The 72,089-nt window shown below is 33.4% G+C and overlaps 1 protein-coding gene across 1 annotated transcript; it reads right to left on the bottom strand.

Annotated features, from left to right (window-relative positions):
* Positions 1-26,965: 26,965 nt before the first annotated feature.
* LOC145052751 (delta-9 acyl-lipid desaturase 1-like) lies at positions 26,966-54,232 on the bottom strand. Its single transcript, XM_079000621.1, has 5 exons — positions 53,851-54,232; positions 34,462-34,602; positions 34,198-34,338; positions 27,385-27,491; positions 26,966-27,312 (listed from the first exon to the last, which is right to left on the bottom strand). The coding sequence occupies exons 1-5, from the start codon at positions 54,202-54,204 to the stop codon at positions 27,096-27,098; spliced, it is 960 nt and encodes a 319-aa protein (XP_078856747.1). The 5' UTR covers positions 54,205-54,232; the 3' UTR covers positions 26,966-27,095.
* Between the last annotated feature and the right edge of the window lie 17,857 nt (positions 54,233-72,089).

Here is a 72,089-nt window from a genome sequence, read left to right as displayed (position 1 = left end):
TTTAGGGGTATGAACTCACCTGACTTGGGTGATTCGGATGAACGGACGGTATAGGGTGCTATGTGTCAATTGAGGACTTAAACACACACTCATATCCTATTTAACAAGTAATGATAAATTTAAGTATCTAATTAGTCATTCAATAACTAATTAAGCAAGTAAGGATGTCGTAATACATGAAAACACTTTGCTACAAGTGCTAGGAGTACCAAGGGTTGCAAATAAGGAGAGTATGGACTCACATTGGAGTTTACTCTTCAAATGATGGCCCTTAGGGGTGTTTACAGTTTCTGGACCATAACCCCATGAGTTTACGGCCATAAACTCATGGTAGTGGTTCCATGGGGTGTTTAAAGGTCTTATCTCACTCAAGGAATTATGCTAGACTCGAATCAAGGGCTAAGGAAGTGACTAGGGCTCAAATTGGACACTTTATGGAGCTTACGGTCCTTGGACCACTCCCTTGGGTGTTTATGGTCGTAAACACATGGGTTTATGGCCGTAAACCCATGTTTTTCCATTCCTTTCGTGTTTTGGTGGTTCTAGGCTATGCATGATAGGTTCTAGTCACTTTTACAACCATTGGAAAGGTGTTAAGGGCACTTTAACACCCTTAGAAGGTGTTTACGGTTTTGGAAGGTCTCCCTAAACCGTAAACTCATGTTTCTTGGTGTTCTTCAAGGCTTTGACATGTATTCTAAGCAATCAACTAGCTAGGAGAAGTATACTTACATATAGGAAGCTCGAATGGGTGTTTGGAGCCCAAGAACACTAGTGTGTCTTCTTGGTGTTTTGAAGAACACTTGAAGATCTAGTTAAAAATCGAAAATAAATGGATGAAGTGATGTAAAAACTCTAGATTAAGTGTTATATGAACAATTCTAGGCAAGAAACACTTACGTTTTGGCGGATTTGACCGAAAGATTTTATGATAGTTGAGAGAATTTCTTGGGTGTTCTTGGAGTTGGAAGTTGGAAAATGAGAGAAAATGACTAAGTGTCATATTTATACTCTTGGGGGTTTGCGGTTGTAAACTCCGAGTTTACGTCCGTAAACTCCAAAAAAAAAATTGTTTTGCGGCTTACGGGATATACAGCAAACTCTAGAATATATTTCCTTTTTATTTGATCGCTCGGCGAATATATCTTAAAATATTCAAATGGGCTTAAATCCGGCCAAAAATATTTAGAGATAAATTTGGCAAATTTTTAATGTGCTTAATTACGGTGATAAAACAAATGAAAATTTCGGGTTGTCACATCATCCCCCCGTTAGAGGGAATTTCGTCCCGAAATTAGAGTTTAGGCAAGGAAGTAGGTTATGAACAATCGAGTAATGAGGTGAGGGTACCTCTTATTCGATTGGGTCCTCGCGCTCCCAAGTGAACTCCGGTCTTCGTTTGGCGTTCTAGCGAACCTTCACTAGTGGGATGCGGATTCGGTTCGTTCGCTTGGCCTCTCGGTTCATGATTCCTACAGGTTCCTACACGAAGTTGGGTTCTCATTGATTTTGATCTTGACGAGTGGGATTTCGAGAGTCACGTCGGACAAACACCTTGTCCATGCTGGAGACGTGAATAGACTAGGGTGGAATTTATGGAATTCCAAAAGTAGTCGAGGTCTAACGGAAGCTGGACCGATTCTTGTCAAGAATCTCCGGTGGTCCTAAGCTCTTGGGAAGATAGGATGTTCCGGTACATAGAACATAATGTACTCCTATGGTGAGATCATCACTTGGCGTGATCGCCATTCTGGAATTCCAAAAGCTCTCTCTTACTGGGGTGTAGTTCCCGGGTTGGTTCTTAGAAGGCTCTGGTCGTCTTCGAATTCGTATTTCCTACTGATTGGCTTTCGGAGGTTTTTCTGAATCATCGGATGTATTGGCTACTACTGTTACCTATTGGTTATGTGACATCTATCCCGACCTAGTGCAAAATGGACCTGCACTTCTACTCTTGAGGTGTTTTTAACGGAAACTCTCAAAGTCGGTGTGATAGGGGATGTTACCAGACAATGCTTATAAAATTTAGATTTTCACTATCATCATCTAATAGATGCTTTCACAGTATGATTCCCAACTGGAAAGAATCATTCTCTTACTCGCTTTGTTGTTTCATGGATAACAGTCTCTGGTCAAGGCTAACTTAGCCCCTAGAGTTTTTTTTTGAAGTGATGGACTATTTCAGAAGGTGGTTCTACTATCTCTCTAGAGATAGTATTCTTTGGAACACCGAGTAGTCCAACGAATCTCTAAGACATGCCCTATTCTCTAAGGTGTCGACTCCTTCCGGTTCGGAGGAAGCGCACGTTCTTGTACAACCCATCGACTAACACCTAGACTCGCGTCGAGTCTACAATCTCTCTAATATGGGTTATAAGGCTTAATGCCACATACCATTTTACTTTATTCAAGCATTCTTGGTTGCGGAGGTGATCACGAGGTTCTTAGCATTCTAGTATTACTTCGGGGAGTGTCGTCTATCGTCTATAGAGCGACGATGAATTTTCTCGCATGAGGAGGCGGTGTGTCCTAGGCACTACTCGTCGGTAACCGAATGGACGGAGTGCCTGAGTAGTGCGAGTATCCTTTGAAACTACTCTTTCGGTGCTTCTGAGTTTTCTCGATCTAGATTAAATCTAGAGAGTATAAGGTTCCGTCACTCAGAACTTCTAATTTCCTCATCCATTCTTCTCAGAGTTTAACCTATCACAGCTTCCAGGTTTTCTGGGATCTCTGTTGAGATGCTTAATTCATGGGATTAAGCATGAATGGATGGTCGTAGTCAATGTTTTTGAATCTTACAACTTGAGTTACTTTTCCTAACTGAGGGTGCTAGCTACTATATTGGCTTAACCGGGATGACAACAAATTTCGAATTTGTGGTCATTTCAGTATCTTAACCTGCAGTGTTTCTCTTTACTTTAGCTCCTATTCTATGGGGTAGGATGAAGGGTTTTACTATAAGGTTCGTGGTAGAGCTCATACCTGGCTTAATCACTAATACTTGGTGTATGCAAGCCGTATGTAATTGAGATCAACAGGATGTTTAGTTGTGTGGCCCCACCCCAAACCCACCAACCCAACGAGGAACAGGGAGTAGGGAGGAAGCACACATCTTAAATCTTGTTGATCTAAATTATATACCACTCTTATGCATATATTCAGTAGTAGTAAGTTACTCCCATGAGTTCTTTCTCTTGATTCACGAACCTGGTTGTGCGGTGCCAATGGTCTTTCTGTGGAATCCACTGAGTAGGTTTCGGCTGGTTATTGTCTTCTGGAATACCTGCAGTGCCTTTCGCTTTGGGTTCTATCTGCCTAAGGAAGGGTTGGTTAACAGCGTGTGGTACCCTTCTCCTAGGTACTTCGTAAGGTTTGGATAAGAGAGACGACTGGCGGATCGCATTAGGTTTTATGATTAGGTTCCGCAGAACCTTTATTTGAAGGTTCTCTTTACACAGCACTAGAAATTTTCACATGGTTGCAATAAGTCGAACCATGATTGACGGCAGTGTCGAATTTAACAACATCGACATGATATGGAATGAAGATCGATAGGACCATGTGCTGAATGGGGCACACAAGTTCTTAGCATCTCGGGATTCATCCTTGGTATCACTGTCACAGATACTTGGACCGATAGAATCGACGCGGAACTATAGGGGGTCCTGATGTTTCGGAATAATGTACTTTTCATGAATGGATTTCTCATGAGGCCTCTCTATAATCTCCTAGTATACACTAGTCAGGTATAATTAAGGTTGAATGGACTGTTGACTGAGCGACTCCGCCCTAAATCCACAACCAAACGAGGAATAGGAGATAAGGCAACATCACTCACTCGAGGTCTATTAATCCTAATTATAAATGACCTTAACGTATATACTTCGCCATCATAGCTTTACCTGATGGGTTTTTTTTTTTTAATTTTTACAACAGTGCTACGACTTTCGCCTTAACTAGGGAGTAATTACAATTAGAATTAATCATTTAATGTTTTCGGTTAACTATTCGGGATTGCAAGACGTACCAAAATTCTACCGGGTTCTTTGATGTTCTCCGCGGGCATTAGGGTTAGACTCCTCATGCGCCCTTGTTGTTTCCTTCAGTTGGGCAGTCCCTCTTGAAGTGTCCAAGTTCACCACATAGGTGGCATACTGGACTGGTCCTCCTATTGGTGGTTGATGTAATGAACTCAACCAGGGCTCTGCAGGTACGAGAGGTATGCCCCTTCCTGTTGCATCAGACATAAAGGAATTCTCGACAGGTAGCATGATGATGGTAGCTACACTTGCTGCAGCGAGGAAGGCTTCCTAGGTATGGCCTTCTAGGTGTCGGGATGGAAGGGTTGGCAGGGGTATTGATTGCCTCAGCTCGTTGCCCTTCGGAAGGTCCTTGAGCCGAGGTACTTCCCTCTTTGTTCTTGAACTTTCTCTTCAGTAGAGTTGGTTGAGGTTTTTGGGTGGCTGGGTACGCTGGTGTTGGTTGCTGCTGTCCATTGCTAGGATCGGAAATCTCGATAGGGCTCCTGCTAACATTGGCGTCGTTAGCATTCAGATGAGCCATGACAGCTGCTACAGCTGCTGAGACTGCAGCTTGGAACGTAGCTTCATCGAATAGAAGAATCGGTGTTTTGCCAGCGTATTGGTTACGTTTCTTCGGAGACATGGTTTTTTTTCCTACACGAAAAGGAACACAAGTTGATGAGAGTCGATGGTTAACTCTAGACTTATCTATCCTTACTATAATAGGTATAAATTTTTCCCGCACCTCGGATCATGGTTATCTGAGTGTCGACCTACATCCCTATGATGCAGTCCGGGTAACAAGGTAAGAGTAAGTGTATCGGAAAGCCATAAGATGGGAGTCGTTCCTACTAAGTTATCTTTATACTGGAGAGATTCTCTCTCCAGCTTTGGAAAGATTTGAGGACAGTTCGGAACAAAAATCACGGAAGAAAAGGCTCATGAAAACTTACGGTTAAACACTCTCAATCGAGGTTTTGAGATCCGATCTATTCATATTAATTGTGATGGGAAAGACGATATATCTAACACATAGTGTGAGTAGTGTAATCACTAACTCACTAAATTGTATTATTTTATGGATTATTAGCGTGATTATAAGGAGGAAAAGACACTTCTCGGGTTCCATGTATCGGCTCCCTCTGTCCACCTCTTATCCCTGGCTGGAACAGGCGTTGGTTTTCTTCGGGTACTTACCTAGGGTTCTCTTCTCTTGTAGACGTACTGAATCCCTACTCTTCCTTACTTCTGATTCTGACCCCGAGTGTCATTACTTCATGATGGATGACTGGAATCTCGGAAATTCAGGCGAATTCTCCACCAACGTCCCTAAAAGATATAGGTACATGGGGCTTCAATAGTCTCGACCCTGTTCATTTATTTCCAAATTGGAAACCTTCTCAATGAACCTCTTTTGGGTCTGAATCGACTCTCCTGCCGATCACTGAAGTGGATAAGGCTTTCTAAAGGGTTCGTGCGAGAATGGAAATGTCTAAAGAATCCTAAGAGATTATTAAAACATTTCACTGGGTGATCCATACTGAGTCCTGCTACAATTACATAGCGTACACAAATCATATATAACTTAGATCCGATAGGCTTTCGAATATGTGATACTACTCTATATCCACATCCCAACGAGGAAAAGGAAGTACAGTGAAACCACACATTCTTAGCCAATGAGATCCTCACCATATATAACCTTGGAAGTATACACTCTGTAATCATAGGTCTATCAATAGGGATCTCTTTTAGTTTTCACGCAAGGTTATCTATGGTTCCTAAAATACCCCTATGGTATTTTAATTACGTGTTTGATTCTTAACTTCTGAATATGCTTCTGGGCTTATTGTTATTCTTTTAGTATCCAAAAATACTCCTATAGTATTTTAAACTTTATGTTTGGCTCTAGCATTCCTATTTGGTAAGTTTCAGACCTGTTGCAACACCACCATCACTCCCAAGAACATGTTCATCGCATCTCGAATAAATATAGTTGATCAGGTTATATTTATTCCAGCTTACAATTACATAACTGCCCAGGTTTGACGGTAATGGTCAACATCCAAAGACTTTTATTCTTGTTCTTCTTGTGATACTTTGTTCGGGTGTTTAGATTCTGGATGTTCTTATACTTTTGTAAAATATGGTTATATTTTTGTAACACCCAAGATTTTGAAAGCCAAGAAAGTAAAGGAAACCCTAAATTTAGGAGGGACTCGGCGAGTCCAAGGAAGGACTCGGCGAGTCGGAGCGGGATCCGGGTCGAGGAGTAAGTGACCAACTCGGCGAGTCGGCCAAGTGGACTCGGCGAGTCTGGTCTGTGCGAAGAAAACCCTAAATCCGGGGCTTAGAGCCTATTTAAACGTCTCAATCTTCTTCCTAGGGCTCCTTTACTGCCTCTCACACCCAGAACGCCACACCCTAAGCCTCCATTGTGATGATTTATGCTTTTGGCCATTTTTGAGTGATTTAGAAGAAGAAGAAGAAGAAGAAGAAGTGGGAATCTTTGAAGCATCAAGGAGTGGCTTTGGATCTGAAGTTTGGGGAGCATTTCAGAGCATTGGAAGGTATCAATTCGTTTCCCTCCTTTAGATCTTCTTTGGATATGAGTTTTAGGGCTTTTAAGCCATGTTTAAGGTCAATCTCGAGTTTGAAGTCCAGATCTGAGGTTGCTACCTCAGATCCATGCTTGTTGTGGTCTAGAATCCCGTAAAGTATCAGCCATTGGGTGGGTTATGGAGCCTCTTGGTCTTAAACCCTAGTTATTGGTGCATTTTCCTAGATCCCCCTCTCTACACGTAAAGTTTGCAACTTTACGTGGGGAATAGGCTTAGGAAGGGTAGATCTACAATTTAGAGTTCATGCATGACTCGGAAGTCCTCTGCATGTAAGCGGATCTTATTGGACTCGGCGAGTCCTTCGAGTGGACTCGGCGAGTAGCTTAAAGATGAGGAGGAACTCGACGAGTGGGATGAACAGCTCGTCGAGTCGGATGAAGATAGGCATGAACTCGGCGAGTTGGATGAACAACTCGGCGAGTTGGATGAAGATTGTCGTGTGCTCGGCGAGTCTGTTCTTAGAATCGGCGAGTCAGGTCGCGTGATCCCAAACCCTTCGAGTTATGTCTCGAGCCAGCGAGTCGAGCCAGGACTCAGTGAGTTGGACAGGACAGGAATTGGGAATCAGTAGACTCGGTGAGTCAGGGGCTGACTCGGCGAGTAGAGTCGCGAGTGGAAAGGACTCTGGACTTTTGAACTCGGCGAGTCAGTAGGGTGACTCGACGAGTAGGGTTGACCTGGAAGGTTGACTTTGACCAGGATGTTGACTTTGACCAGAGTTGACTTGGTTGACCTTTGAAGGTCAGTTAGACTAAGTGTTATGTTGATATTGGTAGCTCGGGGAGCTAGCGGAGCAGCAGTTCGGAGTCAGTGGTCAGGTAGCGGTCAAAGGGGTTAGCAGCAGCAGTTCAGCAGTATCAGGTGAGTTTCCCTTTGTATGAATGGGTCTACGGCCACAATGCCGGCCCATGTAGTTATGAGTAGAAGACCCAGGGGTTAGCCCTAGGCACGGTATGCTAGTATGATATTCGGACGAGGTCTAATGATAGAGGGCGGGTGCCCAAGCAGCGGTTTATGTGATAGTTTATACTTGTTGTCTGTGTGATACTTGTATGTGCTTGGTAGGGAGGTGAGTGTGGGCGAGGTCCCGTATCTCACCAATAGCAGAGTGTGGATGGTGTTCCACATCTCAATAGCAGAAGAGCAGGGGCGAGGCCCCAGTTAGGAAAGGAGCGGGGCCTGGAGCGGCGGGGCCGTTGTAGCGGGCGAGGCCCCGGATAGCGGGCGTGGCCCAGTATGTGCAGTATGTGGTTATGCATGGTATGTGGTAAGGTGGGAAACTCACTAAGCTTCGTTCTTACGGTTTTCAATTTTGTTTTCAGGTACTTCTGGTAGCGGAGGGAGGAGCTCGGGGTGATCGCATGGCACACACCATAGATTAGTCAGCCTGGGAACGTTTACTCTGATAATAAACATGTGTTTTGAAAACTTATACTCAGATTATGTTTTGGAATGATGTCTTTGGTTAAAGTAATGTTTTATTAAAAAGAAATTTTTGGTCTTGAATTTTGGGATGTTACAATTTTAAAGCATAATTCTTGGTCAGAGTGCTTTATCCCAATGTATTTATAGGTTGTATATCTTTTATGATTAGATATACTTAGCTCACTATAAACAATGCTCTGATACCAATCTGTCACACCCCAAAACCTAGAGCGGTGGAAAACGTTCTGGGGTGGAGGACGTCATGTCAACTATCACAACATATGCAGTATATTAATCAAAGTACAATAACCATTTCATTAATAGTAATAATTTTTACATAGGTTACAATTCATAGAAACATCAAATTAAATACATTGGTACTAGGCTGATGTCGCAAAAGCTCCCAGGATGATACCTGTCTATCGATGACCTGAGAATACAAGTTATTTTGAACGCGAGTATCAGCATTTTTATAATGCTGGTGAGTTCATAAGTATTTAATGACATTGATATAAATACATGTTTTTACTTCACAATAAACTCATAAAAGATGGTGGTCTAGAATCTACAGAGTGTTTAGAATTCTTTCCAAAAAATCTGATATTTTCTAAATAAAAGCAATCTTCTACCAAGACCCAAATGTTTTATGTTTAAAGAGTAGTTTCCTCCAAAAGTATTATCATTATCAAAATATAGTTTTTTTTTTACTTTTAAAGGAGTTGTGAGAAAATCCTCAAGTAAAATAATAAGGGCAAATAATATTTTTCTTCAGCAGAAACACTGCTGGATAAAAGTAAATAAAACCTAGACTCCAGGCGGAACGCCTCGCAAAGCTTAAAGGTAAATAGATCATAGACTTCAGGCGGGACACCTTGCAAAGTCTAAAAATAAGTAAAACATAGACTCCAGGAGGGTATCGAATGAACAATACGCCTGGCTCAGTCTAACAAGGAAACACAGACTCCAGACAGTATCGAATGAACGATGCAGCTAGCAAAGTCTAAAACAAGGGAATGGATAATAAAAGGGTTGAATGTGAACTCGTATGTAACCATGTTGATTGACGATCGAATCCTTGATGACCCTCCAGGTCATGCGATGTATAGTGACATTATGTCACCCATAGGCCTTACCGGCTCGGACTGTAGCTAGCAGTCAGGATGCGGGGGTGTCTGTCCCGTATAGATCTATACACATGATGTCCGCTCTCCCTCCATGAGACTGTGGTTACACGGCGATGGCTCTTGGAAGCGTCGTATCAGGAAATAGTACGTCACATTCTATTTAAAGTAACATAATAATAGTATAGACTCATGAATGAACTAACTCCTGAGTAATTCTTCGTACTAGAGAAAGAGAGTAAACTAGAATCCCCTAACCATTCCTATAATAGTTATTAATGTATTAGGAATATGAATCATGGAAGGATGCCTTTGCTACCCAAAGCAAATGAATTGGCTGATGGAAACCTTTATGACTATACATGTATACATGATATATAACTAATATTTAAACGACCTTCGGAAGGATAACCGATACCCACCAGACCACATCCCAATGAGGAAAAGGAAATAAGTCAAGCTAGCCATTCTAATTCCTTTAAACATTATTTATATAACTATACATATATAGGCATGCATTTAACAATATAAAAGCATAGAAGAAACTTTGGTAAAACCTTTGGAAAACTTTACAAAAAAAGAATTTATGACTTGGTGTCAGTTTATAAAACAAGCCTTGAAAACCTTCGGAAAACCTTTGAAAAACCTTTAGAAAACTTTTAATAATCTAAAAGAGAGTTTCATACTTTAAAACAAAATTTGAAAATGAGATTTGAAAACCTTCAGCTGGATAAAGCAGTTTGACAAGCAAAAATCTAATTTGCTATACAATTATTAATCACATGCGATTGATGTAATAACTCTATAGTTCAACTTGTATTCCCCCCCCCCCTAAAAGCATTTAAAATCATTTAAAAGGTTAATTCAGGGGTATGAACTCACCTGACTTGGGTGATTCGGATGAACGGACGGTAGAGGGTGCTATGTGTCAATTGAGGACTTAAACACACACTCGGATCCTATTTAACAAGTAATGATACATTTAAGTATCTAATTAGTCATTTAATAACTAATTAAGCAAGTAAGGATGTCCTAATACATGAAAACACTTTGCTACAAGTGCTAGGAGTATTAAGGGTTGCATATGAGGAGAGTATGGACTCACATTGGAGTTTACTCTTCAAATGATGGCCCTTAGGGGTGTTTACGGTTTCTGGACCATAACCCCCATGAGTTTACGGCCGTAAACTCATGGTAGTTGTGCCATGGGTGTTTAAAGGTCTTATCTCGCTCAAGGAATTATGCTAGACTCGAATCAAGGGCTAAGGCAGTGACTAGGGCTCAAATTGGATACTTTATGGAGTTTACGTTCCTTGGACCACTCCCTTGGTTGTTTACGGTCGTAAACACATGGGTTTACCGCCGTAAATCCATGTTTGTCCATTACTTTCGTGTTTTGGTGGTTCTAGGCTATGCATACTAGGTTCTAGTCACTTTTATACTCTCAGGGGTTTGCGGTTGTAAACTACGAGCTTACGTCCGTAAACAACAAAAAAAAATGTTTTCGCGGCTTACGGGATATACGGAAAACTCTAAAATATATTTCCTTTTTATTTGATCGCTCGACGAATATAATTTAAAATATTCAAACGGACTTAAATCCGGCCAAACATATTTTGAGATAAATTTGTCTAATTTTTTATGTGCTTAATTACGGAGATAAAACAAATGAAAATTTTGGGTTGTCACACCTTCACTTTTCTTTCATTCTTACACTTTCCTCAAGAAACTTCCCATTCTCTCTCAAGTATCACCGAGCCTTTCACTTTGATCTTCAAAAACGTAAGTGTTTCTTCCATCTTTGAGTTGTTATTCTTCATAATCATGTATCATCCTTTGATTTCATCCACAAAAATCAAATCTTTTGTCTAGATCTCTATAATCATCATCTTTCACAAAGAACACCAAGAACACACACTTTTTCTTGCTGGACGAAAACTCCTCAAAGGCCCTCAAAAGTGTGAGTATTCCATCTATCATCTAGTTAGGCATGTTAAACACTAGATCATAGTCTTGAAACATCATCAATCTCATAAACCTCAAGAGTTTACGGCCATAAACTCTTGGTTATGGCCGTAAACCCATGATTTGGACACATTTTGGCTGCAAACCCTTCTCATATCCAAGCGCTAGACCTTGAACCCTAATGGGTGATACATAGGACCTTAAACCACTCTCTTTTGCATAATGCTCATGAGTTTACGGTCGTAAACTCATTGCTAGGCCGTAAACTCATCTGTCTTGGCCGTAATCACCAAGTGTGTGGCCGTGAACCCTCTTTCATACAATCACATGTGATTCAACACTTTATTTCAAGTGTTTCCTAGTCCCTAAGGTTGTTTCCTTGCATATTAGTTGTTTAAAACAATAATTGTATACATATGTGCCAATATATGTCATTTAGTGTCTCGTTTGTGTCTCAGAACTTCATTCGTGGAACTTCTCATCCTTACTTGAATCATCATTTGGATCACCAACATAAGGTGAGTTCATAGCCCTATAATTAATCTTTTAAAATGTTTTAAATGCTTTTAGGGGAGTGGGAATACAATTTGAACACAATGTTAATTGGGTAAATGTTTTGTTATAAACATCTTTTAAAGGATTGCTTATGTTTTATTAAGTGATCAAAACGTTTCAAAAACTCTTTTAAAGTTATGTTACTTTATAGTTTACAAAAGTCCGTTTTTAAAGTACAATAATAATTTAGTAGATAAAATGAGTCTTTTCCTCAAGTCAATATCAACTCCAGTAATCATACTAGTAAACTATAATAAGTATAGTTAAGGATTCAATTCACACTAGAACATAGAGAACATACTATAAAGAGAAACAGGGAGGAAGATAAAATACAAGATAACAGAGAGAACATGCTAAATACTATAACAGAATAACAAATCATGATTAACAGCATTATACCAATGATCACTAACTCATTGTTCTAAACACAAGGTGATAATAAATGTGGTATACAAGAACAAGATAACTTTAATGTGAGACTACTTCACGGCTCAGTAATTTGTTTGCTGAAGTCGCGTTTTGTAACCAGAATTTCTTGGAGGGAGATTGTATAGTACGGGTATTACCACATCATATTATGACATTAATAAAATGAGCTAGTTTTATGGTATTCAATACTTCAGTTGTGTCAATTTAAAAGACAATTGCAAACTTACATCAATACAAGCGACAAACAAAATAGTCGAGTCATAGTACATTCAGTAGAAAGGGGCCTATAATGCTAACTTTATGATTCCTTATGTCACAGCTAGCATTTTGCTAGGAAATTCTACTCTCATGCAATCATTCACCTAGTGTAATAACTTGTACTCTAAGCGAATACTATACTTCATTCTCATTCAAATATATCTCATATGTTCAAATAAGGGTTGGAAACCCTAGAAATCCCGACTCAAGTTCATTATAGACTGGGGTTCCCTTATTGGGCCATTACTAATCCAATAAATCCTAATAGGTTATAAATCCACTCTTTTATGTTAAATTGGGTCGTAAATACACTTAAGGGCCTAATAGGACGAAACATATTTATTGGGCTTCATAGATTCAAACAAGTCAAAAGAAGGCCAAAATATTTCTTCTCACTTATTCCTTTCTCTCATTCTCGGTTATGTGTGTGTGTGTGTGTGTGTATATATATATATACATTAAAAAAACAAAAAGAAAGGGGAATAATATGGGGATTTTTAGAGCATGACACCTAAGTTTTGCATGGTGGTCATCCATGCACAATAACCACCATGTAACCATACAAGATTCATGTATCTAGACAAAATTCCTAATCTCTCCCCCTCCTTCTCTCTATTCACGGCCATAAGAGCCAAACCCCCCACCATCCTCTTTCATTTTTCAAACACATTATCTCGTAAACTCTCCAAAGAAAACTCCTCTTTTTCCTTCTTAAAAATCGAGAATTAGAGTATGCTTCAGGAGATTCTTCTTAGAAATCATCAACTTTGGTAAGTTCTTACTTAGATCTAGATTTTAACTTCTTGCTCTCTTCAAAAATCTCCTCTTACACCCATATTTTTGTGGATCATGTTCTTAGAACCATCTAAGTTCAAGATCTACTCAAGAAAGCTTGCTAGGATCAAAAATTTTCTTCCACTTCTTCACCAAAACCGATCCAAACCCCAACGTGAGTTCATACCCCCCTTGTTTTTGGTTTTTACTTGTTGTTGGGGGAGAATACAAGTTGATTTCTATAGATCTATGTGTATATGCATGACAATGTGTGTTTTCCATGAATTATTTGGTGATTATGTGTTGATTACTTTAATCTAAAAATATGTTAAGAACTTGAAGTTTATCACTTGGATCTTCATAAGAACCTTGAGGAAAGTATGTTTTATCACATATAATACATGTAAACTAGTAGATCTAGGATTTATACGCTTTAAATAGCAAAAATGAGTGTTGTGTTCTAAGATCTATAAATTAAACTAATAAAACAGCCCTTGACAGGAAAGTTTTGGTCCAATCTCGGACTGTTTTGACCCTCTTAATGGAAGTATTTTTCAAAACTGTTTTACATGGATAAAGTTCAGATTTATACCTTTAAAGTGACTACTCTCACATTTTCATACGATGTTCATACAGTTTTTGGCGAATTTTACAAAACTGCCTATCAAATTTGAAATACTTTCGGACCAGCCTGTGAAGGTAAGCAATTTCACACTTGTTAGAAGCCATTAAAAATTATGAGAAAAATCTGAACAAAGTAGACAAATTTTTCAAAATTCCACAATTTACGGATCCAAACTTCGAATTACGATGATTTTTCTACAAAAATTTCCAAAAACAAGGTCGGAAAGGCCCAAAACTAGAAAAATGTGTATTTCCACAAAAATCAAGCCAAAAATGATATTTTGACAAAAATGCATTTAAAATGTTATTTTTATCACAAAGTAGTCATCAACACAAGTTTTTAACAAAATTGGAGATTAAAGTGTTATTCTTACAAAAATTGGGCCTTAATTGTAAATTTTTGGCTTATTGGGCCAAAAACGTTATTTTTACAAAAAGTGGGCTTTTATATCAACTTTGTAAATAATCAAGCTACAATAAACAAAACAATAGCAAACGGGTTAAAAACGATATTCATATCGTTATCAGGCCTAGAAATAATATACATGTTTAGTGGGCCTTAGCGTCCTTTTACATGTATATTGGGCTTAGGATAGACATTCATATTCCTTTGAGCCTGGAAATAATAGACACGTATAGTGGGCCTTAGTGGTCCACTTACATGTTTATTGGGCCTAGGAATGGGTTTTATATGCGTTCTTCTTTTTATGCTATTTTAGTGAATACTTGAGCCAAAACCGATGATAAACCAACAAATGGATTTAATTTGATCATTTTCTAGGTTATTGGGTCTTAGTGGCCCATTATTATGTGTGAGAGGTCATGTATACTATTTATATGTTTATTGGGCCTCATTGACCCATTAACATGTGCGACGGACCTTGGATATTATTTGTGTGCTATTTAGGTCTGTAAATACTTTACATGTGAAATGGGCCTCAGTTGTCCTTTCATCTATATTTCGGGCCCATGTTATATAATCTCATTCCAATTGGGTCTTGAAATGATTTACATGTTTAGCGATGCCTTAGTAGTTCACTTACATGGATCATTGGGCCTAGAAGGATTTTATACCTTTTTAATCGCGTAAATTCGATTAAGGATCTAGTGAGTTTTGTCGGTTGGCACCTATTAAGTGTACGATCGTAGCCTGTAGTTATAACCAGAGTCTCTTGGAGGGAGAACGGGGATTTGTGTATAGATCTATATGGGAATGACACCCCACACCTGAGTTGTTCGCTACAGTTAGACTAACTCAGTCTAGGGTGACAAAAACCTTATAATCAAAGTCAAAACCGACGTCCAACGACACCAAGACAGGTGAAATTGTCATTATCTAGTATGGTTATGACGGCTCGCTTAGAGGAATTAACGTTATGAAGTTTACGGAAGACCATTTTTTTACAGGCAACATCGGGTTGTCTGGGAACATTCTCTTTACATGCTCTTACATTCTCTCTACATTCTCTTTAGCTTTTTAGTCAAATAAACAATAACATACATGCATTAATACAAGATCTAACACACACACACACACTAAACAGTTTTCATAAAATATCGGATTTTCTGGTGGTTTTCAAAGTTATACAAATCATTTTCACAAACATGCTTATGAACTCACCAACATTTTTATGTTGACCGTTTTCAAAATAGCTTGTATTCTCAGGAAACCGTTGAAGCAGGATGAACGAAACAAAATAATGGATATTATGTTATATTTTGTTTCATCATACTCTTACTCTTTTGGCATGTAATATTCAAATACATTACTCAATGTAAACAATGAATGTTGTTATATTACATGTGTGACGATGATGATGTTATGTTTCAATTATATTCACTGTAATGATATTTCAAGATGATGTCACGCACAAGCCCCTAGACGTTTCCGCCGTATGGTTCGGGGTGTGACACCTTAGTGCATACATCAGGGATATATATTAATCGGATCTGATGGACAGTAGAATGTGTGCTTTCCGCTTCATTTCCCTTTCCTTGTTTGGTTTTGGGCTTAGAGTAGATGCACCTAGTCTACTATCTATTTGATCTTAGTTATATATAGTTATATATATATATATATATATATATATATATATATATATATATATATATATATATCGTATACACCAAGTAATCATAAGGAGTACTAGGTATGGGTCAGGTCATAGTATACAAATTCAATACATCGTTTTCTAGTACAAAAACATACTTTTTAGATAGATCATGAGTAAACTAAACTAGAAACTTACCAACAATGGGTTTAATCCATTTTATTAAACCAGTATAAGTTAAAGGACCATAGGTGGTTAATTCTATAATACCTTAGTTTATACATCAGGGTTATATATTAATTAATACCCGATAGGTAGTTGGATGTGTGTTTTCCACCTTACTTCTTGTTCCTTGTTTTGTGTTGGGCTTAGGGCATATTTACACAACTAACTATCTAATCGATATTAGATTATATATAGCTAGTATAAACCAAGTGATTATAGAAGGAACCATTGTGGTTACCATTTTTACTAAAAAAAAATAAGGGTTTTCTTAAAGAATGTTTTCATCAAATATAAAGGAACTATTACAATTAACTCCGTGAGTACCAAGTGAATACACCATGGTTATATACAACGATGATTTAACAAACAATAGGAGGTGTGCCTTTCGCCTCATTCTCTGTTCCTTGTTTGGTTGTGGGCTTAGGGCAGATACACACAATCGATTGTATGTTTACTCTGGGTTTTATATAAATTGTATCCATTTAGTACTCCTAGATAGGATTGTAGAGTCATTTTTACTTATCTTTCATCAAAGCAGGAAATATAGGATTTTCTGGAGGAACAGGCGAACTTTTCTAAAAAGAACTTACAACTTACATACATCACTAAAATCTTATGAACTCACCAGCTGAAATGTTGATCTACTCTTTCAAAATAACTTGTATTCTCAGGAAAATAGTAGACAGGTACATGCGTTGGGATTCAGAAGATGGAGCATAGTTGCTTCATGTTTTGTTTTGTTATTTACATATGTAGTCTATGTTTTGTGAACCACATACTTTGTAAGCACTTTCTTTCTAATGAAATGGTTGTTTATTACTTTGATTACTATGATGCATGTCTTGTGATAATAAACATGATGTCCTCCGCCCCCGAACGTTTCCGCCATTCCGGTTTGGGGGTGTGACAACTTTCGTGTATCAACACACACCAACATGTTTAAGAATCGGGACCGGAAGTGAAATATACGATGGATTTCAATTATCATAATGGTAAATCTCCATATTCGGTTTTCAACAACTAGGATTTGAATCAAGGCATACAAGGGTAGATGTGGGTGCATCAAAAACATTACGATTGTAAATGTTATAACTTATAATTTATAGACTTAAGGTGTCGTTGAGGTTTAGTCAGGATGCGAATAACAACCCTGATAATAGTAAGGATAGGGTTGAGTTTTCAATTTCTATGCTACCAATTTGTATTTTGATTGTACGATTTAACTCGATTGCTCAGAAGATTTAAAATTTGCTATCTCTACTTGGACACCACTGTCATTACCGGCTTTTGGTCATTTGTTTTCGCTTGAGAAGAAATTGAATCCTTAGAAACCGAAAAAAAAAATATTCTCACTCCAAACAGGATGTTGCATCGACCGGTTCACCAAAGAATATTCTCCCTCCAAATGTAATGTTGCATCTACTGGTTCACCAAAGTGGATTTGTGAAAATCCTTACTCAAAAGCCTACATGATTGTGCTCGAGTCGCTGACTCAAATTCTAGATTTGGAGTGTGACAATGTTGTGTTTTGGCCTTTTATCGAACAATTGGCATACTTCATGGAAGCTACTGCATTTGGAGTACATGGGACATGACATTTGAGTGCAAAAGAATGGATCTTATGTCCTTGAGATGGCGAGGAGAGATTACTGCTTGCACAGATAACACAAATGACGGCACAATCATCTGGGTGTTAACCTTATCTTTGCATTTGTATAAAACAAGAAATAGCTTATTATGAGAGATTGTTGTTATGAGATGGTATTCCACAGGACTATATATGTTTTGTTAATTTCTTGAAATATTTTCTTACAATATGACATGTTGAAGCCACGTGGGAGTCCATATGTATATGTTAGGATTCATCAGATATGCGAGGGGAAGTCAAAACTAAATGCAATCTGACGTGTCAAGGTTTAGTGTTAGAAGAAGACATAGCTAACCAACTTCTTAACTAGGTACATGTTTAATGGGTGACCCCTTTCGAATGGACGATAATAATATTTTTAGCACACAAAAAATGTCTTTATACTCAAGAGTACAAAAAATAACATAAAAGACTTTTCTAAACCAAAAGCAACTATTATCTCTAATGTTAACTAAAGTGAATACTTCATAAGGTTGGGCTAATGTTAACTAAAGGCAAATACTTCATGGGCTAATGTTCTACATTATCTCTTTATAAAATTAATCAAACCCAAACCTTCATTGAGCCTTTTTTTTCATTCCTTTCCAACCGCCATGAAAATCTCTGGATATATCCATAAAACTAGTGGGTGTGGACAACTAGTTATCACACCCAAAAGGTATCACCTCACATGCCATGTCAAAATGATGTTATAACACTGAACAGAGGAAATGGACAATTGGTTATAACACACTCAACTTTCCATGTCATTATTTCTTTTTTTCTTTTTTTGGGTTTTTTTCTTTTTTCAGTTTATTTATTTTTTATTTTTTTTCAATTTAATTTTTTAGTCACGTTGGATTATTTAAAAATAATAATAATAAAAGATGCAATTTAATTAAGTCCTAGATTAACCATAACATTTAAAAACATAAAATAATACTACACACCAAAAAAAACATTGAACGAGAAAGAAAAACATTATCCTAAAAACGTAATAACGATCCACTACTCATCCAAATATTTCTTTTCGATGATCTCATTCATCTTTAGGAGCATTCACACTTCTCGAGGTCCCATATTTTTCTCGCTTGTCTAAAGAATTGCTAAATCCTTCGATATTTAATCTCCTTTCGCTCGCTTACGAAGAAACTCTAAGTGTTCACATTGAACATCAACCTTTTGTTCGGCGATTATATGGTGTTGGTCGAACTTTGCTTTCATTTCCGCCAACTCTTGTGCCCTTTTCTTAGTTTCATTCGCGTGACGTTGAGTGCGCTTCGTTATATCGCGCCCGTTAGGTCAACATGGCCTTGGGGGGGGGGGGGGGGGGGGGAGATCTCTTCGATGTCGTCGAGAATTTCATCTATGTCGTCGGCGTTGAGGCCGATGTTAGTTCGTATGTCAGATATGCCAAACAAACTAGAGATGTGAGACCTCTTTGATTATGCATTAAACGATGTTAGCACCTTAATCCATTTTGGATCTTGGTTGACAATCTCCCATATTTTTTAAACCCGAAAGTGTGCCCCATTTCGACTTGATGTTGTTCCCGTGCAACTTTGTACACATAAAAATCATTCGCACCAATTTGCTTTTGCGATTCCAATCTCATGAAAATCCCATTAAACTTAGTGCACCGACAACTGATCCGAGTCCACCTCCTACTAAGCATATCTATATTGCAATATGGTTGTTTCTTCGTAAGTGTGCAATTTCCCGAGCACGACTTCCCAACACCCAAATCTTCACATATCATTTCCTACAGTTAGACTCTATGAAGTCCTGCACCACGCCACTGCCAACTCGCTATCCTCCTCCGATGTCCACGATAGTGGAGGTTCTTCTTCACTTATTGCAACTGACTTCCCTTTCTTTTTCCTTTTACCTTTCCCTCTCCCTTTTCTAATTCCCTTCTGCTTTTGTTTCCGGAACAGTTTCTGGTGTTTGTTCTATGGGTGGTGGTTGTGTGGTTATTTGTTGCATGGAAGCAAAAGTACTAAAAATGTTTTGTTGAAGATTTGGTTTATGTTGCATGTAAGGGAATGTACGAAATTGCATTTGGGGTGAGATCGGATTAAAATAGTTCCCTTGAAGCGGTAAGTTTGAGTCGAGTAGGTTTATATAACTCCTATATTGTGTGAACCCCATCGAGACGGATGTGTTTGTGTTTGGAGGCGAAGTTTTCGGGTTTTAATCCATATTTGGTTAAAACGAATTTTTTTAAAGATGAACGAAATATGTAGATGAGAGAAGTTTTTGTGTTTATATATATATATATATATATATATATATATATATATATATATATATATATATATATATATATATATATATATATATATATATATAGTGTATTTACATGTAAAATAAAATAAAAAAGTTATTTATTTATTTATTTATTTTACCTCTCTACCGTTTCACAACGGACATCTTTTTACCATTTTACCGGCGCTACACATCGTTATGGAGGCAATGGAGGGCAACAACGTCAACGACAAGGACGAAAACGAAATATCGGGGGCAGTGTTCTGCCATTCTCACGGCGTTTTCGTAATGCCATGCCAGAAAAACGAACATGGGTGTTGCCTACAACGTACACTCTAAGGCAACTTTCCTAAGTCTATTTTTTTTCATTGTTTACTCAGTGAAATACTCTTATAAGCATCCATCCACATTGAATATCCCAATTGCAATTATAAAATTTGTGAGTCTCTACAAATCGTGACGTGTGATTAGTAAAAATCGCTATTGAATAATGATTGAAGAACCAATGTTGGCCAATGGATGATGAATAATAGTTTCTGACGAATGGTTGTTGAAGAATAACCTCTAATCTAGCAGTAAGTTACAGATATGTGCTATTGCGCTGTCTATTTCCTTTAGTGTTATTTTTCTTTTGTACATTATTTGTAATTTTAGACGTATATGACGCGTTTGATGAATTGCCTAAAGAAAAATCCTCATGAATTTTGAAAAAAGAACACATTTGATTGAAAGGAGTGTATGAATAAATTTGATTTTTGTCTGCCATGATTGTATTTGTCTAAACGATCAGCTAGCCTTTAAACTACAACGATAATGATCACTAAATAACATATATTTCGAAGGGAAAATGACACATATAGCCCACAAACTTTTTAGCGTTGACCATTTTAGTCACTTAAGTTTTTTGTGGCTTTATGAAGGAACCAAGTTGTAGGACACCTGTCTTTTTAATTTTTTTACTTGTTTTAGCCGGTTTAGGTGGTACATACACAAAATTTAGGGCCCACCTCTCTCTCTCTCTCTCTCTCTCTCTCTCTCTCTCTCTCTCTCTCTCTCTCTCTCTCTCTCTCTCTCTCTCTCTCTCTCTCTCTCTCTCTCCCTCTCCGTATATAGATACACAATATCATCTTCTATATTTCTGTTTATATGCATATCCTATATCTAAACGCGTAGAGTTCTAGTGATATGAAGGCTAAACGCATCAACTTCTTATGCAGTCATCTTGCTCCTTAAGACTTTAATTTTTTCGGGGTATAACCAAATCTTGGGCCCCTCCCTTCTTCCTGTCGAGCAACACCACCACAAACACCCATTTGTGATATGCTTCTATCCTCAAACAACAGATCGGCCATGACGATGGCCAAATCGAAGTTGAAGGCCACCGGAAATCGACCTCCCCACCTCCTTCTGTCGGTCTTTGCAGCCTTTCCATCACTGATCTACCTCTTTCCCCTTCGTATTCCTGCTGGTCGGTCGGACCAGAAGGCAACAATGTAGAGGTCATCAAAACAATCCCTACGGCTATTACTACCGTTTTCAGTCTCTACAATGTCGATTTAAAAGCTTGATCTCCAGAAATCAGTTATTGTCCAACCCTCCACCTTACCGGTCGACTTCAAAGACAAACACCCCCTCTAAAGCCGTTGATCCGCCTTGGCCCTTTTCCTTTAATGTTTTCTGCTAGAAAAATGAGACAAACGAGAGCATGGTCTAATTTCCTTGAGATTTGATTTTACGATGAATAGGGTTTGATGGAGTAAGGGCTAGTCAAAAGCACTGTCATCAAAGAAGCCTCCTTGAACTCTCCAAATTAAAGAACTCAAACTGAGCACAGTTGGTGATGTGACAAGTTTGGTAAACAAATTGGAAAAATTCAAAGTCAGTTTACGGGAATTGGTCAACAAATGCCAATGTGGCAAGGGGTAACCGGCTGACTCCTTCACTTTGGCCAAAAGGACTTAATCCACTCGACAAAAAGGACTTGGTTCCCTCATAAAGTCATCAAATAGTTTAGGGACTAAAAGAGTAAACCCTAGAAACTTCATAGGACGTATGTGTCATTTTTCCTATTTTTTAATTTTCGTTCGGTAATAAATTTTTTCGTATATAGGCTAGGTCAAATTATTAGCAGGATACTGCCTAAATAGTATAAAGTTGTTTCATATAAAACGGTATTAGTATAATAACAAAAAGGGTTCAATTATGAATGGTGAATAGAGGAATCCATGTGGTCAAGAAAAAGAAACTCCATTGAGGAATTTTAGTAAAACAATTTTTGAAACCGGGAAGCATCTAGAGCACCATGGAAACAAATTGGATAATGATAATTAAAATCCTTCTTTGGACATGGTCCAAAATAAAAAAATGAAAAAAAAATCAAAGTAGCGTGACCATTCTTGTAATTTGTCAAGGACGTTGTAATTAGGGATAAGACTGGAGGGAGTGGGAGGGAAGCTTCCTTCACTTTTTGTGGGCCAAACACCTCTTTCCCTCACATTTCTTTCCCTCACCTAAAACCCAAGGAATGGGTGGGAAGCTCCTCTCACTATTTTTTTATTTTTAAAAATATATATATTTCATACATATATTATACTCATTTCGTAGGGAATTAAAAACCATAAATTTTGATATATTTTTTGTATTTTTTTAATAGGTATATAATTTTATAAATATTAAAAAAGATAAAAGAAAAAAAAATAAACGGACCAATCATGTGAGGAGTGAGAATGCGGGATCCCGACCCCCCCACCCTCTTCCCGCACTAGCCTTACCGCACCCACGGTGCGGTGTTCCCCCTGTGCGGGAAAGGTCCCGCACCTCTCCCCGCTCACCACTCCGTCCGGCCTAATGATGAGTAATATATTTTTTGATTTGTATACATTTGGTCATTGAGTTTTTTTTGTCCATATTTACCCCTTCAACTTGTTAAACTGTACACATTTAGTCCTTATGACCGGCTATTCCAGGATAGCCCGTAAAAATTACTTAATAGGGTAATATATTTCTCATTTTGTACACAATTAACTCTTAATACTTTTGTACACATTTTATCCTTAATTTTTTTTGTTGCAAAATAATTCATTTTTGATTTTCTCATTCAGTACTTATGAATGATTTATTTAGGTTTTTCTCACAACATCTTATGTGGAACAATCATTAATAAGGTGTTTTGGGCTTTTGATATTTATGTCCTTCACGATCTCAACTACTTCGTTGCTTAGATCATGTATTCTGAATGTCATAACTTTTTTGTATGATCTCGAATTTTAATGATCTTTATATCTACGCGTTGGTATTTTAGTTTACTACAACTTTCCTTTAGATTACTGTTGTTAAAAAGTAATATTTTTTTACTTACGATCTTTATATCCATATGCTATTAAGTCATTTTCCCGGTTAACTTAGAGTAATCGGTCATAAGGATTGAATGTGTACACTTTAATAAGTTGAAGAGGTAAATTTGGAGAAAAACACTCAGTGACCAAATGTGAATAAATCGAAAAATATATTACCCTTTTAAGTCATTATCCCTTGTAATTATCCACCTGCTCTGCCGCTTAACTTTTGAATTTTTGTTATAAGGTAAATCCTCCGATTTTTTTTGCATCTTGTTGTCTGCTATTTGGTATGTGTGAATCCTCCAACTACAGCAACTCAACTTGAAATTACAAAATAAGATTTTTCTTATAAATTTGGAATTCTCGGTAGCAATCCATCTTTGGTGTGTCTTGGGTTTTGTTTGTATCAATACCTAATAGAAACTTTGAAACATTTTGTTATTTTATGGAAATTGAAAGCTATTTAACCTCACAAAGTCGTGTCTTTTAGGTGGCCTACAATTTTTTTACGTACATGATGTATTAGTAACAATTTTTGTTTTGATTAATTTTATAACAATTATTGACTTGTTAATGATTTTTTTATATAAAAATATATTAAAAGTAGGGGCTAATTTTTACTTTTTGCATAGGACTTTCAAAATCAATGGACTAACCCTAACTATTTGGTAGGTTAATTTGAGGAATGAGTATAGGCTTTAATTGATACTTAACTCAACCCGTGATGGGTTCAACTGTAACGTCCCGATTTCCATGAATGGAATTCTAGAGATTTTATGTAGTTTAGAAAGCCTACTCAATGAGTTAGGAGACCCCAGCTCGTCGTGTAGAAACTAAGAAGGCTGCATGAATTATAAGACCTACTCGACGAGTTGGAAGGTCCTAACTCGACGAGTTGAGCGCTGAAGATGAAATATAATTTTTATGGTTTTGTACTATTTAAAGGCCTTAACTCTCATGTTTGGCCTCCCTCATCATCCCCTCAATACAGAGAAACCCTAAATCATGCCTAATCTTCCATTTTGAGTGTGTGAGAGTTTATAGAGTGTTCTTTGGTGTTTTTCTTGAAATAATTGAAGTTGGTGGTGCATAGCTAAAGAGAAAAGCTTTAGATTCGAGATTTTCAGTGCTGTTGCAGCCACTTGGAGGTATAAATTCGTTATCTTGATCGTACTTTTTCTAGATCTTTTCATTTGAAAGTTTATGACCATTATTAGCTTATTTTGGAGTCAATCTTGGATTTGAGCATGCCATGAAGCTAAGAGTTCAGATCTGGATATCTCATGGCCTCTATAGACTTAAAGTTGCCTACTTTATCAAGTATTGGCCCTCCTTCATGTCTTAAGTCCCTTGATAAGCCTTATTTGAGTGTTTTAGCCATGTTGATGCCATGCATGGACAAAAAGCCATCAACTTTACGTCGTATTTCAGTCCTAAGGGACTAGATCTATAGTTTGTGGCTTTGGTTTCTCTTGGAAATGTCTGAATGCATTAAGGGTAGGAAAACTCGATGAGTTGCTCTGCCAACTCGACGAGTTGGATCGGGTTTTCCCTCCTTCTGGATACTGAGCGAACTCGGCGAGTTGATGAGATAACTCAGCGAGTTGGCCAGGGTTTTTCCCGGTTTTCTGAACACTAAAGGAACTCGACGAGTTGCTAGATGCACTTGACGAGTTGGGTCAACATTGACTATTGACATTAACTATTGACTCTGACTTTGACCAAGGTTGACCAAGTTTGACTCTAAGGGTATTTTGGTAATTCGGGATTTTGATGGAGTTAGTCATATAGTGGTTGTAGGCGATTGAGTATGGAGCCGTGATTCAAGAGTTGGATTTTATCAGTCAGCACTAATTGCGAGGTGAGTTTTCCTCACTGTACTAACAGGGTCGAAGGCACCAAGGCCAACCCTTTTTGGATTGTTATCCTGACTTATCTTATGATTGAGTACCGTTATGATTAGATTGGTATCCTGGTAGATAGGGTGTTGCCATGCTGTTATGATCTGTTACATCAGTATCCTGGTAGATAGGATGTTTCCATGATATTATGATTTGTTAGATCAGTATCCTAGTAGATAGTATGCTGCCATGCTGTTATGATCTGTTAGATCGGTATCCTGGTAGATAGGATGATGTTATGCTTAGTGATCTGTTAGATCTGCCTGTTATCTGTCCTGACTATATGTTCTCTAGTACCATGTGTTGATGTAGTATGGTTGGGTTGAGACTGGACTGCTTTGTGCTTCCAGTCAACAAACCCGATAAGGTTTATATCGGTACATTATATGTATGTTTATTTGTTATATGTTAACATGGCTTTTGTGTGTGTGGTTGGGTTAAGGCGAGCCTGCTTTGTGCTGAAGGCCAACATACCCAGACCGGGGCGTACCAGTCAGGCTGAAGGCCCAACAAGGCAGACCAGACATGCTGAAGGTTCTAAGAGCGGCCCAGAAAGGCTAAAGGCCCTGTGAGGCGATCCATACATGTTGAAGGATCTGAGAGTGGTCCAGATAGGCTTAAGGCCCGGTGAGGCGGTCGAATCATACTGATGACTTTGTATGCATGCTCTTTATTTGTATATGTGTTGTTGTGTGTGTGTTGGTACTTTGGGGGAACTCACTAAGCTTTGTGCTTACGGTTTCAGTTTATTGTTTCAGGTTCTTCAGATGTTTTGGCAAGGCGAAGGTGTTACCGTAGACATGCTCGCGTTTTGTACTTGTGGTTTCTGGGAAACTCTGAAAATGTGAATGTTTTGAAAACTATGTGTACATGATTCCGATTTTAAATAAATGTTTTGAAAACAACGGTTTTGTAAACACTCCTTATCAAAAAGATTGTTGTGGAAAGTTCAAATTTTACTGAAATTTTGTGGATGTGACATCAACGATCTAATAACCTATATTGTGGATTGTATGTAGTTTCCAAAGGATATGACCCTGGTTGGCTAAGAGTTCATGCTTTGTAGGGTTTTGTTATTAGTTGAGTCAAACTAGAAGACAAGTTGAATATCCATAAGTATATGTAATGTTTTAGGAAATGTTTTGTTATGTGTTTGAAGGTATGAGACGAGAAGCAGAAGATGTCCCCGAGTTGATGCATCTTATACAATCACAGTTGTCGTATGAAGAAGCAAGCCACACGAGTGTGTTGTCCAAGTCATGGCTTCACACTTGGTCTACCATCCCTATCCTCAGATTCGTTGTTCGAAGAGGAAAGAGCATGAAATTGGGTATTTCTTTCTAATCATGAATGCTTGTAATTTTTTTTAGAGAACTATATTATGCCATTGATTCATGTTATATGCGTTGTTTGAATTACAAAATTGGATACAGTTTTTAAACGAATTATTTGTTTGAATTTTTTATATGGGTTGTGTTTTTCATTTTCAAATTTAGAGTTTTGGGTAATACCTCCTTTTGTTTGTTTTTCATGTTCATATGCTTTAGATTAATTTCTATAACATATATTGTTCAAATTCTTTGTTAGTTTTTTTTTTATTATTTTGAAACGTCAACTTTAATCAATTTTTAAATGTATTTATTTAACAAAAGAAACAATACTGATGAAATAAGTCAAAAACTCAAAATTATAGAATATATCGGCATTCAACATATAGATTTATTTGCAACCAAAATGAAAGAAACATAAATCAGGGAATTTTATATTGACCAAAGACTTGCAATAATAAACAAATCCATAAATTATACATTAATCCACATAGGCTTAGTCATATATCGACGTTTATTTTATTTAAATGTATCCTTTATGTTATGCACATAATGATCAATCATTTATAGGTATTATCAGAAATGGCAAATGATTTTTTACGCTTTTGGGCATCAGTCGGCACTTTAATGTTGGTTGCCAACCCTACGGTTTCAAGAAACTGTATAATGTACCAAGTAAAATCAATTTGCCACCACTCCAATCCATGTCGAGCTGAATACTCAAATGCATGATGATTGTTATGCCATCCTTCCCCAAAGGCAAGCACTCCTACCCACCTTCACAATTTTTGAACAAACATTTATGATAGATTCTTGCTAGTATTCATTATTCAGATATTTATAACGTACCAGTTGTTTTTGGAGAGATCACCGGTATTCCAAGCCTGGTTTCCCCATATGTGACAAACAGAGTTCACAAAAAACGTGATATGGCTAAACCATACCGTTCTAACACCCTGCATACACCATAAATATAGATTAAAAACGATTTTTTGGTGAAATTGAAGAACATTGAAAGCCTTTGTTTGCATGTTGCTATATCATTGGTTTTGTACGTGCTTTGTTTTCCTTAGTCGATTAATACAGGGAAGAAAATAGTGTATTAGTGTGCTATTCTCCTTTTCATCCTCCGGACCACCCCTTTTTCTTCAAATCCGATTTGTTGGTCTGATTAAAGAAAGAAAAAGAAGAACAGAGGATTGCCATCTTTTGTATGTGTATGTGTATATTTTGTAGCCAACAACCCTTAATCATCTAAACTTTTGCGCACTTCTCAGCTCCACCTCTGCAATGAAGTCTCCTTTTTGATGTGGCAAAGGCAGGGGAAAAAATAAAGGAGAAAGAAAAGTAAGCGGGGATCGTGGAATGTCCCGAAGGTGGTGGGCGGTGGCAGTTCTTGGCCAACGAGAGTTTGGATGGAATGTCAACGTGACTAAGGATGGAAAGAAAGAGGTCTTGGGTTTTATTATTTTTTTATATTTTTTAGTTGCCCTTAGTTAAAAAATTACAAATTTATTTTATATGTAGCATGGAAGAAATCACCCATGTAAAAAACTATAACCATCGGAACAATTGTCGTAAAAATAATAAAGAATAAAAGAAGTCACTCATGCAAGACGATATTATAATCTTCGGAACCACTGTCGTGAAAATAATAAAAGATTATAACCATCTAAACCATTGTCGTAATTAAAATAAAAACTGAAGTAGTGACTTTTTATAAACATTTGTATATTTACATAATTTTGTCTTAATAATAATATAAAAGAAAATAAGAAAATATTAAAACAAATTATAGGTGCAAAAGTGATCTTAGATCGGTTAGGAATGAATATTAAAATAAAAAATCAAAGATAGGGACAACTTTGGATGTTTTTAAAAGTTTTACAAAACTTGTATAGATTCATCGAATGAAAAGAAGATATTACGATAGAAAAATAAAATAACAAATCAAAACTTGAAGAATTAAATTCTAGAGATATAAATTTTAAAATGATAAAAAAAATTAATAATTTAAATAGCTCACTACAACATTTTTGTTTGGATAAATATGTACAACATACTCACCACACTGTGGGTGTCATGTTGAGGTAGTTGCACATCACGACGTGCAAAAAGGTGATGATGTGGTGGTTTCTGAACGTAAAGTTGTGTTGTTGAAGCCACATGTTGTCACACAAGTTTTCTTTTGCATGACCAAGTGAATACCCTAGCCTTTTTGGCGTGGAGGTGTGGGTTGATGTTCCAACGGAGCGTAACATGCCAATACCGAACATCCTAACATACCGATTATTTTTATAGTTTAAAATCTCAAACAAGTGAAGCACACCACAATGACTCTAATTATTTTAATTTTATGAGATTTTCTAATGGGAGATGATAATTCCACATTACTTTTTTATTCATCCACATATTTCTAAAGTTAATGGACAATTATCCCCCCTTAGAGTAGTCTTTGTAATAATTAAAAGAGTAACCTCTTTATCTTCCAAGTTTCCTCGACACCCACCCTGGAGACATTTAACCCATACCGTCGTTGGAAACCGTTCCCTCTTCAGTCACTTGAAAATAAAATCAGTTGTAAAAGCATTTAACAAACCACTATTAAAATTGTCGTCTTCAAGAAAACAACCTTCAAGTACCAAAATCAAAACCATCCTTCAAAATCAGATTTGGTGGTCGATGGAGTTTTAAGGTTTCAAGATTCGATGTAGAAGTATTTGATTAGTTCAGGAACTCTTTGACATTAATTTCATCATCGGTGACAAGTAAGGCTTCCAATCTAGTGCTTTCTATCGGCTGGTGCAGGAGGTTTTCTTGAAAACGATGGAGGTGTGGTGGGGTGGGTGGGGGGGGGGGGGGGGGGGGGTTTGGAGCGAGCTTAGTCCCATAATGGAATTGATCAGAGATTGGTGTTTTTCTAGAAGTTCTAATGATGCTTGTGTCTTTTATCGAGAGAAGATGGGAGGGTATCTTGAGGAGATGGAACTGTGTATATACACCACACCGATATTATAAAAAAAATAGATAAAAAGGATATAACACACTACACCATACACCAGTGGCGTTCATAATCCGTTGTTGGCTCTATTCAACATCTTTGTTCTGGGTATTTAGGTCTTTAGTCCCTCATCTAATACTTTGTTAAATCTAATGTTCTCATTGATTCAACTAAGCTTACTGAGTACTCGTTTGAAACCATAGATTCGTAACAATAATTCATTTCGCTGACACGCTTAGAGGAACAAAAGGAAGGAAAAAAGACAGGACTCTATTGGAGATTGTGGTTGAACGGGACGACCAGAAACATGAACAGATGAGGAAGGAAAAGGAGTTGCAGGGTAAAGATTACCGGCAAAAAGAATTAAACATCACTTATCGTTTGTTGGCTAAGATTGCAGGGTGGAGAAGAATTGCATCCGTGTGTACGTTGTTTTTGGTTCGGAAGATTTACTAAAAAACAATGTTGCCTTTTAAATAATTTAATTACACTCTAAATACAAATGAATGAATGGTATAATTGTAAACTTGCTTTAAAAATAAGTGGATGCATCAAAAGTATTCGTGGAATTATCACTATCAATTTCTAATATGTGTCCTAAGGACATATATAAGAAGTATTAATTATGAAAAGTATTACTATAATTAAATATAAATATCTTCTCTAATAAATGAAGGTTTTTTTTGCTACATGTCAATCTATAATGAGTTTTGACACTTGTCATTTTGTGATATTTTTTAAATAAATAATATCTACATGTCAATTTATTGTTTTTTTCAAATTTTAAAATTAAAAAGCCACATAATCTTATACTTATATACAAGGTTGTAAAACTCGTTACTCGGTATCTGTTTGGCCAACTACCAAGTAGGGAGTACTCGAGAGTACTCGGGGAGTACTCGGATTCGGTAATTCATGTAGAAATATTTTTTGGAAAATTATATATACCAAAATCATAAGTTAAAATCAAAAGTTGATTGAAATATATAACAAAACTAGATACATGTAAATACGTAAAAATAGAAAAACGCATAATTGTCTCACTTCGTGAATAATTGCTGAAAGTTTAAGACATATATGTAGTAATAGTTACATGTGTTTGTGTTAAATAATAAATCATTAAGTATATTATACATATTAATCACCGAGTTGACCAGATTTTACAACACTACTCAGTTCAATCAGGGGCTGATCGGGGAGTAATCGGGACTCTGCAACTCGCCTCGGTAAGGGATCGAGTAGCGAGTACTGGACAAGTTATCGGACAACTCGACGAGTTTTACAACACTATTTATATATGTAAAGTATCAAATATAATAAATATTATAATAAATTGCAATTAATATATTTTTTCATTCCTTATTTCAAAATATTATTTTAAAAAATATTTATTATTTACATTTTAATATTTTATTTTCTTTAATCAACTCGTGTAACACATGAGTTTTACATCTAGTATTTATTAAGGAGATTATTAATACATTTAAATTTTAATTATGATAATATTTCTTATAATTAATGCATTCACATTTAATGAAAGTAATATTTGTGGTTATTAGAACATGTAAGATTTAAATTTGAATCATAACAAATAATTGTTATCACTATTATTCGATTGAAAAAACAAATCTACTCTAATAAATGAAGTTTTTTGTTTTTGGCATTTGTCACATTATCATTCAATTTGTTAAATGTTATTTTGTGGTTACTTTGAATTCAATTTTTTTTCCACGTGTCATTTTATGAGTTTTTTTTCTTTTATTAAATTCTACATAATATTTTAATGCAGTAATTGCAATAAATGTAATAATAAATAGATATCAATTACATTAATGAACTTACCTTTTAATTTTAAAATTTCCAAAATTAAAGCTAATTAGTTTTTTTTTTGTTTATTATTTAAATTATTTGTTTAAATTTAAAACATAAAAAAAATTTCCGTTATAATAATTTATTATTTTTCTTATTTTCTTATAATTTCAAAGTTTTTAAAAATTTAGACGTTTTTATTTAACTATTTTTTTAATTAATTTATATAATACATGCGTCTCACAACTAGTCATGGATTAAATACATGTCAATTTGTCTATTAGAATTCATATATAATACATTTAAATTTAGAAACTTCGTATATTTTACTTTTTGTTTACATTATTCTTCAAATTGATCTATTATTTTATAAATTTCACTTTATATCATATATTGTATTCTTTTTGTAAATTTATAATTCTTTAAACCTTATACAAATTAAACGTAACAAACTTTAACAAAAATATATTATTATAGTTTCCATGTATACTAAATTTATATGGCACAAATGATTTATATGTATTCAAAGTATCGAATGACTAAAATTAACTATGGTTATTAAATGGTTAAATATGTTTATAAAAATAGAAATGAAATATGTTTTTATTTTTCTATTCCTACAAATCGTCTATCCATTTAAATAATGATATGTGTCACATTAATATACTAGAATATATTAAATTTCATTGAATTAGCGTTAAATATTACAAATGTCACAATTTAATTGAGTATGATATAAGATCAAAAAATAACATGATATTTAATTTCTCTCTCTCTCTCTCTCTCTCTCTCTCTCTCTCTCTATATATATATATATATATATATATATATATATATATATATATATATATATATATGGAAAAGTGAATATAAGGCTGTTATATATCTAAGCTTAGGTGTGGAACCAATAAAACTACGTAGTTTTGATGTTAATCGTAACAAATTAGTATTTTGATTTTCTTATTTTTAGTATCAAAAGATTTTCTCCATCTACCACTTCAAAATCGTTGATCTATTTTCCTTATTATCATCTTTGATTATATTGATTTCTCCGTCCTTCAAAATTTCTTACAAATAATTCTGGAAATTCATTGTTGCAATCATCGTCGTCTTCTTTCACATATAAATTACAAACTAAGTGTGTTGTTTCCTCAATTCAATTACAAAAATAATGATAGTAAGAGGACACTTGTTTTTATGCTACTTCAAAAAAACACATGGATTACATATTGAATTTAATACGTACTAACCAATTGCATTTACCACATGCGATTTCATTTGTGTATGAATAATGTTGGCATCTTTTGATGATTTAATTGCTATATTTATTGTAATTGGATTTTGCTTTTGTATGAATACATGGACAATTATAATGTGATGTAGTGATGTCAAATAAAAAAAACTAAACGTTGTATGAAATCCGATGATTATGACTTTAAATGCAAAGAATAATAATGAATTGATGTTGTCAAATAAAATATACCACGAGAAGATGAAATCCAATTTATATGAGTTTATATAATAAAAGAAAATTTAAGCTAAAAGGCCTATGATAAATCGTTGGGCTAATGTCATAAAAACCCTCAAGTTTTCAGGGTTTTGTCGGTTTTGCCCAAAGTTGGATTTTATGTCTGTTTTTACCCTAACATTTTCCAAAAAAATGTTCGATTTTATCCTTTTACCGGTGATAACAAGTTACCATTATATTAACTTCGCAAAAAAACCCTTAAGTTAACAGTTTTTTTTTTTACATTTTTACCCTTAAGTTTATAATTTTTTTTTACGTTTTTACCCAATGAATTTTTTTCATATTATATGTATTCAAGCGGAAAAATCATATTTATAAACGAAAAAATTTTTAATTAAATATTGTATTTACATTTTTTTAATGTTAATTCTTTACACACACACACACACACACATATATATATATATATATATATATATATATATATATATATATATGTATGTATGTATGTATGTATGTATGTATGTATGTATGTATGTATGTATGTATGCATGTACATATGTATGTATGTATGTGTGTATGAGTTTTTTTTCTTGGATAAACCATTTAATGTAAAAAGAACAAATTAATATGTTTTTAGAACTACAAATACGTATTTTTATGTATTTAAAAATATACATATCAATAAAAAAACTTGCTCATTCATAACCATGTTTATATAAGTATATACATATATTTTTAGAAGTATAAATATGTATTTTGATATATGTTTTTTTTAAAAGTATAAATATATTTTTAGAAGTATAGATACATATTAATATATAAAAATGTAAAAATATGTATTTATACTTCTAAAAACAATATCTATAAAACACATATTTATAATTCTAAAAATATTATTTATCTTTTTAAATGGTATAACCATGCAAAAACACACACACACACAAATATATATATATATATATATATATATATATATATATATATATATATAACATTAAAAATATATATATAAATAAAATATTTAATTAAATATTTTTTCGTGTATAAATACGATTTTTCTACATGAATACGTATATTATAAAAAAATATATTTTGGGTAAAAATGTAAAAAATTTATAAACTTAAGGGTAAAAACGCAAAAAATGGTAAACTTAAGGATTTTTTTGCGAATTTAATATAATGGTAACCTAGAAACCCTGTTATCACTGGTAAAAGAGTAAAACCAAACATTTTTTCGAAAATGTTTGGATAAAAACGGACATAAATTTCAACTTTGGGCAAAACCGACAAAACTCTGAAAACTTGAGGGTTTTTATGACATTAACCCTAAATCATTATGTAAAATAAATCTAAGAAATGAGCTCAAATAGAGATATTGTACCATGCCCCAAACCAGATACGAAAATCCACCCCATGTATACAAGAGAGCACCGCATCCAAGTAAATGCCATATGTATGTTTTTTGTAAAAACATATAGAACATCTGATTTGTTAAATCTTCCACGTTTTTATATGTTGGATGCTGCATTAAAACAAGCAATATAATATATTTTTAGGATGTTTTGTAGTTTTAGCACATAAGATTCAATTAAAAAATTTAGCAATAATATCTTCAAATTTTAATAAAAACATCAAACCATGATACCTTTTCTAGTAAGTATCGACTATCCAAGATCCAACCCATATGACTAAACCAGAACCCGTTGATGGGTGAATGTGTATCATTATCTAAATCGACGTATTTATGATGAAATCTATGGACGCTTACCCAATATATTGGATCTCCCTGCACGAAAAAAGTGTCTATTATTTTTTACATGTAAAAATATGTATTATTTTTAGCATAACAGAGTCGGAAAGAAAATAACATGATTTATTTAATTGGAATGAATAACGTCATTTAGTTTGTCTAATAGAATAGAGTTGACTATCTAAAGAAGAAATTTGACTTTCTTTCATTTTTTCCATATATTAATACAAAATGTGTTTGTAATTATGTTAACATGCAATTATTTTAGGATAATTATGATCATTTTTCAATCATTGTTTTAGTGTTTATCTTCTATCGTAAAAAATAATTAAAAATATGTAAATTCATCATTATTCAACATCTTTCTATATTGATTTTTGAAAAAAAAAATTAACGAAAAATATGGATCATATGCACATATCAATTGAAAAAACGTATTTTTTTTATTCTTTTTTCAACGAATCACCTTCTATAACATCTTAGGCAATTAAGACTTTTTATTCTAAATATCTAGAAAATGTTTTAAGAAATAGGCATATATACACAAACTCAAATGCATATGATTTCTCAATCATTGATTTAGAGTTTATCTTAAATCTATCAAAATAAATAAAATTATATAAATTCATCATTTTTTAGCCTATTTCCATAATGATATTCGAAAAAAAAATATGTAAAATGTGCATCATATGCACATATATACAAATGAAAATATGCATATACGCACATTTGTATATGTGCATATTAATCTACAGATGAAAACCATCTTAATAACTTAGAACACTCTTATAGATTGTGGTTTGATGAAAAAATAAAAGAAATGTATTTGTATTAATGTGCATATAGTATACATTTTACGTTATATGAAAAAAATAAAATATCAGTATAGATCGAGGTTAAAAAATGATGAATTTAAATATTTTTTGTTTTTTGTTTGATAGAAGATAAGCTCTAAAAACATTTTTTTTGAATGATATGCCTATGATGCATATGTTACAAAAAAAAAAATTCGAATAAAAATATGGAAAGTGTTTAAAAAATGATGAATTTAAAATTTTTTTATATAAGATAAACTATAAAACAATGGTTGAAAAACTGATTCCAATGATCATAAAAGTTAGTGATCCACGATATATATATATATATATATATATATATATATATATATATATATATATATATATATATATATATATATATATATATATATATATATATATATATATTATATTATATTATATATATATATATAATATAATATAATATAATATAATATAATATAATCATACGTAACCTACACATATTGTGTTTTAGTGTTATTAGTTCCCATTCAATCCTTATATATAAATTTTCTTAAATTTTAATTAATTACTTAGGGGTAATTTAATAAATAACATACTAATAAATAATTAATTATATTAAAATCCCTAAATCTTGGACCTGGTAAAGTAATCTTATTAAATCATGTATCTCTTTTCTCTTCTCTCTTGACTACGTTCTAGAAATCCAAAATCCAAAAACATGTCAATCCTTCACTTTGTCATCGATAACCTTCCTCGTTGTCTCATATGCCACTTCTTTTCCTCCTTTTGGATGTTACTTCTTCCGATTAATAGCAAAACATATGTGCTTGTGTGTATGTGCATTATGGTGCGATCAAAGAACGAGAAAGAACATCAAATGTGTGTGTGTATCATTGGGAAATCCGACAGTGAGACAAAATCGAGGAATCACGATGCAAAAGGCAGCAATGTTGGTGGCTGCTGGCCGGAGGTGCTCCTGGCTCAGTGGTAGTTCAGTGGCGACCAGAAAATGACGCAAACAACTTCAATTATCTTCTAATTATTGTATAATTTCTGAATTTACCCTAGTGCACAAGTCGATGTATAAGGGACAATAAGGAATCATGTTTCAAGATGGAAACTAAGACTTAGAGTAAGGGTCAAGTTTTTGTTGGTGAGCAAGGATTATGATCTATAAATAAGGGCTATGTATCGTCTATCTGTATGTTGACTAAGAGATCTCCTTTGTATTGTTTGTAACCCAAGTTTTTGAGTTATTTTTATTGAGTTATAATCAGAAGAAATTCTTTCATCTCTATTGTTTTCATCAATTGTGTTCAACAATTGGTATCAGAACGGCAATGATAGATGGTTGGAGAAGACAGCAACTCGGGTGGAGGCAATAATAAAGGAAAAGGCAGGGTGACAACCAAGGAGGGTTCATTTATATCGTTCTAGGTTCCCATGCTCAACTCAACGAACTACACATGGGCGATATGCATGAGAGTGATCCTAAATGTACACCAAGTCGGGGATGTCAATGATCCAGATGTGATAGGGCCTATGAAGTATAATATCACAATAGCAATATTGTTTCAAGCAATTCCTGAAGATCCCATATTGCAAGTTGGTGAGATGGAGACAACGAATTAAATATGGGAAGCGATTAAAACACAACACATTGGGGTAGATAAGGTGAAAAAAGCATGACTCCAGACTCTAATGAACGATTTTGATAATATGAAAATGAAAGAAACCAGTACCGTGGATGACTTAGCAAGCCAATTGTCAAGTATATCATCGAAATCAGCATATCTTGGAGAAACAATAAGTGAAACAAAACTTGTGAAGAAGTTTCTCAAAATTCTACCAAGGAGATTCATACATATTGTAGCATCCATCGAACAGGTCCTTGATATCAAGAATGTTGGATTTGAGGACGTAGTGGGACCTTTAAAGGCATAAGAAGAAAGAATTAGGTAAACGAAATCAATAAGAGAACAAAGAAAACTCATGTTTAACAAGGTTGAACCATCCAATCGCAGTGCAAATTTGAAGTGAGGGGGAAGAGGAGGTTGTGGTGGTGGACAAGGACGTAGAGGATGTCACAAGACCTCGTACCAGCAACAGAAAAAGAAAATTCTTCAAGCAACGGGGAAACATCCAAAAATCAAAGGGTAAACCCAAGGATCGATCCAAATTTCAATGTTATAGATGTGACAAATTTAGACACTTTGCGTCTCAATGCCCTGAACGGAAAAAAATAAGCAAACAGAAGCTGATATTGCCAAGTTAGATGATCATGACCCACACTTGTTCATGACCAGAACCCTATAGAAAACGGTTCTTTTAAATGAAACAGGTTTAATCCAAAGTCCTTACAAGTCAAGAGAAGGTAATAAAAACATATGGTATTTAGACAATGGTACAAGCAATCATATTGATGGATTAGTGTCTAAGTCCATAACTATTTTGGTATGTACTTGACCCGATGGTGCATGGTCCTTTTGGGTTACCTTCACCAAAGCAACTTGATAGGATGAATTATGGAGAGAGAGAGAGAGGATTAATTATGATTTATTAATATATTATGAGAATAATATATTAAAGGAGAAATCATATTGTTTAATTAATATTAGTCAATAATTAATTAAGAATTAATTTTGTGGCTAAAAGACTTTAATTAAATAAAGGGGACTAGAATTGTCAATTGTGTGATAGTTGAATATTGGGCTAATGGACTCCATAGAGGATGGAGTAGACGAATTCTATGGGGAAACCCATTAGAAATCGTCCAAGGCATCTAAGGAGGGAGTCCATGGGCTGTTTAGGGCCTAAGCAGTCAAATTAGGGTTTTCTTGTTAGATAACCCTAATAGCCTCACATATTTAAGGACCCCTAGGACACCAAAAACGTGGCTAAGAGTTTCCTTAGGGTTTCCAGCTGTTTTTAGGTGTCTCATCTCTTCTCCTTCTTCATCCTCTTGCTATTGGTGTTTGCGAGCCTTTAGAGGAGTGACACTTGTGACTCTAAGCTTTCTGAAGCCATTACAAGGAGGATTTGAGACTATTATTGCTACATAAAAATCAAGGTAAGATCTAAACCCTATTCTTATGTTCTTATGGCCAAAACTCATCAGTGGTATCAGAGCCTTGTTTTTTTCTATTGTATGTGATGTAATGATTGTTTATCTGCTGAAAATCGAGTTTATGACCTCTGCCCGACCCAACTCGGCGAGTCAGTATCTGGACTCGGCGATTCCGGGAGTCAGGCAGAGGATAATTTCGGATTTTTTTTGCCTATTTTGACTTAGGATAATTGCCATAACTGTTTCAAATTAATAAAATACGAATTTTATTGATTCTTTATGATTATCTTTATCAAAATAAAAGATTTTGGTCATCTAATTTGATAATAATTTCCTTATATGATAAATGTTAAATTATTTGAATTATTTGGTCAATTATCTTGCAAATAAAATTGATTAGGTCAAATATTGATAATCATAAAATTAATTGTTTAATTTTGAATTATTTTCTATTTGATCCTTTATGTTTTGAAAAGTTTCAAAACTTGCCCTCAAGTTTTGGAATTTAAATTTTAATTAAAAGTTTAATTTTAAAATGTTAAATTCTGAAACCCTAATTTTTGAAAAAGTTCAAATTGCACCCTTATGGTTTTATTAAATTAATTAAGTGTATAATTAAAAGAAAGTTAATAAATCCATAGTGATATGGTTTACATTTAATTAAATTAAACGTATAATTTATTAAATTAGACCAACTAGTATTTTAAAAGTGTAAAATACACCCTTATACTATATATAACATTGAAAGTCTAATATTATATATGTGTAACTTAAATTGCTAGTCTTACCGTTAGTAGGCCTCATTCACGAAGTCGATCTATAAAGAGGGGTATAAGGTTATGGCCTATAAAATGGTCGTTTAATGGGTGTCCACTCTCACCTACCGCTTCCTTGATTGGCGGAGGGTCGTTAGCCGAACGGGTAGGATAGGGCAAACCCTTTCCATTAAAAGTATAATGAAGTATAAAGTAACTAAATGTTTTATACAAAATTCCCAATCTTAGTTACTTTAAGCAAAAGTGAATTTGATGCAATCCCATGAAATTACACTTTGTACCCTTGCGAACACGTTAGTGGAGCGTGTGTGGTTAACCGGCACACTAAATGGTTCTAAGAAAAGGTGGCAAAGGGTGACCCAATGTTTGTCATAGTTCGGTGGAGCATGTGTGGTTAATCGGCACATCGAATAGGTGACTGTAACATTGGGGGCACCATGTAAGTTTGCATGGTTATTCACACCCTATTTTGTGATCGAGGGGCATATCGAGATTTAAACATGCCATTGAAAAGTTCAATGAATCTCAAAGGATCTAGGAGTTTTTCAATACATTTAAAACCTAATCTCTTTTTCGTTTTTCATGGTGGAAAATTAGTGAATCGTCATTCACTTACCTTCAAATGTTCTGCAATTTGGGTTACGACATCCATCTCCCAAGTTGTAGAATATTGTATTGGATTATAGCCTTAATATCTCATTTGGGTGATTTATTAAGGACTCAATCAATCAACTAACTTGAATTTTTCTCCCGTTTTGTAGATGTCAAAGTATGACAACTATGGTCTTCCCAAATCCCGTGGAACAAGCTTTCCACATGAAGATGTTATTCCACGATTCGATCGAGGAACACGAGATCATGCTTCACTTCCTCCACCTCCTCATATTGTTCTCCCTAACCCACAAGTTCAAAGGCTTGAAAAGTTCAAACTCACTCAAGCCCTTTTGGCAAGTAAACATGACGAAGGAAAGTCAATGTGTGCACACGTCTTAGAGATGAAGTCACACATTGATAGGTTAAGAATGTTATAATCCGTTGTCTGTGAGGAGCTCGTTGTTGACTGGGTTCTTCAGTCACTTCCTGACTCATATAGTGAGTTTGTAAGAGATTACTATATGATATACCACGACGTGACCCTCATCGATCTCACCTCTTTTCTTATTGCTGCTGAATCAGCGATGATTTGGCGCACTGGAAAATCAAAGTTGATGGGTGAGTCTGCCTTCCAAACCTCTATGGACATAGGCAATGGCAACGAAAGGCATGCCATGGTCAAAAAGTTTGATCATAAGAGAAAGGCAAAGTCTGAAGTAGTTTTGTGTGCTGTTCCAAAGGAGTCAATTTGCTTTTATTGCCAAGAGAAGGGGCATTAGAGACGAAGCTGCCCAGTCTACCTGAGAGATCTAAGAGATGGGAGAGTCGAGACGTATGGCTCTACTTCAGGTAAAATCCACTATCTAACTTCATTAAGTTCCTATTCATTGATTCTTAATACATAATGTGATATGATTACATTTGAATGTTTTGCAGGATCAAAAAAAAGAGGAAGCTTGATAGAAGAGCAAGATGAGTCTGATCACGAAGAAATGGATCTCGATCGCATGGATTTAAAGATCAGATTTTGAGCTTAGAAAGTTATGATAGAGTTGTTAGGAATATTTGATTACATAGTTTTTCAGTTGATTTTGCATTGTAAGGACATGTTTTCCGCTGATTTTATGAATAAAATAAAATTTTGATTTGTCTTATTTATGTATATCATTGCAATGAAATCGTTGTGAAAAATTGATGTTTGTGTATTTCTATAAATGGATGTGATTCTTAGTTATGTTATTTATGGTAGTGTCAAAATTTTCTAAGTAAGGAAAGATTCTCATCACCCAAGTTTCAATTGGACAGACACTTGGAATCATATGATTTGAATCATGTGATGTATGGAAATCTTGGTACTTAGGAAATTAAGACTAATTCCTTGATCACACAAGTATGTGAGTCAAGTGAAGGACTAAAGGAATAGAACACAATGTTGTGCACTAGTCAAGTCCACTACAAATAACAATAAGACTATTCGTCATAATTTACTAAAAGTCTAGTAAATGTGGTTATGCTTACAAGATTAAGTAGAATTCTGAATCATTGAAAATTTTCAATGAATGGTAGAACGAATAAGAAGAATCAGTTAGGCAGAAAGATAAAAGTTTCTCCAATCTAAGAAGAAGGGAGAGTACTTTTGTATCGGATTTTATGATGGTCTTAATGATTAAGAACCATATCAAAATTGATCCTTTAAGGACATCTTAGTGCACTAGTATGGCTAAGAAGAGGAATCGGAAATTGTTGAAATGGTTAAATCAAAAAGTACGAGTCATACTTCGTTCCAACATCAAGTCTTAGAACCGTACTCCAAGATTGTGAATTGAGTGATACACACTCATCAAATTTGAAGTAGAAAAATTGTTTTTTTCTTACTCTTGCACGTTTGAAATTGGTGTGTAGTGTTTGTCTTGATGAGAATCCGCACTAACTCTTGAATATTTGTTTATCAAGAAATGTTTCTTGATAAGGGAATCTTATATGTCAAGAGGTCAGTGGGAATCTAAATGATCTTGAAAAGTTTCGAGAACTAATCAAGAGTAAACATATTATTAACCACTAGCACACGACTTGAGGTTTGTAACCCATCATGTTGACATGATCTTGTTTCTGTGCCATTCCGATTTAGTAAACTATGCATATGAGTTCTATGAGTTCTCAATTGAATGCATAAGGTAAGCACCTTATTCAATGAAGGTACATTGACTGGAATAGGTGAGCTGCTAGATAACTTGGAAGCAATGGTGGGACCCTTGATGGCAAGAAATTAAGAATGAACAAGTTCTGTCCATATGAGTTTGAATTTGTCACAAACATTATCTTTCGATTATGGTTATGGAAAATTCGCATGGATAGGACCACATACACCATAAAATCTAAGTGTCATAAGGTTTCTCTCCTTCATGAAAATGATTGTGAGGAAATTCTTTCACTAAGAGATATTTTAAGGAGATAGCGATTATGTAAATTGCATTCTCAAATTCGATTATGATTATGGCATCCCTCTTCATAGTTCAAATTGTGAGATTTGGCAATTAATCTGAACATTTGGAACTTAGTAATATAAGTTCTGAATTAGTTTAGACACACATGTGAGCTATCTAAGGGAAGGTGTATAAGGTTGAGAAGCTTAGGTAAAGGCTTATCAAAGCATATCGTATTAGAAACAATGAACTTTGGAAGTCAATAAGTATTGTTTTCTAAAGTTTAGCTAGTTCCTAAATACGTGTCAAAGCTAGTGGGAGCATAAATGTTATGCTGGAATGGATATAATCATCATGTTAGTGGGAGCATGATTATTATTTAAGTATTGCAAGTTGGTAATATTAATTATAGATAAACAAAAGTTTTACTTTGCAAAGTTGCAGGGGTTGAAAAGTTGTTTTTTCTATAATTAAGGGAGAGAATGTTATACTTCGTTTCCAATCTAAAAGCTTAGATCAAGAAATTTTAATTAAATTTAGTCAAGGGTATATTTATTATTTGCATTCTCAAAATTCGATTATGATTACGGCATCCCTCTTCATAGTTCGAATTTTTGAGAACACGGCAAATAGAAATATTATGACGATATTATAGTAAGAAACTGGTAAAGTATCATGTTTTTATTATGAATTGCATCCCATACGCTTCGGGTATAGGATTGATTGCATATGCTGTAATATTCGACCGTTCTAAAATTTTCCAAATGCCTAGGGCATTTAGAGGGAAAAAGGAAATAGAACTGGTTTTGACTAAAATAATTAAACAACTACCAAGGACAATCTAAGGTTCGCCAAGGATTGGTCGCTTGTGGACAGTTGAAAGTATAGTCTTGGATGGACCATATTGACATTATTATGAATAGATAAGATTCTATTTAGAATGAGTTGTCATATGGAAAATATGGAAATGTTTCCATATTGGGAGTTGGATATCGAGAATAAATATCTAGATTAGAAACTTTTATGCAAGAAGGATGTTCAAATGAATGTACTTTGAATATGAGACTTCATGACTATGGAATTTTCTTGTAACAATATCCAATAGAGTATTTTGTAATTTCATTGGCCGAGTCTTGGTGACCTTTGAGCTGTGACATTACGAAAGGACTGTTGCATAAATGTTAAAATCTAACATATTCTAGTAGTGGCAAACAATTTGTATTCTTACACTAATGGATTAGGAATTGAGAAATGAGTGTGATTGAAAATGATATTCAATTATACTATTTCACAAAGTACCATAGGTAAACATAGTGTGCATGCTAAGAGCATGGGACAATTGTTGTTATAATTCAAGTAAAAAGTTGATTACCCGAAACAACAAATAATGAGTAATCAATACGGTGATTAAATAAAAGGTGTTTTATTTATACTCAAAAGTTTGGGGCCATATAGGATTAGTATTATTCTTGTGTTTCACTTTGCATGTTTTGACTTCCTGAATAATTAAATTATTTCAGAATAATCAAATTATTTGAACGTTCCACAGTCGCTCATACTTTGGGAGTAGGTACGAAAGAAGATTGTCATGAATGGGTTTGTAGATTGCCTAAAGTGTATTAGACATAGCAAATATTTGATGCAATGTTCATGAGTGCTTATGAATATGATTTGAGAATTGGATTAAATCCATGCTCACTTGGATCGCTTCATGGATTTTTATCACGAGTGATTGGTGAGACGATAATATCTTATATTCTTGAAACCAAGATGTGTGAGTTGTATCTTGCGATTCGGTTACACATTGATAATATGTAAACGCACCAGTAACTTAGTGTTATAAAACATATTGTTGTGTGTGATTCGGTGAGTGAGTGAGTGCAAGAGGGCATTGAGTCGAAGTTTATCCGTTCCTTTTACCCAAAGTGGGATAAAAGCGATATATGTAGGCCCCTCGATGATTTAGTGATGACACCCTAAGCGCTTGGCCAAGCCGGGACTAAGTTAATGTGTTCACTTGTAGTCTGTTGTCAGGCGTCATAAATCAGAAATCGGGAAACAACACATAGACTGAGAGAATGATTTAAATCTATGTCTCACGTCTATATGATATCTAGAATGGAGGAATATATGATCCCTTATCTAAAGGACACGCTTATGATAAGATCAGAGTTGACAGCGGCTTTTGAAAGCTACGATTGCAGATCAGGATCTGAAGTCATATCAGGAATAGTTATTAGACTTATCCAAGTGGGAGAATGTTGGATTAGTGTCTAAGTCCATAACTATTTTGGTATGTACTTGACCCGATGGTGCATGGTCCTTTTGGGTTGCCTTCACCAAAGAAACTTGATAGGATGAATTATGGAGAGAGAGGATTAATTATGATTTATTAATATTATGAGAATAATATATTAAAGGAGAAATCATATTGTTTAATTAATATTAGTCAATAATTAATTAAGAATTAATTTTGTAGCTAAAAGACATTAATTAAATAAAGGAGACTAGAACTTTCAATTGTGTGATAGTTGAATATTGGGCTAATGGACTCCATAGAGGATGGAGTGGACGAATTCTATGGGGAAACCCATTAGAAATCGTCCAAGGCCTCTACGGAGGGAGTCCATGGGCTGCTTAGGGCCTAAGCAGTCAAATTAGGGTTTCCTTGTTAGATAACCCTAATAGCCTCACATATTTAAGGACCCCCAAGACACCAAAAACGTGGCTAAGAGTTTGCTTAGGGTTTCCAGTCGTTTTTGGGTGTCTCATCTCTTCTCCTTCTTCATCCTCTTGCTCTTGGTGTTTGTGAGCCATTAGAGGAGTGACACTTGTGACTCTAAGCTTTCTGAAGCCATTACAAGGAGGATTTGAGATTGTTATTGCTACATAACAATCAAGGTAAGATCTAAACCCTATTCTTATGTTAATATCGATTATCACAGTCTAGATCTAGGGTTTAAAGTCTTGGATGAATGCATGTACAATAGAGAAACCTAGATCCAAGCATTAGGGTTTGCATGAGCACATAGGATGTTCTTATGGCCAAAACCCATCACATATGACTTGTAATATCTCTTTCTTTACTTAGATTAACAAGTGAATAGGAGGAAGAGTAAAATTTGGAGATGATTCATGCGTCGAGATTATAGTTATGGGGTCTATACTTTCTCAAGGATTTGGTGGGAAACAAAAACTACTAATAGACGTATTTTACATCCCAAGTATCAAGGAAAGCATCATTAGTTTGGGACAAGCAAAAAAGATAGGATGTGAAGTATCAATGAAATGAGACTACCTAATATTATTTAATAGCCGAAACACTACTCTTTTCAAGTAAAACGATCACTAAACAAACTTTACAAAACCCAAATTGCAATTGATAAGCCTATATGTTTAAACTTTAAATGAAAAAATTTAGATTGGTTGTGGCGAGCAAGACTTGGACATGATAACTTTGATAAAATTGAAATTTTAGGGGAAAAAATGAGTTAGTCACTGGTTTACCACCCATCAAAGGGAACGGCCAACTATGCGAGTCATGTCTAGCTGGAAAACAAACTTGAAATCCATTCCCCAAGAAATCACATTTTCAAGCAAGAAGACCACTAGAACTCGCTCATGCTGATCTTTGTAGATGCATATCACTGCCAAACCCTAGTGGAAATAGGTACATTTTGTAGTAATTAATGATTACTCACTGTACGTGTGGTGTTTTCTGATGAAGGAAAAGAGCGATACAATTCAACATTTCAAGATATTCAAATCTTGTAGATATTAACAGCTTGGTAACACATAACCCAGACAATACCAATGTGGAGGTAGAACTAGAAATCATAAATGACGAGGTAGAAGAGGCTGTTTAACAATGGAAAAGGTGGCAACGAGACACACAAAAACACGAACCATGAAGTCTTCGATCATCATGAGCCAACACAAGCAACGGGTACCCATCCAATATCAAGTCGAGTTACTATGTACCAATAAAATTTAAAGACTTTGAGATGAATTTTCTTATTGAAAATATCAAACACTTGTTATCTTTAAATAAAGATGAGCTATCAACTTATCAAGAAGCCAAAGACATCCACTATGGGTAAATTTTATGAAAGAAGAAATGGATTTGATTGAAAAGAATGGAGCTTGGAAACTAGTCCCAAAACTAAGCAATACAACCATTATCGATTTAAAATGTGTCTTTAAGGTCAAACGAGATGCAAATGAGTCCATCAGCAAGCACAAAGCAAGGATTGTAGCAAAAGATTACTTGAAACAACAAGGGGTTGACTTTGAAGAAGTATTTGCTCCAGTATCTCGGATAAAGACAGTTCGAGTACTTATATCTCTCGCAGCACTCAAAGGATGGGAATTACATCATCTTGATGTCAAATCTAAGTTTTTACATGGTGAGCTTCAAGAAGATGTGTACGTTCATCAGCCAGAAGGATTTGTAAATTTGGGGAAAGAAAACTTGGTGTCTAAGCTCAAGAAGGTGTTTTATGGCTTAAAGCAAGCACCTCAAACATGGAATATAAAACTTGATAAAATCTTGACAGACATGAAGTTTTAAAGGTGTGCACAAGAACAAGCGGTATACACGAGACAAATAGAGGGGAACTTAATCACTATTGGTGTGTATGTTGATGGTATTGTTATTACAGGGTCAAAAACCAAAATCATATCAAAATTCAAGCAAACAACGGCTATGAGATTTGATTTGACTGATTTAGGCTTGCTCACTTATTGCCTTGGAATTGATAAACCAAAGAGAGAAGGATATTACAATCACACAAGAAGGATATGAAAAAAAAAGAAGTACCTAAAGACGCAATAATGTTTGATTGTAACCTTACTATAATCCCATTGGGCTCAAATGTAAAGTTTTCCAAAACAGAAGGTGAAGAGGATGTTGATGCCATTGGATATCAAAGCTTAGTAGGAATACTAAGATATTTGCTTCAAACAAGGCCATACCTCACGTATGCAATTGGCATTACAAGTCGGGATATGCAAGAACCAAAGAAGTCTCACATGGTATCCATCAAACATATCTTAAGGTATGTAAAAGGACTCTTGGATACGTGATATGTTACACTCGAGGAGGATCCATTAGCATTGTTGGTTATAGTGATAGCAGTCACAACATTGATGAGGATGATGGAAGGAGTATAACTGGTCATATTTTTTATTTATATAAGTCACAAAAACAAGAAACCGTTGCACTATCTTCATGTGAAGCTGAGTACATGGCTGCAAGTGCAGCAAGTTGTCAAGCTATATGGCTTAGTGATCTTGTTATTGAGATAACTGGGGAGAAGATACAAGAGGTGGTATTACGAATTAACTACACTTTTCAATAGCATTAGTTAAGAATCCAACATTTCCTGGTTAAAGCAATCACATCAAGTCATTGTTCAGCTACACACTCGAGAGGGTAGATGAAAAGAAATCATAGTGGAGCATATCAACGGGAAGGAGCAACGAGCTGACATTCTAACAAAACTACATTAAGTTTAGTGAAATACGCACATTTTTAGGATTGGAAGATCTCTAAATTCCTATTCAGAAATTAGGGGGTAAATATTATGTAATTTTCGAATTTACCCTTATGCACAAGTCGGTGTATAATGGGAAATATGGAATCCTATTTCAAGAAGGAAACTAGGAATTAGAGTAGGGGTCAAGTTTTCTTGGTGAACAAGGATTATGATCTATAAATAATGGCTATATATCGTGTATGTATATGTCAATTAAGTGAGCTCCTTTGCATTGTTTGTAACCCAAGTTCTTGAGTTATTTTTCTTAAATTATAATAATAAGCAGTTATTTTATCTGTATTGTTTTTATCAATTATATTCAACACTAATGGTATTGATTTTCCCTTCTAGACTCAATAAGGTATTTTCTTAATCATCGATTCCAAAATTCTATTATTTAATTCACGTCTCGATCCTAGGCAGTGGCATTATAGTACAAGATTATTAATTTCCATGTGATTTTAAATAGTGTTTCTCTTTCAGCTTTTGATAAAACAAATATTCTTTACTTAAATATGCTTTGAACTTTCATTAAGTTTGTAAAGTGAAATTGTCCGAAAAATCCCAATATTTTCGGAAAATTTCATTTTAGTCCTAATTTTTCTTAACATAAAAATCCCGATTATTTCATTTTGGATCAAATTAACAAAAACAAAAGTCGTTTTTTGTTTTAATAGGAAATGACATATTATCGTGTAAAATCAAATAATCGGAACTTTTCTTTTCAAAAAAACTCACTTTGTTTTTTCAAAAGTTAAGGTTTATTTTTGTACTCTTTATATATATATATATATATATATATATATATATATATATATATATATATATATATATATATATATATATATATATATATATAAGAAAAATCAAAATTTAGCTTAGATTCACATTGTGAATTTGTTGAAAAGTGAATTATATTCATTTAAGATTCAAAGTGTGAATAATTATAAGTCAGATTCATATTTTGAATCCTCAAAATTCAATTATATAATTCAGATTAACAGTGTGAATAAACTCAATTGCGAATTTTATAAAACTAATTTTCAAAAAAATCACGTTTTATTTTTTAATATTTAGATTTAGTTTTTATCAATAAAATAAAATAAATATATCAAATTCATAATTTTTTATAGAGTAAATTACACGATGGTCCCCATGGTTTGGAGTAATTTTCAAGTTTGGTCCTTAACTTATTATTTTAACTCGAAAGGTCCCTATTGTTTGTTTTTGTTGCGTCTTTGGTCTCTATCTTACCTAAAAAGACTATTTTGCCCTTGATTTTTTAATTTATTTAAATAAACACACACCAACCCCACTTCCACCTCACTTTACCTTACCTACCCCACCTTATCTAATTTAAAAAATCAAGGGAAAAATAATTTTTTTAAGTAAGACAGGGACCAAGCGCGCAAGAAAATCAAACTGTAGGGACCTTCCGAGTTAAATAATAAGTTATGGACCAAACGTGCAAATTACCCCAAACCATAGGACCATTCGTGTAATTTATCTTTTTTAATTACACGAATGGTCCCTATGGTTTGGAGTAATTTGCACGTTTGGTCCCTAACTTATTGCTATAACTCGGAAGGACCTTACTGTTTGTTTTTGTTGAGCGATTGGTCTCTGTCTTACCTAAAAAGACTATTTTGCATTTGATTTTTTAATTTATTTAAATAAACACATCTCAACCCCACTTCCATGTCAACTTACCTAACCTTACCTACCCTACCTTATTTAAATAAATTGATAAATCAAGAGAACAATAATCTTTTTAGGTAAGGCAAGAACTAAACGCGCAACAAAAACAAACTGTAGGGACCTTCCAAGTTAAAAAAATAAGTTATGGACCAAACGTGCAAATTACCCCAAATCATAGACACCATTCGTATAATTTATCTTTTATAATACTATTTAAATAGACATTAATATTGATCTATAAAAAATAGTTTTTGTGTTTAAAATTTTTAGCTTAGATTCACAATGTGATTCTGCTGAAAACCGAATTATATTTGGTTCAGATTCATAATGTAAACAATAATAAGTCAGATTTATATTGTGAATTTTGAAAACTGAATAATATATAGTTTAGATTCTGTGAATAAATTCGGTTGTGGATTTCACGGATCTATTTTATTACGTAATAAAAAATGTTAAAATATTAAAAAACTACATGGAAATATAATTTTATTCAAATCTAAATTTCACTAAATTGATTTGTGAATGATAATAGAGGTGAAATAGTAAGTTGCATTCACACTATGAATGTTAAAAATGGAATTATTCATAGTTTAGATTTTCAATGTGAATCAGTTAAGATTTACAGTATGAACCTGACCAGATCAATATGAAAAAAATTATAGTGATGTTAATGTCTATTTATAGAGGAAAAAAATTAATATTTTATTATATTTAGTTTTTTTTTTTAAAATAAAGCTAAATATTAGAAAAAACAACATAACAAAGTTGGTTTTTCGAAAAAAAAATTATTTTTATATATCAATATGAATGTCTAAGAAAAAAGGATAAACAAATTATGAGTTTTGGTATATTCAATGCCTTTCTCAATAAAAAACATGGCGTAAAAAAGATTGAGTTTTTTTGATATAATCTGATGCATGCACGTAAAAATATTTACAACCCTTTCCTAATTAGTTGATTGTTTTAATTTCCAACACTCATGATTGGTTTTCTTGGTTCGTTATTAATACTGTTTTTCTAGTGAACCTTACTATATATATATATATATATATATATATATATATATATATATATATATATATATATATATATATATATATATATATATATATATATATATATATATATATATATATAGGAAAGGGTTATTTGTAAAACAAAAAAACCTTAAAAATCATAAAAAAATTATGCATAAAAAAAAATACCTAGACATTACAAAACTTTTTTTTGAATTTTTTTATCAAAAAATCGCAGCCTTTTTGACAATTTCGATGAAAAAAAAAGATAAAAAGTCAAATTTTTTTTGTAAAAAAAATCAAAACAATTTTCAGCGATTTTATGTTAAAAGCTGCGATTTTTTGATAAAAAAAAAAAATCAAAAAACAGTTTTGTGATCTCTAAATATTTTTTTATGCATTTTTATGATTTTTAGGGTTTTTTAAGGTTTTTTTTGTTTTTCATAGAACCTAAACCTCTCTCTTTCCCTCTCTCTCTCTCTCTCTCTATATATATATATATATATATATATATATATATATATATATATATATATATATATATATATATATATAAAAGAAACGTTTCCATTGAGATTCTGAAAAAAATAAATATAAATCTTGATATTTAATGTCAGCAACATATCTTTCATTTACCGTTTAACACTCTAACGTACCAACAATAATGCCTAATCATAAAAGATTATACATATATGTTTTCTCAAAAAATGAAAAATCATATATGATTATGGTGGTGGTGGCAGGGGTGACGGAGGTAGAAGTGATGGAGGTGGCATCGGTGATCATGGTGGTGGCGATTAAGGTGATGCATAATCATTTATTATTATAAGTATTTCTCTGCGATACATCGAAACACTAGAATGAAAAATAAGGAATAAATTGTTGATGTTGAATTTAAAAATCTTTATTTTTTAGTTCTAGTTATATTATATAAGGATAACTAACTAATTATTTATTTAATAGAAAACATGTAGCATAGTTAATTTTAGGAAATAAAATCAAATTTTAGAATATATATATATATATATATATATATATATATATATATATATATATGAGAAAAGTGAATATACCCTTAAGGGTATATAAACTTAGGTACCCAAACCCATCATACAACATGGTTTTCTATCATATATATGAGAAAAGTGAATATACCCTTAAGGGTATATAAACTTAGGTACCCAAACTCATCATACTACATGGTTTTCTATCATATATATACATTGTAATTGTCTAATATTCTTATAATTCAACTTCTAACTTGATTTATTTCTAAGATATTTATAAATTTCACATTTATCTTTCTCTTACATAATTTTCTTTTTCAATTATAATATATATAGCCTAGTAGGTGTTCGCCAAAAATGTGATGTAAGAGGAAGATAATAGTGAATTTTTGAAAATATTGAAAGTAAATCAAGTTAGGGGTTGAAGTTTAAGAACATTATAATGAATATGTCAAACAAAACAACATATCTTGGTGGGTTGTGTACTTAAGCTTATATACTCTCAAAGGTATATTCACTTTTCCATATATATATATATATATATATATATATATATATATATACGGTCCGGTTCTGATGATTATTCAAAAAATGGTGAGGACTTCAAGGATAATTTTACACAACCTATTCCGTCAATGGTACAAACTTCAAACCCAAATAGTTGACCGTGGTGCGTTAGCATGCGACCCATGTCCATAATAAGTAATACATACTCAAAGATTGTGTGGTGAACATCCATGAACGTCATTTAAGTGAGTTTTATTATTTATTTCTGTTTATTTTGGTTTATATTTTATTTAAATTTTTTATTTTTTTATTTTTCATTAAAAATCACTTTTTAAACAGATATATGATCGGTTTAATGTTTTTAATTTTTTTATCGGTTTTTTATATTACTATTTTTTATTTTTTTCTATTTCTATTTTTAATATATTTACTACATACTTGTAGATACTAGTGTTTTTTTTTTGATTTTTTAAAATAAAGATCGTTTTGAGTTTTTAATTTTGAACAATTATAAAATTTTAAATAAGAATATTATTAATGATCATAATATTTTCCTTTCATATTTTTTAATCATATTTTTTTTGGATTATGAAATTTTAAATCAAATTATTTTGAATCATAGTAATTTTAATGATATGATTTTGGTTCAATAATATATTCAGTTAAAGACAGTTTTTGTTAAAAAAATTATTGATCATTATATATTTTGAATCATTTACTTTTGATTCATAAAAGATATAATTAAGGATTATAAAATATTTATGTCTAAATATTTTTAAATCATAACAAATTACAGATCACAAACAAGTTTGAATCAAAATTTTGTTTTGAATTATAATATTTAGAATCATCATATTTTAGATCATATTATGTTTAATATTTTTTTAATAAAATCAATATTTCTTAAAATTAAAAATAATAACTTCAAAAACTTGTTTTTAAAAAAATTCTTTTGTAAATTACTAGTATATTGAGTAGAAGTATCCTTTAAATTTTTATAATTTTTGGGTTTTTTTTTTGTAGGTTTTTGTATAAAAAGATAAATAATTTTTTTTTCAATTTTTTATAACTTTTTTCATTTTATAGAGAATTAAATTTTAAAAACATTGATTTTTTCAGATTTTTTTTCAAACAAAACAAAGTTACGCCAAAACAAATAAATAAATAAAAAATAAAAAACCCACTTCCTCATAATCGACACATGTCCTAATGAGTCGGGGTGTTGGCGCGTCCAGACGCGTTTCCTCATATTATACGAGATGAGCACTCTTTGCAATTTACATTCTTACCTTCAAACACTACAATAATGGTCTATTTTTTTCTTTTTTTTCTTTTTATTTTTTTCTCTGAGAATTACATAATTGCACTATTGCTTTTTTGAACTTATTTACTTTTAGCCCGTTAAATCTCAACCATTAAATTTCTGCAATAAGCGGCTTAGATTTGTCCTCACCATTTTCACATGAATTAAAGTCATCATCCGATCCGACTTTTATATATATATATATATATATATATATATATATATATATATATATATATATAATTTGATTTTATTTCCTAAAACTTACTAGACTATGTTTCTATTAAATAAACAATTAGTTAGTTATTCTTATATAATATAAGTAGAACTAAAACTAGACATTATTTATGTACAGTTAAAATATAAGCATATAAAATTACATATTAATTTAAGTCACATTCATGACCGTCCAAAATGATCGTAAATATAAACTAACTCTACACTTGTATTTCATTTACTCATTTATTCATCAACACATTAAATCCAACATAATATGCTATTAATAAACTTGAGCAAAACTAGATTAAGTGTAATGGTGAAGCCAAATACGAACCTGAGCAGCTAGGACCCCAAAATAAACAAACGTATATTCGAGCCATTTGGGGAGTTTGAGACTACGGTGGGACAAAAGTCGATGATAACTGAGAGTTATGCCTAGCATTCCTGTTAGCAAATTGCCAATAAATGCAATCCAAAAAGCATCCCAAGTGAATGCAAATGGTGCACAAAGGGCAAGTAAATGTAGAAAAGTGTACAATATTGCCATATATATGTCTACCGTATTCCATTCTCTACCCCAAAAACAATTCCTTGTTCTTGTGATAACCACGTTAGAAAACGGTATTTTTTGGTTATTCGATTGCTTTTCAATGTAGGAATTGGTGGGTGTCATCAATAGATTTCTCATATTTCTATATTGTGGGATGTGGTTAGTGTTTCTTGTGGTAGGTGGTTATAAATAGCTAACTTTTAGGGATATTTATAATAATAACCTCATAATTATGGACAATTAATGTAAATGACCATATATTTTATACATTTTTTCAGAATAAACACAAAATTCAAAATATGGCAGTTTGGACTATCGTATGGTACACAATATGTATTTTCTTTCATTTCCATTAAAGATTTATAAAAAATTTATCTACTCCTTAAATCCGTAATGTTTTTCTGCAATCCGTTTTTCAATTAAGATGCACATTTTTATGTCCATATCATGCAATATACTTGGTTCTTTTGTAAGTCTATTTTTTTAAATTAAATTCTAATAAAAATAAAGTTTTTCTTAATTTAAAATTTCTTCTTCGGATTTAAAATTTCTTAATTTAGTTTGAAAATCCGGATCCAATATGTACTTTTTAGTGAGAAGAATTTCTTTTATATGATATAAATTTAGTATGAAACAAAATTAAAACAATATAAATACATACATGATGATTATTTAGATAAAGCAAAAAGAGATATGGTCCACTTTTTTTTTATAATCTTCATAAATATATAGTGATTTATTATCCTCAAAATTTAGGATTCAGTAGGGTAATTAAAGTTTACAAAATTATATAATCTTACCCTTAGGGTCAACTTTGAAGTGCATTCAGTTTTAGTAAAGTGATGAATATAGTTAAGGTTAATGATTTAGGATGGCAATAACATTTTAACTTTGTCCATATTAGTTCCTTAAGTTTTGTTTTTTTTTTTTTTTTTTTTTTTTTTTTTTTTACACCAATATAGTTGTTATAACTGTATAAAAAAGGTAATAAAGTTTTAATTTTGTTCACATTAGGTCCCTAAGGTCTTTTTATACATATTACACCAACATGGTTGTTATAATCATTTAAAGAGATGATAATAAGGTTTTAATTTTATCCATATTATGTCCTTATTTTTAATATTTTGATGATTTCATCTAACTCTTTTACAATTTATATTAGTATCTAGTTAGATAACTTCAATATATCATGTTCTCATTTTTGTCATCCATTCACTACAACTAGGGTTTCAATTGAAATGTTACATAACAATTTTTTTGTCTTTAAAAAAATAAGAAAAAAAAACAAATAATAATCATAGTCTTAATGATTAAGGCTATGTTTGGTGTGTCATAGCTCACTAATAAGCTAGGTTTTTTTTAATCTTTTTATGTTGTCATGTTTAGCAAACCAAAAAATAGTTTATAAGCTAGCATTTTAAAAAACTATTTAAATTAGTTTTCTAAAAATGACAAAGAACTGACAACTTAAAAAAGATCGAAAAATAAACCAGCTTATCAGCTAGCTAGGCTTGTTCACTATTCGGATAAAACCGAATTATCCAATTAGACAATTTGGATTTGACATTTGGTTCAGATATTTGGATTTTTTATTCGTTTTCAACATAACCGAATTATTATTTTGGATATGACATTGGTTTTGGTTTATAAAATAAGAACTAAATAGTCCTAAAAAACTGAACAAATATTTATTATTTATCTATTTATAATATATATCTGTAGTTATTTCTTAATTTTGTAATTTATTTTTTTCAAATAGGTTTAAAACGTTTCACCCAATAATAAAACATTAATATGCATTTTCTCTCAAAAGTTTTCTATCTATAAAATATTTAACTACAATATATCTTCTTATTAGTTGTTTATAAATTTCAAATCACTACTAAATAATTTGTTTTTGCTTCTTGTGTAAAGTTGAATAATATTATAATTATATGTCATTTTAAAATGTTTCAGTTTTTGAAAACTGAATTATAAAAGCTGATCCAATCGAATTGTAATTGGATCGGATTTGAATTTAGTTTGGATTATTCGGATTCATGTTTTGAAAACTGAAATCAATTTGGATTCACTTGATTGGATCGGATCAAACCGATCCATTCAAATGAATACCCTTACAGCTAGCTGTGGCACGCCAAACATAGCCTTAATTATTAAGACTTTGATAACTATTATTTATTTATTTATTTATTTTTTAAAAATGACAAAAATTGTTATGTAACTTTTCAATTGAAACCGTGGTTGTTATGAATGAACGACTAAAATGAGAAGATGAAATGATGAAGCCATTTAACTAGATACTAATATAAATTGTAAAAGAGTTACATTAAATAAAAAAAATAATTAAAAATAAGAACCTAATGTTGACAAAATTAGAACCTTACTATCCCCTATTTAAACGGTTATAACAACCATGTTGGTGTAATATCTATAAAAAATCCCTAGGGACCTAATGTGGACAAAATTACAACCTTATTATATTTTTTAAACAGTTATAACAACCATGTCGGTGCAATATATGTAAAAACAAATAAACAAACAAAATGACCTAATATAGACAAAGTTAAAACCTTATTACCCCCTAAATCATTAACCTTATACTTAAATTTTGTAAGGTTTTAATTTCCTACTAGGGGTGTAAACGAGCTAAGCCGAGCCTGACCAAGCTCGAGGTCGGCTCGTTAACAATTTAGTGGGCTCGCGAGCCTAATTGAGCCTAAACGAGCCTCTATGTGTGTGTGTGTGTATATATATATATATATATATATATATATATATATATGTGTGTGTGTGTGTGTGTATGTGTATATATATAGGCTCGTTTAAGCTCGTTTAGGCTCGCGAGCCCATGAATTAAAGCTTGCCTCGAGCTCGTTTAATAAACGAGCCTCGTATTTAGGCTCGAGCTCGGCTCAGGCTTGTTTAATTTGATCTCGAGTAGAGCTTTTAACGAGTCAATCCCGAGTAGCTCGGCTCATTTACACCCCTATTTCCTACAACCGGATAAACACGTGGCGAAAATGTGAATATAAGCAATTTAAATTGAAAGATTTGTGTTCTAATTTTGTTTCTTCTTTTTCCATATAACTGCTTCCGAATCTCTTCATGCTAGTTCTTGCTAGCTTGTTTTTTCATACAATTTTTTTTCTTAACAAATCAAACATTTACTAATAATTTAACTTTATATTTATTGTATTCAAAGACATATAATATTAAAATTACTATCTAAATCGATCAAATCTTAAAGAATTCTTATATTTATAAAGACATAATAAAAATGCATATGATCTAAATGAATTTATTATATCCATTAGTGAAAAGTTGTTGAAACATTATATTAATTCGAATTTTAAAACCAAAATAAGAACCATGAGTTATTTATACAGAACATAATACAAACCATTTGATCTATGTTTATAAATTCAAACAAAAAATCTAGACTAAAACAAAGTTTAATGTGTGTTTATCTCTTTTTATGAACAAGAAGATATTTGAAGTCACACCCCTAAAATAGCAATCCAAGCAATACTTTAATTCTACTTCGCTTGAAGAACAAAAAAAAGTAACCATTTGAAATTTTTGTGTGGGAGAGAGATAAGCATTGTCACCATGTGTTTATACAACTCACAGAAGAGTTTTTTTGAGTAAATTACACGAATGGTCCTTATGGTTTGGGGTAATTTGCGTGTTTGGTCCCTAACTTATTGTTTTCACTTGGAAGATACCTACTGTTTGTTTTTGTTACGCGCTTGGTCAATATTGTTTGTTTTTGTTATGTGTTTGGTCCTCGTGTTACTTAAAAAGACTATTATTTAAATAGTGAAAAATAATGAGGTATGTAAGGTAAGGTGAGAGGTGAGGTTGGGGGTTTGTTTATTTAAATAAATTAAAAATTGAGGGTCAAATAGTCTTTTTAGGTAAGCTAGGGACCAAACATGTAAAAAAACAAACATTAGGGACCTTCCGAGTTAAAAAAATAAGTTAGGGACCAAACACGTAAACTATCCTAAACCATAGGGACCATTCGAGTAATTTACTCAAAGGGTTAAGATTTTACTAAGCTTTTCCTGTCCAGAATGTCCTCACGACGTGAGCACTTAGGTGTCACGACGTGAGGATGATGTTCCTCGACCATTTCGTCTTATTAGGTACGGTCACGACGTGACAAGTGGCGGTGGGAATTTTGAGTGTAGATTTGACTTTAACCTTTGACCAGGGGTTTGACCAGGTTTGAATCGAGAGTATTCTGGATAATTTGAGTAGTAAATTAAGTTGGGTTAAAACTATTGTATAGGTAATCAATAGATTCATTATCCAGAAGGGTGATTTGTTCATCTATTGTTTCAGACTGTGTGGTACGTTTTCCTAACAGTACCTATGGGTCGAAGGAACCAAGGCCGACCTACTAGATTTTGTATCATGGTATACCGGATTGTTGTTATGCTGAGTATGTGCTAGATTTGTATATTTATATGATTACCTATGTTCACTGAATGTGCATTAGATTGATAGATTTGCATGATTACCTGTTTGCTAGTTATTGATTGTTATGGTATATGTCAACATGTCATGATTGTTAGGTTGAGGTGATTCTGCTTTATGCTTAAGGCCAAGATACCCAAGGCGGTCCAGATAGGCTGTAGGCCCTATGTAGCGGTCTAGTTAGGCCGAAGGCCCATAGAGCGGTTCAGATAGGCTGTAGTCCCTACGCAGCGGTCCAGTCAGGCTGAAAGCTCTTGTATACATGGGGTTATCTGTTTTATTTTGTGTGGTACATTGGGTGAACTTACTAAACATTGACTTACAGTTTCAGTTTATTGTTTTAAGTACTTTATACGATCGTAGGAAAGCAAAGGCGTCATTGTGCACATATTCTCTCAATTTTATGATTATGGATTTTGGGATACTCTGATTTTGATTTATTCTCTTGGAAACACTGTTTTGTAAACAAATATGGTCTATGGTTTGGTTTTAAAAAATTGATTTTTTTTTTTAATTTTAAGATGTCTCACACACACACACACATATATATATATATATATATATATATATATATATATATATATATATATATATATATATATATAAATAAAAGAACCAGACAAACAAAAGCATAAAGTAAAAAGTAAATAAAATATAAAGTACATTGAAGTAATTGGATGACAACTATAAAATACCTCTATTATTATTATTATTATTATTATTATTATATTTTGGCATTAAAAAGTACATTAACAACTCAATTGAAAATAATATTTCTATTTTTCTTCAAGCATGCTCTATCATCCTATATAGCATTAGCTTGTATAAACTCTTAGACTACTTGGTACGGATTCGTGGAGATGCATTTTTGCATCCGCGGAGGTTCTTTAACGCTGTTACCATAGCTGGAACACCGCCCCCTTCTTTAGTTATGAGATATGGTGTGGTAACGAGCACGAGAGATAATACCCAATCAAATTATTTATTTCTTTAATCAAATCATCTCTCTCTCTCTCTCTCTCTTAACAAATGTTATAACATGAGAACGTTACCCCCACTTCATGTGATAACATATTAAAATATGTTTTAACAATATTTGGCATTATAACCCCGTTGCTCGTATCAATATTCTCAATAAAAATATCTGCTCACGTAGCACGATCACACAAACATTACCAATAAAAGTGACTGCTTACATAGCATGAATAAGCATTATTTATAAAGAGATATCAAAAGAAACTGCATTATTCAAATAATAGCTTAAATGTTTAACTAAGAACCTAAATATTACAACCCTAATTGATAATTATGTTTTATTTGTAAATAATATTTATATTTTTTTGTTATCATATATATATATATATATATATATATATATATATATATATATATATATATATATATATTCATGTTTATTTGAGACCATGCTAATTTGTGAGACCGTGAGACCAAATCTAAAAATAATTTTAAAATGCAAAAATTCTTTTTTTAATTATTGTTTTCGGAACTTTAATTACCAAAAAATGCAAAACTATTCTTTAATTATAATAGGTATATATATATATATATATATATATATATATATATATATATATATATATATATATATTACCATTTTTTTTTAAATACGTGAAATATTTTAATAGAATATTACACTCTAAATATTCTAATGTGATACCGTGAGACACAATCATAGCCATTTACAAAATTAGACCGTCTCACATGAACATAACGTTATATATATATATATATATATATATATATATATATATATATATATATATTATCAATCTATTAGTTCTTCATTTTAAATTTATTAGACCTCCTAATTAATGTGATGTTATTTGTCAATATATTTATTCTCCATTTTAAATTTTAAATTTTATATTATTTTTTTCATTAATTCACAAATAAAAAATGTCTAATATATATTAAAAATTAATTATATATATATATATATATATATTTATTTGAATCAACGATTATAATTTCACAAAACTAATAAAAATATATCGTAATTAATAATTTATTTAAAATAATTAATTATTAATTTTGAGGTTTTACTATAAAATTTCAATTTATTTTATAACCGTGGTTTCCACGGGTTATAAACTAGTATATATATATATATATATATATATATATATATATATATATATATATCCTATTTTAATTAAAGAATAGTTTTAATCTCTTTTTGACATGTGTCATTATATTAGGCTTCTAGTTAATACATATTTTATTCTTTTTTGCCATGTGTCACCTATTAAACCTCTTAATTAATACATGTCACTTGTCAACCTATTAATTCTCTATTTCAAATTTAAAATTTTCACTTTAATTACAATAAATTAATAACAATGGAATAAAAATTAAAATAAAATTAATACAAATTATAAGGTGATATAATTTTACATATCTTTTTAAAATTAACGATTATAATTGATTAATAATTTTGTGTTCTAACTATTAAATTTAATTAATTTTGTAGCCGTTGTTTCACGGGTTATAAACTAGTGTGTGTATATATATATATATATATATATATATATATATATATATATATATATATATATATATTATCAATGAGCATTAATATATACACATTCTATAGTTACGAAATAAAATAATAATTTGAAAATCTTTTATATTTAATATAAATAAGACATGATCGAGAAAGAAAAGGCTAAAAAAGATAAAACTAATTGTCACAACAAATGCATCATGAATAATGATAGATGGCTATTTGTTGAAAAGGGAAAGAAAAGGCGAAATTTTTCGCACCAAACAAAACACAAAGATTCGACAGCTTAATAATTGTCATAATATGATTTTGATTTTTAAAATTATTCATTATTTTTAAATTAATATATGGAAAATATATAATAAACATGACCAATTAGGCCCTTCTATTTGCATAGATGTCTCAAATAACATCTTTTAGTTATTATTTTTAGAGTAAATTACTGAAATCGTCCCTGTGGTTTGGTCAAAATTGTACATTTGGTCCCTAACTTTTTTTTTGCACTCAGATCGTCCCTATGGTTTGCTTTTGTTGCGTTTTTCGTCCCTATGGTTTGGTAAAAGTTGCATGTTTGGTCCCTAACTTTATGTATGTAAGGGACGAAAAATGCAATAAAATCAAACCACAAGGATGAAAAACGCAACAAAATCAAACCACATGGACGATCCGAGTGTAAAAAAAAAGTTAGGGACCAAACGTGCAATTTTGACTAAACCACACAGACGATATCAGTAATTTACTCTTATTTTTATTTCAAAACATTATTATTTTACCTTGTTTTTATTTTTCTTGCAAATCATGGTTATTTTACCATAATGAATTAATGTTTTTTTTTCAAAATTTTAACAGTTTAAAATATAATATAAAGCTTACTGCAAAAAGGCATTGTTGTTAATTTTTTGGTTTAATAATTTATATTTGTTTTACTAAGAAAGTAAATTATTACAAAAACAATAGACAAAATTACAAGAATGGTCCATGTGGTATGTCAAAACTAGCAACTTTGGTCCAAAATGGGTTTGGCTCGCAAGGATGATCCAATAGTTTCGTTTTGTTGCGAGTTTAGTCCAATTTCCTATGAACTTTTTTATAATGATGAGTTTGCCCTTTTTAGTTTTATTTTCTTAATTCTTTTTATTGCAAAAATCAGAAATAAAAAAGAGAAATAAAAAAATACACACCCTATCCTTCCTTCTTCTCTTTCTCTCTCTCTCTCTCTCTCTCTCTCTCTCTCTCTCTCTCTCTCTAACGCATTTTCATTTTACAAGAACACAAGCTGTCAGAAAAATTAGATCGATTGGAATCTTCTCATCGGACCACCATCCTCTACCACAGTAGCCACCGTCTAGATGGAGTCACCACCCACTCATCTCTCTTCCTCCCCTGCTTCAGTTTTCATCAGGAGAAACCCTAACTCCGGTTCTTTGTTTACACATTTGTGGTTCATCAGACCATTGTCGACGCCACCCCTTAGATGTTTAGGTCTCGTCAGCCATGAACTCTAAATCTTTCGGATCTCAGTTCTTCTTTTCTATCAGTTCTTCTCTGGTAGTAATGGCGAGCTCAATGTGACGAAGGCTTTCAAATGGGAGGGTTTTTCAAATCGAAGGATCATAGAGGCGAAGATTTGAAGCTGACAAAGAGGGTTTTGGTGTTTCAAGTGTAAGTCCAAGATAGATCTGAAGAATCGGGGGAGCATGGCGGGGGAGATCTTGAGCTTTTCTTGGTGACGATTTAGGGTTTGTTAAATGGCCGTCGTCACCTCCGTACAGATGAAGACGGAGGTTGCAAAGATCCTAAACAGTAACCCACGTTGGAAACCTATTCCGTTGAGAGGTGGCGACTCCGGCTCCAACGACTCCAACGTCCGACCGATGACTTTCCAGATCAAGATACTAATAACATCCACCCTCTTCTCCATCGACTTTGTTTTCAGAAATCGATAATCGATTTGGTTTTCATTTTTGTTTTCTGTACGTTTTCAGATTTCTTGTTCATGAGTGTTCTTGTTCCAATTTGAGTGACATGGAAAAAATTGAGTTTGTAGAAAATTGGATTGTTCATGTTTTAGATTGCAGATGTGAAAAAACATGATTATTTTCTTTTTCAAATATGAAAAAAATTGTTTTTCTGGAGTGGTGGTGGTGGTGGTTTCCGGTAGAAGTGGTGACCGGACTAGTCTTGTAGGGAATAAAGAAAGTGGGGTTACATTTTCTTTTTTCTTTTGTTTAAATTTTAATTAGAAAAATAAAAAGAAATTATAAACAAATAGAAAATTAAATAATAAGGGCAAATTCGTCATTATAAAAAACTTCATAGGAAATTGGACTAAACTCGCAACAAAACGAAACTATTGGACCATCCTTGCGAGCCAAACTCATTTTGGACCAAAATTACTAGTTTTGATATACCACAATGACCATTCTTGCAATTTTGTCAAAATAATATCATCACTGCTACTTTAACTAGGGATGACAAATGTATGGTATCGTACGCATCCATTAAATTAGTTGTAATTTCTCAATCAAGCATATTTATTTATGTCATATTCATTTCAAGTCAGTGGCGGAACCATGAATTTTGATATGAGGTACAAACATTGTCAATATATATATATATATATATATATATATATATATATATATATAGTTATCTAATATTGGGCATTAAAAACATGTTATAATCTATTTATTGGGGGTACAATAACATAAAACATGTTTACAGATAATATTATATATATATATATATATATATATATATATATATATATATATATATATATATATATATATATATATATAAACAATTTTTGGGGGTACTGTAGTACCCCAACGCCCCATCTAGCTCCGCCATTGTTTCAAGTTAAGCAATGCCTAAATTCAAAAAGAAGAAGAAAGACAAAAAAAATTTAGATGTCTGTTGCAAAGTCACAATCATGTAGTCAAATCTTAACCAAAATTTCGACAAATGTTTATGTTAGTATCCAATTAATCTAATTTTAATCTTTTAATCATATATATATATATATATATATATATATATATATATATATATATATATATATATATATATATATGCTTAGGGAATATGTGGTTGTTATGTACCTAATATTAGGTATAGAACTATCAAAAACGACATAGTTTTAATAAAATGCAATCAAATCTCTCTGCTATCTTTTTTCTATTTTCTATAAGACTAGATGATAGGCTTTGTACCTATCAATCTTTATATTCAAATTTAATATAGAAAACTATAGTGAAAGATTGAAATTGTTTATTAAAAACCCAATAAACTTCTTACCATAATACATTAAAAAGAACCATGCAAGTATATATATGGTAGGTGTCAAAGAAAGTTATGAAGCCTACTAGAGGTCTAATAAAAACAACATATTCGAAATACGTAGATGTTGGAGATAAATTATGACATAAGAAATAATATGAGCTCAAAAGCAATCGGAAGAAGCTAAAAATGAAAAAAATTGTGTTTTTAAATCAAAATGAAGTCAATTTTGATGGTTCTATACCTAATACTAGATACATGACATACCACAGTGACCATTCTTGCAATTTTGTCAAAACAATATCATCACTGCTACTTTAACTAGGGATGACAAATGTATGGTATCGTACGCGTCCATTAAATTAGTTGTAATTTCTTAATCAAGCATATTTATTTATGTCATATTCATTTCAAGTCAGTGGCGGAACCATGAATTTTGATATGGGGTACAACTATTGTCAATATATTATATATAGTTATCTAATATTGGGCATTAAAAACATGTTATAATCTCTTTATTGGGGGTACAATAATATAAAACATGTTTACAAATAATATTATATATATATATATATATATATATATATATATATATATATAACAATTTTTGGGAGTACTGTAGTACACCAACGCCCCATCTAGCTTCGTCACTTTTTCAAGTTAAGCAATGCCTAAATTCAAAAAGAAGAAGAACGACAAAAAAAATTTAGATGTTTGTTGCAAAGTCACAATCATGTAGTCAAATCTTAACCAAAATTTCGACAAACGTTTATGTTAGTGTCCATTAATTTAATTTTAATCTTTTAATCAAACATATATATATATATATATATATATATATATATATATATATATATATATGAGCTTATGGAATATGTGGCTGTTATGTACCTAATATTAGGTATAGAACCATAAAAAACTACACAGTTTTAAAAAAAATGCAATCAAATCTTTGTATTATCTTTTTTCTATTCTCTATAAGACTAGATGATAAGCTTTGTACCTATAAATCTTCATATTCAAATTTAATATAGAAAACTATAGTGAAAGATTGAAATTGTTCATTAAAAACCCAATAAACTTCTTCCTATAATACATCAAAAAGAACCATGCAAGTATATATACGGTAGGTGTCAAAGAAAGTTATGAAGCTTACTAGAGGTCTAATGAAAACAACACATTCAAAATACGTAGATGTTAGAGATAAATTATGAAATAAGAAATAATATGAGCTCAAAAGCAATCGGAAGAAGCTAAAAATGAAAAAATTGTGTTTTTAAATCAAAATGAAGTCAATTTTGATGGTTCTATACCTAATACTAGATACATGACAGACACATATTCACTTTTCCATATATATATATATATATATATATATATATATATATATATATATATATATATATATATATATATATATATTCATTTCAAGTTAAGTAATGTCTAAATTCTAAAAATAAAGAAGAAAATCATTTTAGAAGTTTGTTGCAAATTAATAATCATGTAGTCAAATCATAACCAAAATTTCAACTAGACGTTTATATTAGTATATTTTTAATAGATTAGGTTAGTATACTAAGTTTATAAAAGTCATAGGGTGTAATATAAACATTAAGTTTTAATACAATGGAGTTAATCCTCCTTAATAAATGAAAATTTTTTTTTTGCCACATGTCATCTTCTCCTTCATTTGGACATATGATATTTTCTAGAATTTTTGAATTTTTTATTTTCCACTTGTTATTTTATTGTAATTTTCATTTTATTAAATTAAAATTTCACATTTAATATGTAAGGTAATATACATATAAGGTATTTATTAGAAAAGATTTATATATGTAATGTATTAAATGTATTAAAGTCTCATTAATTTTAATAATTTATTTTTTTTATTTTTCTTATAAATTCAAACTTCTTAAATTGTTAAAATTTCATATTTAATTTTTTTTATTGAGTAAATTACTGAAATCGTCCCTATGGTTTGGTTAAAATTGCACGTTTGGTCCCTAACTTTTCTTTTGCACTCGAATCGTCCATGTGGTTTGATTTTGTTGCATTTTTCGTCCCTGTGTTTTTGATTTTGTTGCGTTTTTCGTCCCTTAGATACATAAAGTTAGGGACCAAACATACAATTTTGACCAAACCATAGGGACGAAAAATGCAACAAAATCAAACCACAAGGATGATCCGAGTGCAAAATAAAAGTTAGGGACCAAATACGCAATTTTAACCAAATCACAGGGACGATTTCAATAATTTACTCTTTTTATTAAATAAACCCATGTAAATGGGTCTCACACCTAGTGAAAATTTATATAATAACATCTCTACATCAAAACCTCTTATAAAGTAGATTTCTAGCTTCAATATTATGAACATATATCAAATAGCTTGATCACAATGTTTATATAAGTAAGGGGAAACCGTATATACACGAATTCAAACTTTAACTCACGAAAGAGGTGCTGTTTCGCAGATCAACCGACCCATTCATTTTTTTTAATATAATAATATTTTGATACAATATAAATTTTACTTTTTTATATAACTTAAATGCTTTTAAATTTATTCCTTACACTTTTATAAAAGTTTCAATTAATACCTTTTGTTTATTAAAATTTCATTTATATATCATTATTAACGTATTAATTGGACTAGGTGCAAAACCTATGTATTACATTATTTACTTAAAAAAAAAAAAATTAAATATGAAATTGTAACATTCAAAAGTTTGAATTTATAAGAAAATTAAAAAAATATTGAATTATTAAAATTAATGTTTTTTTTTTTTTCTATTTTTAAATTTAAACAAATAATTTAGATAAATAAACAAATGAAACTAATTGGGTTTTACTTTACAACTTTTAAAATTAAAAGGAAAGTATGTGAAATTTGATAAAATAAAAAAAATTACAAAATGTGTAACATCCCAAATTTCAAGCCCGAAAATTTCATTTTTTTTTTTTGAATTAATAATTTATAAAACATTTTACCATAACATTGTCAATAAAGAAACACATTACAAAATCATAATGCTATGTCCCAAACCATGACATCAAAGTAATGAAAATCAGAGTACAATCTCAGAAAGCCCGATGCGGAATCATGTGTGTGTGTGATGCGATGCTACGCCGCCAGCTCCTTCCCCTTAGATGAAGATGTACCTGAAACCAAAACTAAAACCGTAAGCACAAAGCTTAGTGAGTTCCCCCATCATACCACATACCATACAATATCGTCGATATCTTTCAACCGGTAACTTTCATCGGTATCTTTCAACCGGTAATCATTGTCGGTATCTTTCAACCGGTAATCATCGTCGGTATCTTTCAATCGGTAATCATCATCGGTATCTTTCAACCGGTAATCCTCATCGGTATCTTTCAACCGGTAACTGTCATCGGTATCTTTCAACCGGTAAATGGGGACTATTTCACCCCTACCACTAGCATGCAACATCAAGATATAAACATACAGTCAGGCATATCCGGGTACTGACCTACCCTTCGGTCCTAAGGACCGCTGTCAGGGAAACTAATCCCCACTATACACATAACATATCATACAGATAAATCTCATGACCAAAGCAGATAACCAGACCAAGATAATTATCACAAAGACAATCATCTTCTAAATACCCCTCTTTGGTGGGCCGGCATTGTGGCCTTAGACCCACCCCTACTGGAAGGTAACTCACCTCAATGTCGTGCAGTGTTTGAACTATCCTCGGCGTACAAGTCGACTCCCTTCGACTCCTCGATCCCTACACGACAACCTTCAAGTCAGCACACAGAACATGCAACCCTAAACAAGGTTAGTTCAAGTCCAGTCAAAGTCAACTTCAAGTTGACCCGACTCGCCGAGTTGGGCCGTCAACTCGTCGAGTCCCTACCCTTTTACCCGTCATTATCCATGACTCGACTCTTCGAGTTTGGCAACGACTGGACGAGTTCCCCTTCTTTACGAACATCAATGAACTTCATCCGACTCGCCGAGTTATATAAACAACTAGTCGAGTTCACCTTCATCCGATGAACCAGTCCTGACCTTGACTCGCCGAGTTGTATGAACAACTCGTCGAGTTCATCTTCAATCACAAGGAGATTGCCTTGGACTCGCCGAGTCTGTTCTAGCACTCGTCGAGTCCCATGAACTCCAGTTCTAAAACTAAGTCCAATGCATTGGGTCACTCCTTCTGACCTGCTATAACCCTTCTAACACCCAACTGAGTTCTTTTGACCCTCAACAGATATGGGACTAAATGCCTTGGACTCGTCAAGCCCCAAGAACGGACTCGCCGAGTCGATAACGTCTACATCCTAAATCCTCGATTTCTGATGTACAACACTTGTCCAAATGATAGATCCAAGCCCCTAAGCTCGATCTAGCACGTAAAGTTATGAACTTTACCTGCATGCATGAGACTTTTGAGCCTAAAAGGCCCTAAAATGGTTCTTACAATGCATGGGACTTTCCTTGAGTGCAAAAGCAACTCCAATCTGCATTGTGACTCTTCCCAAGTTCTAGATCCGAAGTCTTGACTCCCAACCATGTTTGCAATTCATGGTAGGTCACCTTATATGGCTTAAAAGCCCTAAATGTTCCCCAAAAAGGGATCTAACAAACAAGCAAGCAAGGTACAGACTTTATACCTTTCAAAGACTATAAATGATGAACCAAACTCGAATCCTTCAGTCTCATCTTGATCCTTTTATGCTCTTCCTTCTTCCTTGTGAATAAAACCACCAAAATCACCACAATCGCCTTTAGATCTTCACACACTCGACTAGGGTTTGCTATGGAGGGTCTTTGGGAGCAATAGGGACGAGTGGTGGCTGAAAGAGATGATTAAATTGGGTGCAAACCCTCAGATTAGGTTTTTTTTTTTCCAGTCAGGGCCTACTCGTCGAGTCTGGACGCCGAATCGACGAGTCCGCCACTTAAGTCCCGTGTCAAACCCGCTCCTACTCGACGAGTTGGGCCTTCAACTCGCCGAGTCCCAGGCCAAAAATGCAAAATACATTAAATAAAATACATACCAGGAACCGCAGGAGTAGGGGCAGTACAATCTCTGCCAACATGACCAACCTTGCCACACTTATAGCAGCCTGAACCCGACCCAGTACGACAAGCGCCCTCATGTGACCGACTGCATTTCCCACAGTGGTCCCGTCCAGACTGGCCTTTTGGCCTACCATCTGATCCCTTGGGCTTCTTCCCCGAAGCCCCCGTCGTCAGCCCCTCCTCTGCCTTCCTCTTCCAGATGTGCTCCAGATCAATCTCCCTCTCCCTAGCCCTGGTAATCATGGAATCCAGAGTAGGGCAAGCTGAGAAACTGACATGCTCCCGGATGTCAGGTCGTAGCATGTCATGGTAGTGGGTCCTCTTCATGTCCTCATCACCCGCATACTGGGGCACTAGCAATGCCTTCTCCTGAAACTTGGCGGTGATCTCTGCCACAGTCTCCGTGGTCTGTCTCATGTCCAAGAACTCCCTGGCCAGCTGCTGATGCTCCACAGCTGGCGCAAACTCCACCCTGAATCTGGTCACAAAGCCTGACCAGGTCATAGCCTCAACAGCCGAGGCTCCCAGAGAGTCACCAACCGAGTCCCACCAATCTCTGGCCATGTCTCTCAAACACCCTGCAGCGAAACGAACCTTCGAACCTTCCGGGCAGAAGCTCGTCAGCTGCGCAGACTCGATGTCTGCGATCCATCTCCTTGCAGCAATGGGGTCTTTCACCCCATGGAAATCCGGCGCACCACTCCCTCTGAAGTCCTTAAAGGACAGTGTGCGTGATCCTGACTGGCTGGTTGCCAAGTCACTCCTAAACGCCCTGAGGCGATCCTCCATCAGCTCAATGATCCCTTCCTTGATCGACCCGAAGATAACCAGCGTCGCATCAAGGATACCTCTCGTGATCTCGGACACGATGAACTCGCGTAACCCATCATCCACATGCTCGGATCCAACACCTGAGCCCGATCCTGACCTAGATCCTGAACCTCCCGCTCCATGTCGCATGACCACTATTCTGAAAATAAACATACAAATGTCAGGGTCACATATACTTTCTAGAGGTCTCACACACTTTCCAAGTTTCCAGGTTCTATCTAGGCCCTCCTTGATTTGAGTACGGGTCCTCTGCTTTCAGTAGTACGGGCCCATACTACCTTCCACATCTACCCGTACTTTCCTCAAGGATTGCTTCAACTTCACCAAGTCCCTTTTACCGATACCCTTCCCACTGACCTCATCCTAGGCTTCCCTAGGGCACTCTCCGACCTACCCCCCGTCATCAGCTTCACTAGGAGTCCCCACCACCCCCCTAACTAGCTTGCGGATACTGTTACATATCCGTTCCTTAGCTAGTTGAAGATGGACAGTACCCCCATAACACAAAGCAAGCAGCATTCGTGCATTGGGTTATGAAACCAGGCATGCCCTACACAGGCCATCTTACTGCTGACTAAATAGTCCTAGCATACAGCTAAAACAACAGACATATAAGGCATCCTCCCTAGACCCTTAGCCCTAACTAGCATGCAATTCTTAGAATCATATATCAGGCATACAAGGCATCCTCCTAGATCCTTTGTCCTATTCGAGCATACAGTTTTTTGAATCAAAACCATATAACATAAACATAGCAAGTATGGGTATCTTGGGGAAAACTTATTTGAGTCTGGCCGGTCGCATGCATCACACACTTCGTCTTTCTTAAAATCCCTACATTTAGATTTTAGAAAACCATTTTCCTTGTAAAAATCTTTTAGTCCCTCGGTTTGAGTCCAGACACCCCCGAGGGTGTGTCCGAATCCCTCAAACCAGAGCTCTGATACCAACTTGTAACATCCCAAATTTCAAGCCCAAAAATTTCATTTTTTTTAATAAATAATTTATAAAACATTTTACCATATCATTGTCAATAAAGCAACACATTACAAAATCATAATGCTTTGTCCCAAACCATGACATCAGAAGTAATGAAAATCAGAGTACAATCCCAAAAAGTCCGATTCGGAATCATGTGTGTGTGTGTGTGATGCGATGAAATAGTCCCCAGTGTGGCAAGGTTGGTCATTTTGGCAGAGATTGTACCTTTCAAAGACTGCAAATGATGAACCAAACTCGAATCCTTCAGTCTCCTCTTGATCATTTTATGCTCTTCCTTCTTCCTTGTGAATAAAACCACCAAAATCACCACAATTGCCTTTAGATCTTCACACACTCGGCTAGGGTTTGTTATGGAGGGTCTTTGGGAGCAATATGGACGAGTGGTGGCTGAAAGAGATGATTAAATAGGGTGCAAACCCTCAGATTAGAGTTTTTGTCCAATCAGGGCCTACTCGTCGAGTCTGGTCGCCGACTCGACGAGTCTGCCACTTAAGTCCCGTGTCAAAACCGCTCCTACTCGACGAGTTGGGCCTTCAACTCGCCGAGTCCCAGGCCAAAAATGCAAAATACATTAAATAAAATACATACCAGGAATCGGATGCTACAAAATGTCATATGAAAAAATTTAATTGAAAATAACCACAAAATAACATGTGGTCAAATCAATGAGAGTGTGACATGTGGCAAAAGAATTTTTATTTATTAGAGTAGATGATAAGAATATTTAGATTTTTGTTATTCTAGACCTATTTTTAATACTTGTATCGGTTTAAAAAATCGAGTGGCAAAAATCATCTAATTTTTTGCTTATTTATTTCAATTAGTTGATGTGACGTTA

This window comes from Lactuca serriola, chromosome 5 (assembly GCF_051521515.1).
Source record: "Lactuca serriola cultivar US96UC23 chromosome 5, Lser_US96UC23_V15, whole genome shotgun sequence".
In the NCBI taxonomy this organism is placed as follows: domain Eukaryota; kingdom Viridiplantae; phylum Streptophyta; class Magnoliopsida; order Asterales; family Asteraceae; genus Lactuca; species Lactuca serriola.
This window is presented reverse-complemented; position numbering and strand designations above follow the sequence as displayed.

What these genes read in the sequence shown, in the direction of transcription:
- LOC145052751 (XM_079000621.1), bottom strand. Translation starts at nt 54,204, where the DNA reads ATGAGAAATCTATTGATGACACCCACCAATTCCTACATTGAAAAGCAA. An exon ending in GTCGATACTTACTAGAAAAG is followed by an intron (nt 34,339 to 34,461) that starts GTATCATGGTTT and finishes GTTTTAATGCAG; the next exon opens with CATCCAACATATAAAAACGT. An exon ending in CGTATCTGGTTTGGGGCATG is followed by an intron (nt 27,492 to 34,197) that starts GTACAATATCTC and finishes TGGTGTATGCAG; the next exon opens with GGTGTTAGAACGGTATGGTT.